The following is a 60,948-nucleotide window of genomic DNA, read 5'->3' as shown; positions in this document are numbered from 1 at the left end:
TTCTAGTTTATTCTTGCTGCCTCGACGTCATTTTATTTAACTGAGGAGGGATTTCGAACTGGGGGGAGGGTGGGAAAAGATACAGCCATCATTGACGTCTTTGATGCGAGAGGCCTTTCCTATGGTTATAAAAAAAAAAAAAAAATCTGAAAGTAGGAGTAATAAAAAAGAAAAGCCTAGTGAATTTAATGCTCTAAAAAAAAAAGGGTTGGATGTGAGGGTCTCTCTCTCTCTCTCTCTCTCTCTCTCTCTCTCTCTCTCTCTCTCTCTCTCTCTCTCTCTCTCTCTCTCTCTCTCTCGTGAGGGGGAGGAGAATGTGTGATGGGGATGTACAGTACGTGTTATTTAGTGTATGGAGGGAATTTTATGTGTAATTTTGTGTGTGTGTGTGTGTGTGTGTGTGTGTGTGTGTGAAGTGGTTTGCATGTGTGATGTGGTGTATGTGCGTGCGTGCATATGTGTGTGTGTGTGTGTGTGTGTGTGTGTGTGTGTGTGTGTGTGTGTGTGAAGTGGTTTGCATGTGTGATGTGGTGTATATGCGTGCGTGCGTATTTGTGTGTGTGTGTGTGTGTGTGTGTGTGTGTGTGTGTAATGTGGTGTGTGTAAGGGGTGATCGAGTGAGTGGGTGAGTGAATGAGCAATTGTTCTGTGTTCCGCCATTCATTTATTGATTCATTCATTGTTTTTTATATTGGGAAACGTAAAGATAAAGAAGGTAATGCACAGGGAAGGTTCGCTGGGCAGAATGGTTACAGCGTTACGGATAAATAAATTATCTCTCCATTATCTGCACAGAGAGAGAGAGAGAGAGAGAGAGAGAGAGAGAGAGAGAGAGAGAGAGAAGGTTGGATCTGAGGGAAAAGGAAGAGGGAGACTGAGCCCTGTTGTCGTTTCCTTTTTTTTTTTTTTTTTTTTTTTTATGTCAATTCTGGTCGTTCAGGCCTGGGTGAGGTGGGCAGAGACAAGTGAGTGGAATGGGCATGGATGATGGCACGGCAAACCACAGTGGGGGAAGTATACCCTGTGAAGAAGAACATTGTACGCTGGGTGGTAGTCGAGGCAGTGCTTAAATTCACCACATCACACAGGAGTGGGTTGAGTGGATGAAGAGGAATAGGTGGCGTGGTGGTGAGTGGTGAGGCATGCCAAGGGAAGTGCAGGAAGGTGGACCAATGAGGTGCAAAGTCATAAAGGACACGGTGGGACGAGTGAATTCTACAGTAGATGAACCTTTTTTGATGGATGGCATTAGTAGGGTTCTCTCAGGAATTCGATGTGCTTTGATTTAAAAAAAAAAAATGGGATGAAAGGGGAACAGTATGTGGAATGGGTTGGAGTGGTGGGTGGTGATGGGATGGTAAATACACCCTGTGAAGATGGGCGTTGTGAGCTGCCACTGCATAAAAAAATAATCATGTGTCACCCCCATACGTGGTGTTTCACGATGCAGGTCAAAACAATCTCTCTTGAAAAAAAATGAATAAATAAGTAAATACTCTCAGTTAATCCTATTCAGGCCAGAACGTCACATGGGCATTAGAGACGTATTCTGAGTGGGTTTGGAGATTTCGTAGCACCTCTTCTGTAGCGATTTATGCTGCACATTCCACTTTATTATCCCCTTGCTTGTCTCCGATGCAAATTATGTCGATATTAAAATGATGTAAGGAGCATAGAAGAGAATGGGAAGGTGTAATAGTTAAATATAAATCGCTGAGGAGAATGTGGAACGAAGTCTCTTATGCCTCGTAAAATAATGGGTCTCTGTGCTGGCTGCTGACGAGTTATAATTCAGCCGGATGTGATGCCAACGTGACAAGAGGTTACGTGTTGGGGTAGGTCGGGGGGGGGGAGAGAGAGAGAGAGAGAGAGAGTTTTAGTCCAATGTTTTTTTAAGGATTTTTTCTGTTTGACTCCATATCACTTTTTTTTTTTTTTTTTTTTTGGTCTGACGGAAGTAGACCATTCACTTGCATTACAAAGTCGTGGTTGCGTAAAATTCGACGAGCCATGGTTTTGAGGTAGGAATGAATCTCCTTGGTTACTAGCCAAATATATCCTCGTCTCACTACACGTGACCATCAGTTTAGCCGAATGAGGTTAAGAATATTTGTCAGGTTAGAATAAACGCACTATAGGGGATTGTGTTCAGTTATGGAGGTTGTGATGGGGTAGGTCAAGGTTGTCCTCTCGTCATGTTCAACGGAGGTCATTTGTTCAGTCCATTCTCTCTCTCTCTCTCTCTCTCTCTCTCTCTCTCTCTCTCTCTCCCGGACGGAAGGTAAGTTTATCAGTATTTTAATATTTTTTGCCAATAAGTCCACATCGATTATAACAAAATTACGTATTAAATTTTCATTACTACCAGTAAAACAGATTTGTGCAACTTTTTAATGTTATTTTTTACCAAGAAATCCACACTTAATATAGGAGAATTGCCCATCAAGTCCCAGTTGCTAACCGTGAAGCTAATTTGCCAGTTTCCCGCCATTTTACGGTAGAATAAGTTGCGATATTTTGGACCACATCTCTGACTTGTAGTGGATGTATATTCTGTTTTCTTCATGCCTTACTATTTCTTCTGGCGTAGGGGAGACTTCGAACGTGAGTGATTAAATATTGCCTTCATAAACCTCTTTAGTTCTTTCGTAAACTGTTTAGTGCAGCAAGCAGTCTTCATTTACGGTACCTTTCAGAGACTGTGGCTGCATCACAAGTAAAGCAAGAATAAAGAGAAATTTAAATATATATTCTTCATCATTCGTTACTAAAAAAGAAAGAGACGTAATCCCACAAATAAAACCCAGTGCCGATACAGATAATACTTTGTGAAAGGAAGTTGAAAAGCGACATGCTAAAACCTCATAAGTCTCCGTACCGGAGGAAATTAATCCACTGAATCCTGTTGTCCCCCCTCCTTTTTTCAGATTTTGTTATTAGACGATTTTATTAGACTTAGCAGTGATTTTTCGTACTGAGAGGGTTTATTAGGGCCGTATCTCACTCCAGTTCCAAAGGTGTATCACAAGTAAATCGTCAGATGGCAAAAATGAAATTTAAAAGAATTCCCCGGGTTCAGTCGATTGCTAGGATGTTGAAAGAATGCTTGGAAGATGTAAATCAGAGTTGGGAGTTGTGCTAGATGCGTGAAAGGCAACAAACATGGTAATAATATTTAATAAGAGGGATAATACCAGTGTTATCATTATATCATTATCATCTTAACCTCTTCCTTACCAAGTATATATAGAATGAAGGAGGGTTTATAGAGCACGAAAGAACCTGATAAATGGAGAACTACTTACAGAATATTCAACTAAATGAGCCACACACTCATTCATTCACCATTCAAGTCTCGGGAATCCTGACTCCACCTCATAGGCATAAACATCACACTTGAGCACCTCAGAAAGTCAATCCGAGGACCATCTTGCTACAGGGAATCAATGGAAGTGCCAGACCCTTGTCATACATCTCTCAGAACAAAATTATTCCAGCCAACACGATCTTCTGTCACTTCCCAAGCCTCATTAACCTTCAGATCTCATTTCTCACACACCGAATTTTCGCGTCTGTCCACCATAGATTTTAACTTTCAGTACGATGACGTCTTCATTATTATTATTATTTTTATTTTATTTATTTATTTATTTATTTTTTATTATTATTATTATTATTTTTTTTGCTGCTGCCAGGCGATTTTTTTCAGTTTTGAGTTGGCCTTTTGTGGTGAAGGGGTTAATGGATATTGCTTCTTGCCCATTCATCATGAGATCTAGCCATAGTTACATAAAACTGACTGTAGAACGAATAAAGAAAAAAAAAAAAAAAAAAGGAATCTCACTGAGGGGGTCAACCCTAAAAACGAAAGGTTATATCTATCTTAAAAATTCATCAACATTTTCCCCCTGACGCGTATGAGACGGTACAGTGCGATGAAGCATATCGTCACCCTCATAAAGAAACTGCCTAAGTAATTTTTTGGCTATTTCTTGATTTTTACCTAAACCAATTCTTCATCACGTGACGCATCTATTGGTATAGCTGCCTTTGCCAGGCCTAGGGTGTGAGTGGTCTAAAATGCACCTCAAGTTGCTGCCTGTCACTGAAAATTAAGCAAATGAGTTTTTTTTTTTTTTTTTTTCGATTTCCCGAAAAGTAGAAACAATGACTTAGGCAGTTTCTTTATGAGGGTGACGATATATTTCCCATCGATTTAACTTATCCTACCTTAAATTGATGGCCTTTGATGATGGGGAGAGGGAATATAATCTTTCTTGGATTCGAATCATGACACCTTAGCACACGGTTCCCCTCGAGTAGAGCTGAACCACACAACAGCAGATGATAATGAAAAACGTTTTAGATTTTTAGCGTCATCTTTTATTTGCCAAAGGAGCTACCCATATTATGCTGTAAGCCGTGCATCGTCTTGGAAGGAAAAATATACAGTAAATCCAGCTGAATATACATCTTAACTTGCGCCTAAGGCCAGAGTCAAGACAAGAAATGTGTGTCATGTCGTGAATGGGGAAAGGGATATGATCTGGAAGACTTGTGGGTGATAAGAGGGTAAAAATTTGAGTCTGACGAAGTGCAGTTGAGAAATGGATGGACAGTAGTAGGGATAACAGAAATAGTAGCTTGGGGTTGCTATTTTCTATGAGCGGCTTAACCCTTTCAGTCTCGTATTTGTGTGTGTGTGTGTGTGTGTGTGTGTGTGTGTGTGTGTGTGTGTGTGTTTTATCTTGTTATCTCCAGACGATTTTAGTCACATTTTCTGGACATAGGCCATATACAGCCTTCATTAACCTCTTCGCTACTACACGTCTGTCAAAATCGTCTGGAGGTAGCAAGGACGAAAGCCTAATTATGTTACTGGATTGAAGGGTTTTAAATGGATACTTAATTTATACATATACGCTTTGTACGATAATATCCTATAGTATAAATTAGGCCTACCTTAGTACCAATAACACGAATACAACTACTTCACAAATAACAAATAACGAACCTCTATCCCTAATTGTCTTAAATAATTACACATATACGAAGAGACCTTGATGCAGTTGAAGTGGTTGGGAGCATCATTTTCCTAATATATCTAAAGGCTATATAATTCTCCATCTCTCAAAAAAAAATATATAACTAAAGCAAATATCATTGGAATTTTTGTACAGTCCAATTTTTGTACCTTATGGTCAGCAGGACAAGGAGGGGTGTGCATCTTTTTTTTTTTCTTTTCTTTTCTTTTTTGTCTCAAGTCTGCTACGTATTCTAGTCTAAACTACAAGAGTAATGTTTAAATACCAACACTTATAATTTAGATCATTCAAGGCCTGTATCTTGTCATTTGCACAGGACGTGGTGTGTGTGTGTGTGTGTGTGTGTGTGTGTGTGTGTGTGTGTGTGTGTATTACTCATGGCCCTATTCTCTCGTTCTGGTCTGTCTTTTAATCGAAACATAATACCGTACTTAATTTAACTATATTTAAAGCATTGAGTGATTAAATCCTTCTATATCTTACTTTGGCACTGTTTTTTTTAAGTAATAATCTTTTAATCCCTCACAATCTTACGGTAATAAGAGTATTTTAAGTATTAAATATTTATATCCCCCCAAATCTCCAGTTAGCAATAGTGTTTTAAGTATTAAGCGTTTTCATCCCGTCAGATCTTATATTAGCAAGAGTATTTTGAGTATATATTGTTTCATCCCTTCAGTTCTTACATTAGCAAGAGTAATTTAAGTGTTAAGTAATTTATTCCCTCCACCCATGACGACGCAGTGGTCTAACAGAAATGCATCTCCACAAAATGTTGCTTGTTTTTGAAGATTGGACCCCATGAGTCAGCCTTGGCCGTGGTGCCCTGCTTCACCTGGCTGCCGGGGCTCTTGCTGTTGCCGACAGTCTGCCTCTTGTACCCACCCGTCTCCATCGCCTTGTATGTGCTCTTCCTGTGGACAATAGCAACAACGTCAGCTCTGGGAATGACAGTTTTATTTTTATTTTATTTATTTTTTTATCAGGGCTGGCCTGGAGTTCTTACTGTATCTTAGTTGGACTCGGTCCTTGATTTAACGTCATCCATGCTATGTACTGGTGGTATATATCTGTGTATTGTTATTGTCGAATGCATCTTGCTAAGTTTTTAAAGAATATTTGCTGTATTTCATAGACGTTTTAGGGAGACAATTGCAGTACGTTTTAGGGAGACAATTGCTGTACAAGGTCTCGCTAATGACAGACACCTTACTGACCTGTCCCTGGGATCAGCATCGTAGCTGTAGGACGAGTAGGTCTGCTCCTGAACCATCTTGCTGGGGATGCTTCTCCTTCGCCGGGATCAATACACGAAATTCAGTCAACGAGCTGGGTTTCTCCTCAATGGAAGTGCTGGCTTAAGACGCTGGGTGGCGCCGGTTGGACTCCTGGGCTGTGCTGGTGGTGGCGGCTGCGGTTAATTATGTGGTGTCAGTGCCGAGTGCGGGACTTCCGGGAGTGATGGCGTGAGGGAAAGATTATAGAGGAAAACTGCCCTGTTTACTCTTGTGTGCTGGCTGTGGAGAAAGAATGGCTTGGTGTAAGTTGTGCAAGAAGAAAGATTACATTTATTGCTACTGATTACAAGATGGTCATTGAGGTAGAAAATATTTGCAGTCCCTATCTTCCCTAAAGGATGCCCCACCGTAGTGATTTATATGTAGTTTTACAGTACAGTTTGGAGGACGATAACGATGAAACAAAGATTTTTATGTGGCAGTGTTTGGTATATTCTCTGCATTTATTAACCCTTCTTTTATAGCACTGAGAATCCACTCGTGCTGGGCCATAATGCAGGGATGGACATACTCTTCTAGTGTTTTCATTAACGACGAAACTTTCAAACTTAATCTGAGATGGAGATTATCAATTTATATTAGTTAACTCGAGATTGCCCCATAATTTTGTCACGGAGCTGCCACTCAACCAGTACGGAGCCCGTAGAATGATAAGATGTGACAGAACGCCGCTCTGTGTGCTGTCCCTCAGTGAGTTATTAGCTGGCCTTTGATCTATGGTTACTACTCAGGAACGACGAGACAAAGGTGGCATCTAATTTCGAAGTGAACCAAAAATTGAGAAAATTAAAACCACATTGCCATAACGTTTTCAAATGTGAGACAAAATGTTGTTGAAATAAAAATGAAATGCTATGTTAATTCCCTGTAAAGTAATGGTTGTGATGTGGGACTCACCTCAAGGTACGTTGTGCCGCTGAGCCAGAACCCTCAACTCAAGCTTGTTACCACAGTTGGCTAGACGACTGCCCTTGGCGCTGGCCAGGCTTGAGTCCAATCTGGGGAGAGAGGCAGCTTTTAAATCTCTAACACCAACCACGTATACCGTACCACTATCTTCATTTTCATCTTCACTCTATCCTCGTTTTACTTAATCACTGTTTTGCGTTACACCTGCATTCCACCTTTATCTTTTTTTTTTTAAATCTAATCTACGCCATATACCTTCAGTGTCTTTTAGTGTGTTGTATGGGTTCTAGGTGATGGTGTAGTTTAATAGATACATTTAAATTATCAAATGATAGGATTTTTATGGGGACAATGAATACCTATTGAGGTGTCGAAGTCGAAAGTTTATATTTATGTGCCATTTGTCTGTCTGTCTATCTGTCTACCTATCTATATCTATATCTATCTGTCTATCTATCTATCTATTATATATACAATCTCCCTCTCAGTGGTGACGCTCTGATCATTTGTGGTGATTTCGCGTCGTGAAAACTTGGGAGTGATTACCATAGAGTTTAATGATGTCACCTGAGCCTGGGAAACACAGGTCTATGGGAAGAGCAAATAAGAACAATTAATCACGTTACTAGCTTGTGTTCTCTTTCCGTAAAATGAAAATATCGTGTCTGTTACTGTCAGTTCATGATGCGTTTTGGCGAGTATGAAATCTCCCCTGGCAACAGTGAGTACCAGTCTCTCCCTCTCCCTCCCTCCCTGCTCCCTCTCTCTCTCTCTCTCTCTCTCTCTCTCTCTCTCTCTTATCCATCTTATTCATTAGCAATGTAATATCTGTTTTACCTCTGTAATTATGTATTTGATGCATTTATACGTAAGCTTGTATCACATGAACGCTAGATGCTAAATTCTCGTGTGTAGTATATGCTAAGTCAATTTGCATAATCAAATGCGCTGTGTGGACGCTGGCGAAGAGCGAGAGGGGAGGGGAAGGGTGAGGGTGAGGAGAGGGGGAGGGGGGAGAGAAGGAGAAGGAAGGGACGGCTGTGGAGGAGGCCAGGGTGAAAGGCGGGAGGTCATGTGGAAGGGGGAGGCCGGGAAGAAGGAAGGGAGAGAAGTTTGAGGGGAGGAGGAAAGAGAAGTGAAGAGGATGGAAGTCAACAAAAGCTGCGAACATTTTGTTTGTACTAGTACTACTCATTAATTGGCGTGATTCGACAGGTTATATTATTAATTAGTATTAATGACTGAAGCTTTGCTCAGACATCAACCCATAACGAAAACTGACGACTTACGCATCTCACTTGGGGTAACACGAGGCATCTTGACGCCATAGAAAAACCTCCCCCCTTTCAAGAGTTAATCGTTTACTATGACGATGGTCTTGTCAGTGTATTTTGAATGCTTCCATATAACTATTCAGCTTATGAGAAATCCTTCGTAATGAAGGGACTAAATACTGATGGATTTTATCTCCGCATCTAACCTGAGGACTTCTTTTAACAGCCTCGACTTGACCTTCGCTTTTACCTCCACCAACGAAGTTGGACGAAGGTGATGTATTCACTCGTGTTTGTTTGTCTGTTTGTGTACAGTACAAGAAATCTCAGAAATTTGTATTGGATTTCAGTGAAATCTGGTGGATAAGTGGGCAGTGGGTCAAGGTAGAGTACGGTGGTTAGATTTTGAGGTGGACCCGGATTCTGATGCAAGAGTAAATCACATTTTTATGCTGCCGGCGGAGGTATGCGTGCTCTGAGGTCTTTCAAGTTTTTGTGTGTTTCTGATCGACTCATATACAATAAGTTCGAAAGAGGCCAGGGAGTGGGGATGAGGACACAAGTGAAGAATGGGGAGAAATTATTCCAGGCTGTAATAAAGAACATATAGATAGATAGATAGAGAGAGAGAGAGGGGAGGGGGGGTCAGAGACTAGCTGGTGTACACGTGGCTGGTCCGTGATGGGAGGCCCCAAGACGCACGGAGTGAAACCTGCCCACCCTTAGGGGATCCAGGTCTGGGGGGTGGGGGGAGGGAGGCTGGAGAGACGGGGGGGGGGGTGAGAGACGGAGTATGGTAGGGGCATGGAATAACAGTGGAAGAAGAGGACAGACAGATAGATAATAGACAGATAGATAGATAGAACCAGAAATAGACTGGTGAGGGAAGGAGGGAAGGTCTAGAGATATTACAGGGTTAGGAAGTGGCTGGAAGGAAGAGAGGACGAAAGTTGAAGGGGAAGTGACAGGGAAAGAGCTAGGCAGGGGAGGAAGAAAGGATGAGAGTGACAGGGGGAGGGACGGTGGGGGAGGAAGAGAGGATGAGAGTAAAGGGAAGGGGAAGCCAGGGGAGGGGAGGTGAAGGACGGCAGGAGAGAAAGACAAGACAGAGGAGGGCCAGAAGATACAGCAGTACAGAAGAGTAGGAGTACAAATATACGCAAACGACACTTGTTGGTCCCTTCAAAGCTGTTTGTTATGGGGTAAATTATAAAAAACGTAATTATGAGTTAAAGATAAGAATGGGAAAGCAGGGAGGGTTAGATGAGGTAAGAAGAAAGCCGGAGGACAGTAGGGGAGGGAGAGAGAGAACTCCGAATAGCTAGGAAGACAGAACAGGAGGTAGGGTTAGGTGGGATTGGGTTAGGGACTTAAGTGGGGAGGGAGCAAGGTGTGGGTTGGGTGGAAGACTACTCGAAGAGCTGAGGAATGTAAGATATATATATATATATATATATATATATATATATAAAGAGAGAGGGAGACTGGAGGTAGAGGTCCTGTCGTTATGCAAGATAGATACATAGCTATCTTGGAGTGAAGGATTTAGTCTCCTTTAACTGGTTCACTTCAAGGTCATTCGGCAGGCAACTGAAATGTAGGGAACAGTATTATTCAGTTAACCATTCACTGTTATTGATCCCTCCTAACGTTGATAAAAAATCGCCTGTTGTTAATAAGAATAAATATGAGCGTCATCTTACTGAATGTATAAAAAATGCAAGGCTAAACAGACGCTCAGAATAGCCACAAAGCTTAACCTTAGGACGACGACAAGCCAATCCTACGCTGAAAGAACTGGTCTGGGGGAAGCAAACAGTTCATAGTTCACTCGTCGCAGAGGCTTACGCTTTCAACTTGGGGACGTCATATTTTATACTGCAATCTTCCTGTTTATGGATGACTTTATTACTGTTAGATTTCTTGGAGGGAAGGGGTTAATGAAGTCTATTTCTTACTTCTGCTCGAAAACTCTGTCCTAAGCTTAATACATTCGTCTGGAAGGAGCAAGAATAGAATATAGTATACTGTAGAGGCATCATCAACAGCAGGAGAAAGGGTGGGCACGAGGTGTAGGTCGAGAGGGTGAGAGAGACTGAGTGGGGAGACGAGGCGATGGAGTCAATCTGTTTCTTATTCGTCAACTTAATTATCAGTCGAATCCATATGGTTAGAATTTTAATGTCGTAGTTTGAATACAAGTTAGTAATTTTTCAACCTCGAATGGTGACAGGAGGAAGTCAATTTTCCCTTTTTTCGTTAGCTAAAAAAAAAATATTCTTTGAAATCACATAGCGAGGGCGTTAAAGTCAGATTAGAATGTACAATTTTAAAAACGTTGATGTGGAAGGAGGTGAACATTAGTCTTTTTTTTTTTTCCATGGGCCCAAATATTCCCCTGGTTCAAACAGCAAATACTTTAAGGTCACAGATAAGACGGTAAGTTACTCGTTTTCTTATTGAGGAAATGATAAGCGCAAGAAGTAGGTCGAGAGGGAGTGAGAGGAGGTGGGTACTAAGTTTTTTTTCTTCGTTGTCTAGAGTACCATTCATATCCACACTTGTACAATAATATCACAGCTAAGACGGTAAACCAATTCATTTTCTCTTACCTCAGCTGTTGTGACAGACAGGGAAATCTGCCTAGTTTCATCTACAATGTTGCTGGGCACGAATCAGGGGCAATATGGCTGCTTTGACGCGAGCTGAAGTGGAAGTGGCGGGCGCTGGCAGGGGGGCCACTTATATACCCTCCGTAGGGGGGAGGAGGAGGTGCCATCTTGAATACTGCCAAAGGTAAGGGTATTTATCCATTATTCAGTTTCTCTAACCAAACTTATATTATAGATTTGGCAGCTGGAAATTAACGCATATAAACGTAACGTGTTAAATGCAAATGTGCGTCGAGGTTGAAATAGGCGGGAAACAAATGGCTTCAGAATACTGTGTCTGTGTTTTCTTACGTTTTGCCTTCCCTCCATCGCCACCATTAATCCCCCATTGGCCGGAGGGTGCATAATTAAACATCATCTGGCATGCTTATTCTCGTCACATGCATCACACAGCCCCCATTATTGTCAACAACATGACCCCCTGCATACAGCTGTCTCGTGTGTGTGTGTGTGCGTGTGTGTGTGTGTGTGTGTGTGTGTGTGTGTGTGTGTGTGTGTGTGTGTGTGTGTGTGTGTGTGTGTGTGTGTGTGGCTTTCTTTCTACCTTGACGACGATCCCTAACCCTTCACAAGATCACCTGATGGCCAAGTGTAGTCATATCGAAGGATCATCTTAACTAATAATAACCATGGAGATTCATTCCTGTTTCATGTCTTGAGCGTATCGAATTTCATGCAACCACGACATCATATCCAGGTCGTGGGAGTGGTCCAGTTCCCTCAGGTAAAAACTAACCGACTGTAGCAACCAAGGAGATTCACTCCTACCTCATAAGGATCATTGGAAGCATCGATTCTGGTCAGTAAATATCGATTCAGATAACAAAAAAAAATGATTCATGTTAAAAAAAAAAATGATTCAGGTCAGTAAACACAGAATCAGATAAAGAATTTTGAGTCACGTAAGTCAATACAAATTCTGATCAATAATTATCGATTCAAGTAAAAAACGCCGCTTCTGGCCAATAATGTCGAATGGAGGATGGTGGACTGCCGAAGGAGGGCAACTTCAGCCTTCAGTCCACCGGGTTCATGCTTCAGATTAGCGTGGGATCACAACAACAACAACATTTAAGCGAGGTGTTTCTCAGCATCCCCAAATTAAGATAGGTTCAGATCCCTTTGTAAAATGGTTTCAGATCCCTTTGTAAGATAGGTTCAGATCCCTTTATAACCCTTTGGCAAGATGTCTTTTGAAACTGGCTTCTTGCTATCACCACACGATTTCATTTAGCTCAGGATTCTTTTTGTATTTCTTTATGTAGGGGTTAGATACAGCCTTCATTTAGAGGTCCATAGTGTATTTGGTGGTAGTATTAGTATTAGTAGTAGTAGTAGTGGTGATGGTAGGAGCAGTAGTAGTAGTGGTGGTGGTAGTAGGTTCATCTGAAATGTAAACCCAGTGAAATGCAGGTCAAAGTTTTCCTCGTCCTGCAGTCCACCGTCCTCCTTTCGGGGGATAGGGAGGGGATTCAAGGACGTTTGTGTAACAGGGAAGTAGAGCCGTCCATTTATATCAGTACCACCATGTGAAAGCGTTCCTCTCCATCACGAAAACCGTCTAGCAGCAACATGACTAAAACACAAATCAAAGTCCCAGTCCCAAGTCATGTCTGTCAGTTGTTGCGAGGCAGTAAAAGCGACGTACTAACACACACACACACACACACACACACACACACACACACACACACACACACACACACACACACACACACACACACACACACACACACACACACACACACACTAGTAAACAAGTTGGCCCCATCAGCGTGCATCTCGGCCACACAACAGAACTTATATATCACAGTGAGCAAGACAGTTTATTTTCCCCTTTATTTATCAGACTGTAGTTCTTTCCTAATGTTCCCCACGCCCCCCTTTTTTTTTTTTTTCCAACACCACTCTCTTCCAACGACAGTCGTTTTTAATGCTGCTGTTTTCTAGTGTCGCTCCTTTTCTAACGACACATTTTCTAGTGTTCGAACGCCACTCTTTTTTTTAAACATCAGTCTCCTCTAGCGTCACCCTTTACTGATGTCACTCCTTTTTCTTAACATCAGTCTTTTCAAACGTCGTTCTTTTTTTCTAACGCTAGCCTTGTTCAACGCCCCTCTTTTCTACGCAACGCAAACACACGCTACGAAAACAGGTATACCTTTTGACGGGGATAATTATTTCTTATGTATATTGGCAAAATTTGGAGACTCTTGCAGTGATTATGACTTTTCCCGCCATGTCACTCAGATACACTTGGAGTACATATATATCATGAAGAGCAGAACAGTTTTTATTTATAATGCTGTATTGACCTCGTTGTAGTATACAGGTAAGCTCGTGTTGTCCTGTCTTCCTCCCTATATTTACCCAACCTGTTTTTGTGTTTATTTCCGGTTGTAGGGGTCACTCTAGGAAAATATTTATGATGGGCCAGGGCAATTAATAGTTTTTTTTTTTTTTGTGGGGGGGGGCACGCTAGGAAACATAGCTGTGATAATGGGCAGATCCTAAAATTTTACTTATTCATTTGCTTATTTTCATTTATTGTACCACGTTTCACTTTTATCCTGATATGTTCTGGCTCCATTCCTATCAAAGTACCTCGGCCCTTCTAGGAAAACATAGCTGTGATAATGGGTAGATCCTAAAATTTCACTTATTCATTTACATATTTTCATTTACTGTACCACGTTTCAGTGTTATCCTGCTCTGTTTTGGCGCCATTGCTATCAAAGTACCTCGGCCCTTCTAGGAAAACATAGCTGTGGGCAGGATCAGGCCGGCTTTTACGTAACACCTTACATTTCTTTCCTACAGTTGTCTTACGTCACTCTTTTTTACCGGTAAGAAAGGGTTCCTGGGGTCCGATGCCACTGGTCTCACTTCAGAGGTTCGTGTTCTCTTTGGCTTAAGGGTCACGTCGCTCAAGGTCTAGGGGATATACTCGTAGTTGCCAGACTGAACCTACGTGATGTCAAGAGTGGCCGGCATGCAAGAGACAGTGAAAGAGAGAGGATAGGCGTGACCGAATAGAACTAGCGAATGTGTGTTTGTAGAGGAGTTTTCTCACATGGGTTACATGATTTGTGTTGGGGTGGAGGGCGATGTAGCTAACTCCGCTGGTAGGGTCGGGTACATGAAAGTAGCGTAGGGAACTGTTGTATTGAAGAAATCCAGGGAAATGTTAACATATGTATGAAATATAATGCTTTTTGGTAGTAAAAACTTGGGCAATGAAGGGGGAAGACGTGCGTAGGTGTGAGCATACAGATATATTTTGTAAGTGCTATAGGAAACTCGTAGCACCCTTTTCTTAGCGACTTATTTTGCGTATGACACCTTTCTATTCTTTTTAACATTGTTTATATATTTTCTGTAGCAACATAGTATTCTTAAGTAAAGTACAAGAGAGTAACAGCGTGTAATGTGCAAAATAATTTGCTAAAGAAAAGGTGCTACGAAGCCTCCTATGCCACCTGGAATAGAGTATGGGATTGCGAGGAGGCAGGTGAGGTGTGTAGGGTTGTCGGATGGTGCAGGGAGAGAAAGAGAAAAAGGTGTGGGGAAGGAGGAGGAAGGAAGGGGGAGAGGAGATGGGGAGGGACGGGAGGAAAGAGGGAGAGAAGACGGGGAGGGAGGGGAGGAAAGGGGGAGAGGATATAGAGAGGGGGGGAGAAAGAGGGAAGGAGAGTAAAAGGAAAGGGAGAGGAAGAAAAGGAAGATAGGTAGATGAAGAAAAGGGAATAGGTTATTTAAGGACAGGAAGAAGGAAGGGGGAGAAAGGAGGAGGAGGAAAATGAGAGCTGGAGAGGGAGGAAAGGGAGAGAGGTATGTAAAGATGACTAGGGGTGATGAGGGATGGTGAGGGCGGTGGGGTGCGGGTGCCAGTCTATCCCTGGGTGTCAAGTGCCCCCATGAAGGTCTACATATACCCCGTGTCAACAACTAAAATTTCACCCCCCATGGCGTTCTTGTAGTTATTATAAATGTCAAACTGAACCTCATCCCACCCGTTACTATCACAAGGTAGCTGTTTTAATAGTAGGGTGGTTAGCTATAGTGCGGGGCAAGAGTTAGCCCACCGGTCCACTGTGTCTGCTTCACATTTAGGGCTTGTTCGTTACTTTCCTTCCTGACACATCGTATCAGAGAAAACTAGTCATGTATGGGCTGAGAAAATAACAACCCCCCCTCGTAACCTGGGAATATTTGGCGACAGACGAAAGTGAGAAGCAGAAGAGTGAATTGCTAGGCGATATTTTTGTCTCTGGTTATACGCCCTTGCAACGTGTCACACTCTGCGTGCGTGTGTGTGTGTGTGTGTGTGTGTGTGTGTAAGGAGGTCAGCAACAGGAGAGTGGGAGTAGCGGTGATGTGGGTACGCCGTGCTGGTCACGTAGGTAGGTAAGGTCCCTCTATGCATGAGACCAGTGACTGAGGTTAGAACATGAGTTGAGAAAATCGGATAACTGCAGTAGGCCGTTCACCCTGGCTAGACCGCTTCTGTACGAGAGTGACCAAGACCACTACAGTTAGACAAGGATAACAAGGAAGGTCTGTGTGCGATAACGAAATTAACGACCGTATGTTTAATTCTTTCAGTCAAATGAAATACCGTTTACATCTTGCTTCTTGTAAACGATTTCATTAGCTGGATGGGTTGGATACAGTCTTCTACAAGCCCTTAAGGAGAGGAAGATGGCGGGTGGAGGGGTACGCGGTGCAGATGACGTAGAAAGGTAGATAGGGTTTCTCTTCTTGCTGACTGACTGCTGGAAGGTTGAATGGAGCTCATTGTGCAGTAGCGGAATTAACGGCGATATTTTTAAGCCATTATAGCTTTTTTTTTTTTTTTTAATTCTTTGCTTTCTCTAGACGGTTTTATTTTTAGAAGTTTTTCCAACTGGAGTCTACGGTACAGTAACGAAATTAACGGCCCTTCAGTCACATGACGTATGTTTTTATTTTATTCTTTGCCGCCCTTGGAGTATTTTAGTAATCTCGCGATGGACTTTTGAAACTTGAGGCCACGCTACAGTAATGCGACCAACGACCATCATATGTGACGTCTTTTATCAATTTAGTTTTGCTGTCTCCGGACGACTTTATTAGCTTTTTTTTTTTTTTTTTTTTTTTTTTTTATGTGGAAGCCTTTGTAGGAGCGACCCGGTCAGTCAGCCACACTCTTGGGAATTTCACGTACAAGGAGGCTTACTGTAGCGAAGTCCCATATATTGTTTTAATTTGCCTTCCTAAGGATTTTCATGCGCAGGATACAGTACGTCTCTCTAGCGGAGGTTCATCCATATGGCCCCATATCTGTCTAGCACTTCTGTTCTTGCTCAGACTGGAAGGATTACATGTAGCTTCCATTATCCCCTTCTGTCTTGGGTCATGGTGATTATGGGAATACGCGATGTAGGTCGTAGGGTCCGTTTTCACTGCAGCCGACTTCTTTCAAACGCAGTGTGTCCAGGCATCTCGAAATGAACGGATCTTGAACTTGGCTTTCTGTTATCGTGTTTTTGCTTTTTACTTGGAGGGAACAGTTTGCGGGCTTCTGACCTTTGGTTCCTCTTCCTTGGAATAGAGTGACCCAGGGAAGAAAAGTGGCTGGTGCTGTGAAGGCTCGGATATAAACAGAGGTTTGAGTATGATGGCTGCAAGAAGACCAAAGGAAATTGTATGAGTGCCCACATTGGTATACAGTTGTGAAATTTTTGTACGGCATGTGTGAATCTTCATGAGTAAGAACAAAGTATATGGGACCACCTAGGAATGTGTTTGGAGTATTTTGAAAGGGTAGGTTAAGAGACAATGTGATTTTTTGAAAGACAGGGCGGAAAGATGACTTGATAATTTGGTAGTGGAGAGTGTGGTTAGGTTAGTATAGATATAAGAAGAGATGATGAAAGGAATGTGAAACGGGAACGTGTGGATGAATTTGAAAGTGGGAGGAGGCGTGCCAGACCGAGAAAACGTGGATGGGTATGCTAGATTAATGTGAGAGGAGGAGAAATGGAAGTAGAGGAGGCCAAAGAACTGATAGGGGATCCATTGGGTGACTGAAACGCCCCCAGGCTAATGGTTTGACACACCCTTTTTTTAATCTGACAGCCAACGGATTGTCACTGTCTGATAGGTGAATATATAATGAAAAATACAAAAATAAAATGGTTATGGGCTATCAAATGGATCCATGGATTCCTGAGGCTAAAATGTGTGAATTCTTGTGTGGCCCATTTTTCTAGGCATTCTGTTGATTGTTCTCCCACTTTTGTAATTTCTCATTCCTTTGTTCTTGGAGCCTACATTACCCCATCTGTAGGCGGGAAAGTGAGTTGGGACGATGAGGACGACGACAATGATGATAGAGATGATGTTGATGATGATGATGATAATAATAATAATATCCTCCTTCCGAATGCAGGAGGGCTGTGTTTACTTTTACTGGACATTGTATCGGCATTCAGAGTACGTGTTGTGTTGTCTGAAGTGTCTGACTCCCAATGCAAGATGACCAAACCCGGGAGACATGATTTATTGCCTCGCTTAGTGCCTGTTTATGCCCAAGCCACTGGTTGGTCGGGTTGTCAGGTTACGTCCAGTTGATTTTCCCTTCTTTTTTCTCTTCTTTCTTTCTTTCTTCTTTCTTTTTTTTTCTTTCTCTTTGCTTTCATTTTTGTTGGGAGAAAATTTTTGATTGCCTGTTGATGCTAAACTCACTGGTAGGTCCACAGTGGCGGCGACTGTCAGAGGCCGATTTTGCCGAAGTGTTCGCGTGGGACATAGCACACTGTTTGCAGAAATTCACTCCAGAGTACTATATGGGTAAGTATTACAGTTAACGAAACGATGTATTTCCTTTCGTATTACAGATTTGATTCCGGGGACTTCAGTGATATGTGAATGATTGTGTGACTCATTTTACATGGAATGGTGATAGTTCTCTCGCATTCGTACCATGCCTTTTCTTGTTTCTGCATCCTATACCCCACCCCATCTTTTCGTGGGGAGAAGGAAAATTGATTGTGACGAAGGTTTAAATATGATATGTAACAGGGGAATGCAGAAGGATTGAGATGATGGTGGGGGAGGTGAAACATGACTTTGGAGGGGAGTATACCTTGTGAAGAACATCGTAGGATAGTCGAGAAAGTTAAAGATTTCTCCTAACAGGGTGAACAGAGAGGAGTGAGCTGGGTAGGATAAGGTGGTGATGGATGCTGGGTGAGGGTTGGGTGTTGCAGTCGGGTGGTAAAGATTTTTGGTGGCATGGCAGGAAGTAGGTGAAGTAGGGGGAATATGAATGATGGAAGGCAGAAGAGCAGGGTGAGTAGATCTGTTAAACGGGTGTTGTGTGTGTGTGTGTGTGTGTGTGTGTGTGTGTGTGAGAGAGAGAGAGAGAGAGAGAGAGAGAGAGAGATTTTGGGAGATAGGGTATGGTAATTTGTCAAGGAAGAGTGAGAGACTGAGCAAGGAAGGGAGACAGAGAGAGACTGGGTTCGACAGGGTAAGCTAGAAGAGGATAGAATAGTATTTGGTATGACAGGATAGGATAGGGCGAGGTAGGATAGGGTTGGATATACGACAAGGTAGGGTAGGGTGGTATGAAACGAGGCCGGACACATTTGGGTAGGGTTTGGTAAAGTAGGGTAGGTTTGGGGTAGGGTCGTGTGCAAGAAAGGGTAGGGTAGGGTAGTGTTGGATAGAGGGTTGGAGAGAGAGAGAGAGAGAGGGTAGGGTGAGGGAGGGGAGAACAGGATAGTACAGTATTCGGAAGGGTAGGATAGGATACTAGAATTTGGACTAAGGTAAGAGAGGATGGGGTAAGCTCGGGTAAGATAGGGTAGGACAGGTTTTTGTGGGATGGGGTAAAGAAATGGTTGAGTACTTTGGGATAGGGTACGGCAAGGTAGGGTAAATAAAGACAGAGTAAATTAAGGCAGAGTAGGCTAATACAGAGTGAAATGGGATACACTGGAGAAGGTTATGGTGGGGTACAGGAAGGTAGGGCAAGATGGAGGTATTACTGTTGGGAAGTGGAAGGTAGGGCAAGGTATCAGGCAGGGTACAAGGATAAAGGGAGGCATAGGGTACAAGGATAAAGGGAGGCACAGGATGCGAGTACAAAGGGAGGCACTAGGTACGTTTTAGTCCTGGGCAGCCTCCAGCAACAAGTAGGAGACTCAAATGTGCACGCACTCAAGGTTATGTAGAGACAGGCGAAGGCTTTCTTGGGAACACTGTTTACATAGCTACTTCCCTGTTATGATGTAGTTTTATTTATTTATTTACTTATTTATTTATTTATTTATTTATTTTTTTTTTGCTGTTAAGTGCCCATCAGATTAGAGAAATATTGCTCTGTGAATTTCTTGTGTTATTTAAAAAGCCGATTCTACTCATTTTACACCAGCTTGGTCTAAAATTACCATCTTGTCATCATGAATGCCGAGTTGCAAAAATACGTTAGCTCCAGAATACGATGCTCGTCAAGAAATACTGTGGAAATTATGTAGGTCCAGAGTATTGCCTTTCCCTGCAACTGAACTACGTGAAATAAGCTGCAATTAAAAGATGAAAATCTGGGAAAGTAAGCGTAAACAGCGTATTGTCAGTTTCCCCTAATGTACAGTACAATATTTTGAATCACATCCCACACTTACGAATATAATGACTGATTCTCGTTGTCATTGGAGACTTCACAGTAACTCTTTCTTGGCGATTTATTTGGCATATTACTCCTTTATTATTCTCTTGCATGCTAATTATATTTTTTGCTTCCATCAGAAATATACAAGAGGATTATGAAGGCGTAATATGAATGATACATCGCTAAGGAGGAGGTGTTAGGAAATGTCAAACAGGACCTTATTCACGTTGGCTTGGGATGGTTTGTAGCACTTCTTCGTTAGCGATTTATTTTGCCTGTACCTTTACCCCTTCAGCCTGAGAGCAACTTCATATTCTTTTGTTATCTCCTGATGATTTTATGCAGATTAGGATAAGCGACTCGAGCTGAAGGGGTTAGATATAGCCTTCATTGACTCCTTCGTTACGCAGTGGCTCTCCTAAGTTGAATAAAATCGTTTGTAAGCAGCAATAATAACATAACACAAAAAAACATCATCGCTGTGAAAAAGCTGATGCCCTCTTGTGTGTTATCGATGCATGCTTTGTACATATTAAAACGATATGAATAGCACGGAAGACAGTATCAGCAAGAAAAAGGGTGCTACTGGTTTCTTTTGTCACCTTAATACTTAATCTTCTTATTTTGCTGAATTCAGTTGTGTTGTGTGAATGACAAGGAAAGTACCAACGAGCAGTTCCCTAGACTACGACACACAATCGTTGATATACAGATCGAGGTCCTTTTTTTTTTTTTTTTCAATTCTAGTTGTCAACAGACGAGACACCTTCCAAGAGTCCCGTGGCCGGATTGGTGTCATATGCCAAGTTCGTGCACATAAGAAGTATCTAATGAGCAAAGTTCCCTGTACGGTCTACTACATCCTTGGTCTTTGGGCATATACGAAACAGGTGATAGATTGAGGGACAGTTTGACCCCTGCATAAATTGCCAAGGAAATCACCTATTTAGTATTAAATGTGCAATGACAAGGGATGTGGTATAGGGTGCTTCGTGCATCGTGTATACACGAACTTGTTGCATATGACTGCACGAACTATTTGTAACATATCCCTGGTCTTTAAAGGGTTGGACGTGCTTTGTGTATGACTAGCAGTGCTCAGTGTGCAAATTGGCTTCTGCACACAAGTGGGATGTGGTATAGGGTAATGTGTTCATGGGGTACTTTGTGCCTGCACGAACTTCATGCATATGACACCGGGAATCGAATCCCGGACATTTCGGCTGAACAGGGTATTGCTCTGATTACACCACCACCAGTGTTTCGATATTTAGAAGATATAAATGACATACAACGGAACATTAGGGTGTTATATGCAAAATAAATCACCAAAGAAAATATGCCACGAAGGCTTCCTTGCCACCGAGGAGTGCGAGTTACAGACACACAGGATTCTTTTACAAATTGAAGGTCACATGCCAAATAGAGAAACGAAAGTCATACAGAAGGACAGGACGGACGAAATAAGTAAGTCTTGGCCTCTGTGTGTTTAAAAAGACCCAAATTCATTATAGATTCAAGGTTATCATGAAAAAAAAAAAAAAAAGAATGCTGGATAATCCATTCACTTTGAGAACGCCTTTGTGTGTGTGTGTGTGTGTGTGTGTGTGTGTGTGTGTGTTAGTTCACCTTAAGAGAGAACCCTTAATGTATACGAGTTAACGAAGACAATATCTATTACCTCCTTCACTACAACGACGTCATTTTTATCTTATTTATTTATTTATTTATGCTACCTCGAGACTACTTTTGCGGCCTAGGGAGAGAGAGTTCTGGCTGGAGGGATAAGATTTGTACCGCATTCTCTTTGACTCTGGTGATTTCGTTGTACCTTTTCTCGGCTGTTTATTTATTTATTTATTTTGCACATTGTTTCTTAATCTTCTCTTATATCTTGGTCATGTAAGCTGTGGTGATATTAAAAACGTGTAAGTAACATTCAGGAGATTATCAATGCCTTAGGCCAAGGACATTAGTAACCCCCGTGCAATGGATAGGCATTAGTCTGAACCTTTTTCTTCTTGCCCTCACGCATGATGCTACCCTGTGTGTTTTGGCAGGTCGCTTGATAAAAAATTAGGAGTGAAATACCGAAAAAGAAAAAATAATTGATTTTTTTTTTTTACTGCTACGTGTTATCGTCATCCAGGCTACGGAGTTACTGTATATTGCCATTCTTGTAATTCACCTTCAAGGACGAAGCCCAGCCCATTGTCCACACATACGGAGATTGCAGTCCTTGTATGTTGTGTGTGTTGGACCTGCAGTGGTGGTGGTGGTGGTGGTGGTGGTGTGTGTGTGTGTGTGTGTGTGTGTATGTGTGTGTAATGCTGTGTAGCTTGGGTGTGTTTGCGTTGTTTTCTTCCTATAAGCCTGCCTGCCTAATATTTACCTAGCTACCTACCTATCTGCTTGCTTACCTTCCATCCTACCAACCAGCCAACCTACCTATCTACCTACCTACCTACCTACCTACCTACCTACCTACCTACCTACCTACCTACCTACCTACCCATCTGTCTTCATAGAGTCGGCCTAACCCATCCCTTACAGACCTTGAACTAATCACACAGTTTCCATGCACATCCACACACAACTCAAGGACAAAATACCACAGGCAGTACCCAGCATGCCCCAGGGTACCTTGTGGCATTCTGTATTACTGTTATCTCCGCCAGTGGAGTTAGAGGTTATGTATCCACCCGGGGTTAGTAGTTAGATAGGTTGGGTTTATAAGGAAGGGCCAGTGAAAGAGAAAATAGTGAAAGGGGAGTACACTTTCTCTCTCTCTCTCTCTCTCTCTCTCTCTCTCTCTCTCATATGATAATGTCTTGTGTCTATTGTTCTCGTCACCTACCCTGTTTTATCCTGCATGAGAGAGAGAGAGAGAGAGAGAGAGAGAGAGAGAGAGAGAGAGAGAGAGAGAGAGAGAGAGAGAGAGAGAGAATAAATAGTAAGGGCCAGCGAAGGACGGCATATTGAGGTGTATTAAATTGCAACACTGCGTCCTTGTGAGACAGACAAAATGACGAAGGGGTAAAGGGGTGATGGAGGGGTGTGAGGGGCGAGGAAGGAGGTGATGGAGGGGCGTGAGGGGCGAGGAAGGGGGTGATGGAGGGGTGAGAGGGATGTGTGGGGTGAGGAAGGGTTAAGACGGAGTGTGAGGGGTGAGGAAGGAAGTGATGGAGGGATGAGAGGGGTGAAGGGGGTAATGTAGGGGTGAGAGGGATGTGTGGGGTAAGGAAGGGGGTGAAAGAGGAGTGAGAGGGTGTGTGGGGTGAGAGGGAGGTGAGGAAGGAGGTGATGGAGGGGTGAGAGATGTGTGTGGGGTGAAGAAGGAGGTGATGTAGAGGTGAGAGGGGAGTGTGGGGTGAAGATGGAGCAAGGAGGTGATGGAAGGGTGGGTTTGAGGTGAGGAAGGAGGGGTGAGAGGAGATAATGAGGGGGTGAGAAGAGGTAAGCGGGATGAGGAAGAGGATGATGTAAGGATGAGAGGGAGTATGAGGTGTGAGGATTGTTGCTCGGGTGGAGAAAGATGAGTGTGATGGAGGGATGAGAGAGGATGAGAAAAATGGATAACTAAGCGGGTGACTTGGTGGTTTGGTTGGTTTCTTGCTGGCCTCGTTCTCCGGGTACGCTCTAGAATGGTGGGTACGAACACTACCGACTGCCACTGAGTTTGTAAGATGGACGCTCACAATCCAACGCCAGTCAGCACCATTCAGATTTCTAAACCCACACCATACCACTGTCTACATTAGCTGTCTTCTTTTTCACCGTTTGTGCCTGGTGTCTGTCCTGCCCTCCACCTAACCCACATACAACAACTGTTCATTCATTTTTCGAAGGCGATTAAACTTGGCCCACTGGCGTATAATCGGCCAGTCACACGCAATGTAGGCCAAACTTCAACAGCAAGGTCTTGGGCAATTTTTATTATTATTATTTTTTTTTTTCAGAGGCAGGTGATCTTCCCTTTTTTTCAGTGTTTTTACTGGATGTTATCATAATTCACGCCCACTCTGAAAATACGTCAGCTGAAAATGCTTAAAAGGGCGTGCTGTTTTTGAGTTCAAAGAATTACATGCAATTTATCTTCTATCACTAGGCAGGCGGCTGGCGACAGACGGCCTAAGTATTAGTAATGGGCTTAATATTTTCCACTACGGCAGTAAACGAAGACATCCGAACCGTCTTCAGCTTATGTAAGAGTATTATTAGGGTAAATGTAAATGATGATAGTACTGACAAAAACACAGGATAAGAGGAAGTTTATCAGCGTTTGCAACCACAAGCGGGCAAGATATAGCCAAGGATTTTTGTTGAAGTATACAGTGTCTGTAATACGCAAATGCTACGACAGTGGGCGGGGCTTATCTTGCCCCCGAAAAGTGAATGAACAGTACGTGGACTGGAGGGAGCGACGGGTGAGAGAGGGTGGTGAGGGGTATCAGACAGACTTACAATGATGTGATGCAGTATCTTGGTAAATGAACCGTCTTTGGTTAACCAGTTTTACAGACACAAAAGGCTTGTGGTGAAGGCCCAACCTATTGATTTCCAAGATTTAATGTGGCAGAGCATCTAAGGAAACGATTATGAAGGAATATACTGGCGCTAGACGGTGGATGAGTGTACTGAGATGGCTGCTATCTTTTATTCTCCTGAATGTACATATATATAGCCCCCACTTACAGATAGATAGATAGATGAATAGATAGATAGACAGACAGACACCTAGAAAGATAGATTGGTTGATTGACTAAAACATAACTAGCGGTGCAACGGCAAGGATCGACAGATAGATAGAGACTGTAGATGAACAGACAGGCAGACAGGCAGACGGATTGATAAGTCAGGCTGTCTGTTGTTCGATGTATGTATATGTGTGTGTGTGTGTGTGTGTGTGTGTGTGTGTGTGTGTGTGTGTTTGAGAGAGAGAGAGTGAGAGAGAGAGAGAGAGAGAGAGAGAGAGAGAGAGAGAGAGAGAGAGAGAGAGAGAGAGAGAGAGTGAGTGCACGTGGCGTTTGTGTGTGTGTGTGTGTGTGTGTGTGTGTGTGTGTGTGTGTGTGTGTGTGTGTGTGTTTGAGAGAGAGAGAGAGAGAGAGAGAGAGAGAGTGAGTGCACGTGGCGTTTGTGTGTGTGTGTGTGTGTGTGTGTGTGTGTGTGTGTGTGTGTGTGTGTGTGTGTGTGTGTGTGTGTGAGGGGGTGGGTGGGAGACCCAGAGGTCGGCCTCTCAAGGTTATGACGTCACTGCACACAAAACCCCGGGAAGTAAATAATACAGATCAGAAGTTTTAAGATATTTGTATCGGAAGGGCGGATGGAAGGGGGAGGGGGGGTGAGGAGAGGCTGGGAACTGACTAATAGCGAGTTTGGGGTTACAGGAAAGTTCAGAATATCGACAGTGATAATATTAGCATGATTAGCATTATTGGTGTTGTCAGTAAATTAGCATCGTCTGAAAATGGATGTAACATTGCATCAAGTCCACCTCCTGGAAAATGTTATGTTTCGACTTAGCAGTAAACTAGGAAATTATTATATAGAGACCGTCCATCCTTTCAGTGTCTGAGAAAGTGCTATTATTTTTCTTATTTTTCAAACGTATTTTCACACGATCTTCATCTGTTTTAAACGCAAGTTGTGCTGATACTACGAAAATTATTAATGTCGATATTTTAAGTTCCTTGTAGCCAAAAACTCGGATGTGGTCGATTACCCTTCAGCCGCCCTTTCAGTATAACCCTTAGTGATATCATTTAGGTCTCCACAGCACTATACTCATTTCACTCTAACTTGGCCTAAAATTGCCATCTCTCCGTCTCGAATGCTGAGATATAACGATAGATTAACACTTGCATATGGCGCTAGCCACGAAGAAGGGCTATAGAAAGGATGTAGAGCCATAGCATTGTCCATTTTTTTATTTTTTGTTACTGAGCACACGTGAAATAAGGGGCAAAAAGGTGCAAATCTGGGCCAAGTTAAAGTGAAGAGCATATAGCTGGGAGACGTATTGCATTCCCTCAGTTTTTTTTTATTTAATCTTTCTTCTTCATTTTCCTCCTCCTCCTCCTCCTCCTCCTCCTCCTCTTCCTCCTCCACCACTCTTTCTTCCAGACATTCTTTAGCCTGCTTCCATGCCTTTATTCCCTCACGTATACGCATCAGACTTGGCACAGTTGCTCCTTGCACAGATACGGCCAGACACCTTTTTTCTTTCCTTCTTTCATTTTCTTTCCCCCTGTGTTTTTTTTTTTTTTTTTTTTTTGGGGGGGAGGGGGTTGTGCCTTTTTAAAAGGATGTATGGGGGCAATCGTCAAACCATATGAACTAAAAAATTATGGCCTCCTATGTTGGTATATTTGCATTAATCATCATTGTAATTTGCACAGAATGTCAGTGTACTGTAGTTGTGCAGACACCATCTTGTATTCCCATGGCAATGGTGACTGTTTTTTTAACTGATTTTATTCTTGCTGACTCCATACTGTTGTATTTAGCTAATTTTTTTTTTTTTTTTTTTTTTTTAATTGGTGAAGTTGGATATAACCTTTATAGAGTCCATCAGTACTAGAGTGCCCCACGTAAGCTGAGTTAAATCATCTGGTTACTGCAAAAAACTGTAAAAACCCGTCACCGGAATCAGGAGTTAGTAATGCAGTGAATCATCCCTGTAAGTCATTGTACTGAACTTTTTCATTTCACTAAGTACACAGTATTGCCATTGACTATGGAGGCTTCCTGGCATCTCTTCTTTACAGTTTATTTGTAGGTAGATCACATTGACATTCTCATTTATATATATATATATATATATATATATATATATATATATATATATATATATATATATATATATATATATATATATATATATATATATATATATATATGTGTGTAGATATAGATAGATAGATAGATTCAGATGACAACAAATACTGAGGCAGTATATTTGTATTATTATATCAACCTACAGTTCTGCCGTGCATCAACTTGTCAGAGTGTCCATTTAGGCTATACAGCCGTGACCAAAGTGTAAGCCTCCTGACACCCAGAATTCTTACACAGTCACCCTGCATTGAGACCTGAGTAACCAACATGAGCCTAACACAGCGACCTGAGTCACGGCCGTGCCCGAGTGCGCCTAACAACAGCAGGTTCCCCCCCCAACCCCCCCCACACACACAGCCGACCCAGTAACAGGCACCACCACCACCATCACTGTAACGGGCACCACCACCACCACCACCACCACCACTGTAACAGGCACCACCACCACACCACCACCACTGTAACAGGCACCACCAACACTGTAACAGGCACCACCACCACCACCACCACCACCACAATGACGTTAACATCTTGGAGTTCCTTGAGGACCCACCCACCCCACCTTAGGTCACCCCCGGCGACCCTCACTCCTGTCTCACTCTTCTTCCTCCTGCCCACCTCCTGTCTCCCATCTTCCTTCTATCTTCCTTCCCCCTTCTCCCCTCCTTCTGTCTTCTTAACCCTCTTCTCTTCCTCCAGTCTTCCCCTCCCTCTTCCCCTCCTCCTTTCTTCTTCTCCTTCCTCCTCTACACTTGTCTTCCTCTCCCTCCCCCTCTACTCCTGTCTTCCCCTCCCTCCTCCCCTCCTCCTGTCGTCCCATCCATCCTCTCCTTCTACTTTCTCCCCTTCTCCTCCTCTCCTCCCCCAGTCTTCCCTTCCTGGCCGGATTATAAACTGACAGATGAGTGTCGTCATCTGGGCTGGCTCGGGGCTAAACCAAAACAGAACGTCTGCCTTAATGAGCGTCGTGTGGTCCAGAGGCATTAAGGGGTGAACTCATGGTGGGGTTAGGAAGAGGGAAGGACAGAGACAAGACGCGGACAGTGAAACAGAAGACAGTTGAAGTGGACAGTGGTATGGTTTTGTTATGCGATTTTTACTGACAGGCGATGCTTGTGAGCGTCCACCCCACAAACTCAGTGACGATTGGTGGGACTCAGAGCGTCTTTCAAATGTGGGGTCAGCGCTAAACCGGCCGATCCACCGAGTCGCCTCATCGGCATTCATGTAAGTCTTCTTCCTCTCACGCTACACCTCCCCCCTCCCCTCCTCGTGCCTGTTGCTACCTGGGGGCCACACCTACCTGTATAGGGTTGCGGATCATCTCTCTCAGGACGGTCAGACTGGCGGACCAAGTTTTTTTTTTTTCTCTCTTTTCCCTGTTCATCAAGCAGTATTGGAAATGTAAACAGACAACTCTAGGGGGAAATAGCAACTACACCTGACAACTGAGGGTCGTATTTGTATTCTAGGGGATGACTGGGCCTTTCAAGTTGATCATCTACGTTTAAGATCCACGTGCAGTCGATCCCCCTTCCCCCACCTGCGTCACTGCCTCGTCATGCTGTGATTATTGTGACATTTTCCCTTCACTTTTCTGTATTATTTTGCTTCGACTGTTTGGGCTGATGCCGTTGGATATATTAGTTTTTTTTTTTTTCATTACGTATTGTCTGTGTCTGTCATTACAAATCTCAGAGTCATGGAAAGACATATGGAGGGAAGAAAAGAAATGCATCATCATTGTGTTATTGGTGTTTTTACTTCCGCCGCAAGTTGCCTGGTATGTGAGTGACACCTGCGTATTTCCACGTTGTTGTTGTTGTTGATATTCTTGTTTTTGTTGGTCTCCAAGACTTATTTTGGATCATCAGCACGATTATGGTACTGGAGAGGGTCGCAGTCATGTAGTGGCATATATAAAACCTGGCTACTCCACTGCCTGGTTAAACAAACGTCCCCCAGCTCCCTCCCTGTTCCCAGAAAGGTGGATGGATGATTTCAAGAAGACGACAGATTATGCATCAGTTCATCAGCTTCACGTTTCAGATGAACCTGGGGCCGCGGCGGCAACATACAGCAGCTACGATCATACGGTGTGGTGGGATATTTGTCACTTCACAATCTTCAGCGTGACTCACCTTTATCCTTCAGCAACACATAGTTCAATTTTTTGTCTGTATTCTCCCGAAGTACTTCTCTTTTGATTTTCTGGGAAGCACCACATTACCTGTCTTGTGAAATAATCTAAAAGGGAAAATACGTGTAGATGGTAAGGACTGTGTGGTAAAGACGGGATTCCAGGGGCTTGAATGATGGTGTGGCCCATTTCTCAGGCCAGAATGTTGTTAGTTCCGCCTTCCTACCTTCTTATTGCCTGTGTCAGCATCCTACCTCACCCCATGCTTAGGTGAGACGATGGTGATGATGATGATGATGGTGATGATGATGGTGATGATGGTGTTCTATATGTCATACGGGAGCCTGGGTGTGCTAGGTCGCTTTGTGGGTGCTCCAATTCCTGCTTTTATTTACTCGATGCCTGGCGTAGATATTTCATGTATGGAGTGGGGGAGGGGGAGAAGGTAGGTGGAGAAGGAGGGAGGAGAAGGAGGAGGAGGAGGAGGAGGAGGAGGAGGAGGAGGGAAGGGGAGCTGTAGGGATAGGAAGAGGGGGAGGGGAAAAGAAAGCGGGCAGGCCTCTCCAAGCAACACCTCTTAACCTTTTCAACATGGTGATTGTACTGCCGGATTAATAGGGTCATGGCGGGAAACACATTTTGTCTAAGAGTCTGATGGGCACAAAATTTCGATGCAGCTTATACCCAACGTAAAATTAACCGATTTAGTGGAAGTCCTGTGTGTCTTGATCATCGTTAGCATATTAGCAAATGTCAGAGTGGGTCGGTTTAAAGGTTGTGGGGACGTAAGGATTCGTATTTACCACGAAATTTAAATGAATTCAGTTCCATGACGTATTTATTTATTTATTTATTTATTTCATTTATTTTGGTCTCCACACAGTGAGGGAGACCATATTGTATTTGCTCAGTTTCTTTCATTTTCTTCCTTTTTATTTTCTTTCAAACATTTTTCAGTTAATGCCATCCTTCATTTCTTCACCAGTTCACTTCAAATTTGGCGCAATTTTTCCTTGTGCAAATATCCCTAGACAGTCTTTTTTTTCACTCCTTCTTCTTCTTTCGATTTAGGATCCTCCGGGGTCAAGGGTTAAGCCACATTGACGCACATATTTGGTGATACTGTGTTCTTTTATGTTCGTGGTGATTTGCACAGATATCTTAGCTTTTCTATATAGCAGTGTATTGTAGGTATGTGGAGACCATCTTGCATTCTCCTAGAAGTGTTGGCCGTCTTTAGTGTATTTATTTTTACACTTAGGAGACACTGTGAATTGGACGCACAAGACATAGACTTTACCAGCACCTTTACTAATAATGGACAGGGTACTTATTTATCAAGGATCTTAGCCAAACCCTACCGATGACATTTTTATGCTACTGAAAGGTTTTGATCAGTTTAGGAGACACTGCGATCTGTACGGGTTGAACATCGACTTCATCAACACTTCCACTATTAGATGTCCTTCCTAAGTTCGCCAGGGTTCGTATTTGTGAAGAAACTTAACTAATTCAGCCCCATGGAATAGCTTTTGTTTTGTTTTGTTTTTCTTATTCTTCCCTCTACTAAACTGCTTTATTCAGCCTGGAAAACATTGCGAATTTGGCGGGGTAGATGTGACCTTCATCGACGCTTTCACCAACAGAGGTCATTCTTAAGTCCATTTACGCCAGATCAAGTCCGCTGAGCAACCAGATTGTCATTTTATATCTTACAGTCTTTTTTATTTTATTTTTTTTATACCTCCTGACGATTCATACAGCACAGGGAAGATCTCTCATAATGAAAAACTGATTGGTGATGGTATATAGGCCGTACATTTCGAAAAATCTCCAAAGCTGAGTAAAATTGGCTGGAAATAGCAAAAACAATGCGAAAAAAATGCCACCGTGTCGAAGGAGTTTAGCACTTTTGTACACGAGTAACTAGAGTAACTTTTAAGGGAGGTAATTAGGGTAACACTCGAGGGGTAACTAGGGTAACGTGGATGATGCAGTGGCCTTGTATCATAGCAAATGGTGTGTTACGGAAATGAGAACCGCAGCAAAGCGTCTCATTGCGCCTGTCTCCATACATCTCTCTCTCTCTCTCTTCCATCACACACACACACACACACACACACACACACACACACACACACACACACACACACACACACACACCTTATTACGTGATCATCTCCATGTGCCCACTCTGGCCAAACCAGTTCTTATAGGAGGTTTGTTGTGTAGGGATAGGTATTGTCCCCCCTTCCTTTGCCCCCCTCCTCTTCTCTCCTCCCCCTTCCTCCTTCCTATCTTTCCTATTCCCTCTGGCCCCCTCCTCTTCTCTCCTTCCCCCTCCTCCTTCCTATCTTTCCTCTCCCTCTGTACCTCCATTCATTCTTCTCAGCTATCCCCACCCCCTGTCTTATTTCTCCTCATTCTATCCCTTTTATCCCTCATATTCCTTCTTTTCCCTTCCCCCTATACCGTCCTTCTCCTCACTCCTCCCTTTTCCCCTGTTTCTTTTTTTGCCCTTTTTCGTTCTCCTCTGTCTCTCCATCGCTTTCGTTGCTTCTTTTCATCTCCTTTTTTGTCAGTGTATCTTTTCTTCTCTGTCTCTCCCTCGCTCATTGTTGCAGCATCCTTGTGTATCTGTCTCTTACGTCCCCTCTCACCTCCCCTCCTCCCCTTTCTTCTCCTCTCCCCCCTCCAATCCATCCGGAAGTCATTGGCACAGTTCCTGCTCCCATCTTTTTCGGGCTGATCAGACACACGAATAAAGCTTGTTTCCGCCTTGTCCCTATTCACCTCGCAGTACTCTTTTGGACCTGGATGTAAACGAACTTATGTACGAGTAGATCGTGTTTGGGAGTAAGATCAAGACTTAGCTGATGTATACTGCCTGCCATGATGACCTTTGTGCAGACGAGAGGTATTAAATTTATGCACTCTTCTTCTCTTAGCTCTTTCCTCGCCCCATTCTCTCCCCCAACCAGCCCTACCCCCTCACCTCTATCCCACTTTTTCCAGGTGATTATATACACCTAAGGAGAACGCCTGGGTAATGAAGGGGTTAATGGACTCAAAACCCTTCATTTATAAGTCTCCCCTAAGCTGCGTAAATCTGTCTGGAGCAGCAACAACGGGATTCGTCATTGCAGAGAAGAAGTTAACATTTTCATTGCCATGGACGGGCTTTGTTATTTATTTACACCGACGCTAGACGATTCTGTTTACCTCAGAGGTATATCTAAGCGTTCAGAGGCTTAAAGAATTGAATTATCGGGAGGGCTGTGAAATCTCCTATACCAGTGAAGTACAGCTCTTTGATTTAATGCATCATAAAAGGATGAAATTACTTGGGGTTTTCATTGTTCCGTCCGAAGTATTTTTACTGCTTATTATACTGCCTTAAAATACCGGAAGTGCAGCGAGATCGGTTTTGCCAATAAGAATACAACAATACAGACTAAATAGATGTAATAACCTCGCTTTCTATTTACTCTGTTCATTCGTACATTTCACGTCCTCTGCGACCGTCCCCATGAGGAGGAAGTACCCGCGCCACTCAGCCTCCCCGGAAGCCAGTCCCCCCTTGTGACCGTGTATCATATATCTTTACCGCCAACAGGAAGGTCAACCAAACAGTTTCATAATTACTCTTTGATACAGTGTGTTACCGTGGTTCACGTGGTCAGATATTTTGTTCCTTTCTTTATGTCCTGCGCTATTTACGCATTTGATTATCTTCTTAATGGCTATCTCCTGTCGGATTAAGGCATGTGGTTGTAGGTGAATAGATTATCCCCTTTTAAACCCAATAATAATAATAACCTGGTGGTTTAGTGGGTAATTAAGGTGCTTCAATCGGATTTAGCCTGTGCAGGTTTATATCCAAAGGGTGGTTGGGGTTTATTGCTCACGTAATGCCTCTCGGGGATGAGTGAGGCTGGTCACTCTCATCTTAACCCCTTGTTTGCTGCAAGCATCTGAGAAGTACCGATCGACAGAAAATGTCAGGACCAACTTGCCTAGCCCCGGGCTCCTACGCTCCTCATGGGGCAAGAGGCTTAGATAATAATAATGATAATAATAATAATAATAATAATAATAATAATAATAATAATAATAAAAATACTCACCATAAATATACAAAATTATTAAACTAAGATGAGAGTTATGAGTCTTTTAACTGATTACTTGTCCAAGAGAGCATTATTTAAAAAGACAAGACCAGCAAGATGTCTACTATTCCCAGCCTGATGAATTTTGAAATCTTGAGCTGCAATTGAGGAAGGAACTATTTTTTTCCCCGCCAACCCGGATGCTTGCAGGATGGTATAATGCCCCTGGTGTTGCAGCATTGGAATTTATTAGGCAGTCTGTTATGTGTAGTCAAATGCTGGACCTTGACTTACGACTGAGAACCGCTTTATTATTTGCTTCGTTCTAACAAGTATAAATATCTCAGTCCATCTATCTGTTTATCTATCTATATGTCTGGGTGTCTGTCTGTCTGCCTGTCCATCCATCCATCCATCCATCCATCTGTCTATCTATTTATCCATCTCTGTTTATCTATCAAACTATCTATCTATCTGTCTATCTATCTGTCTATCTGTATCTGTCTGTCTGTCTGTCTGTCTGTCTATCTATCTATCGATCTGTATAATGTGGATGATTAATAAAAATAAATGAGATAATCGTATAAACATTTGAACCCCTTTTTTTAGAGGTGGGGGGTAGTGGAGTGAAGTGGTGTTTTGGCGTACTGGGGAGGAGTGTTGTAATAGAGGGGTTTGGTGGGGAGAATGGGGTGATGGTGGGGTTTGTATGGGTGGAGTGGGGTAATGGCACAGATTGTTGCTGTGGGATGGGGTTGTGGGGGGGTTAGTTGGGGTAGGTTGGGGTAAAGGCTGGATTTGGAGGGGTCCAGGTGGGTATGGAGGGGGCTGTGTGGGGTAGAGTGGGGTGCTGGTGGGGTGGTTTGGGGTAATAGTGGAGCTTTGTGGGCTGGATTGGGTTGGTGAGGTGACATGGGGTAATGGTGGGGTTTGATGGGGAGGAGAAATGTAATGGTGGGGTTTAATAGGTATAAAGGAAAGCAAACTGCAACAGAGCGGTTTGTCATTTTGCTGCTGTTTGATATAGGGAAGGTTAAAGACAAGGATAGTAAAGCAGGAGGGGAAATGTAGGGGTTTGTTGGGATGGAATAGACAGTGGCGGGATTGGTAGGGTTGATTTTAAGTTATGGCTGTGGATGGTGGGGTGGATTTGGGTAATGGTGGGATTGGTAGGGGTGAATGGGGTATTATCGGGGCTTGGTGGGATGGATTGTCATAAAAGTGATGTTTGGTGGGGTGGATTTGGGTAATGGTGGGATTGGTAGGGGTGAATGGGGTATTATCGGGGCTTGGTGGGATGGATTGTCATAAAAGTGATGTTTGGTGGGGTGGATTGTGGTAATGGTGAGGTTGGCTGGGATTCATTGAGGTAATTGTGGGGTTGGATGAGGTGCGTTAGGTTAAGGCTGGGTTTGGTTGGGTTCAGCTGGGTTATGGTGGGGTTTATTGAGGAGGGATAGGGGTAATGGTGGGGTCTTAGGGGCTGGGCTGAGGGAACGCCAGAGGATGTGGGATAATGTCGGGTTATGGTGGGGTGCTAATGATCACTGTGCACACATATATGTCCATCTTCTGAATAGACACAAATCTTTCCTTCCACACAAATCTAAACATCCCGAGTGTTTTTTTTTACTTAATGGTTTACCTCAGGTCCCCACATACCTAAGTCACTCTACTTTCTTCCAACTTCCCGTGTACACCTGCTCTCAACTTTTCCATGCACGAAAACATACCTAGACTGTGGTGTTCCCAAGCTCATGAAATTTTATCCTTCCCATCCACCCGGTGTATTGTACGCTGAACCAATTTACTGGGCATGGGTGTTATAATTCCAATAGAGAGACAGCTTGATTAAATGGGCAGAGATAAAGACATCTTTCATGCGGTTATGTTGGTCCAGTGATGCCATACAGACAGGGAAATAAGTGCCATGCTTTGGTTTGGTAAACATAAAGGAAAAGGAAAACTTTCTGAAACACGCATTAAACCAGCAAAGATACTGGGCATATCTTGATAGTTTTCAATAATCTTCAAACAAGACTGGAAAGCTTGTTGATTCCCAGAGTGTACGTGTAAGGCTTCAGGTAGAGAGGTGCAGCGTCAGGGCTTTGCTTGTTTGCCGGCTGGATAGTGTGAAAAACCTTTCCCAAGGCTAATCACTCGTTTGTATTGTCTAGCCATGGCAGAGGCCGCGTGTGTCGCGTTACACAGTCTTGCGTTTAGTAAGACCGATTAATTATACCCACGTGGTGGTAGTGGTTCTTGGCACGTCAGAAACGGGAACCAGGCAAACTGCATTCTCAAGCTGCCCTTCTCCAACAGTCCACCGTCCCCCTTTCGGAGAATAGAGAGGGAGATGAGGTGCGTTTGTACGAGTGTAACCGGGTCGTGGAGCCTCCTGGTTATATCGAAGCTATCACATGAAGGCGTTCCCTCTTGCAGGCAAATAACATTCAGTAATACATCCGTCTCGAGTGTGTATAACCATAAGCTTTAGAGGATATTTTTAGCTGACTTACTAACCAAGAGGAGTTGTGGGGTGGAGAGGATATACCGGGTTACCAGTGGTGAGGAGACGGGGGTGAGGGGGTATGGCAGCTGGTGAGACGGCAATGTGCATGGCGGGGAGCGCGGTCATGCACCCCTCACATGCACACCACCACCACCACCACCACCACCACCCTGCACACCATCATCGCCTTTCCTACCACCACCATCCTACCTACCCACCAGGACTACCACCCTGCCTGTCCGCCTGCCTGCCTGCCTGCCTGCCTGCCTGCCTGCCTTCCCTGGCGTTGATTCACAAACATCAACAATCATTTTTCTATCGTAACTAAGATTTGCTTTGAAGGAAGAACCACAGTAAAACTGATGAATCGTATTGATATTGGTAAGATTGCACACACACACACACACACACACACACACACACACACACACACACACACACACACACACACACACACACACACACACACACACACACACACACACACACACACACACTAGGGCTAATTCTGCAGGAAAGACAAAGCAACAGGGCGCATTATCTTCTCGCATTTTTTTCTCTCTCCTCCCGTAAAAGCAGTGTTATTTAAAATAAGAATATTGCTGCAAATTGATTTATGACTCTGGGTCCTTGGGCGGTATTTACCAACCTTCTTCAGCTTTAACTGCGAGCAAAATTTGGCTCGCAACTAACACTCCTTTCAACACCCAAGTAGAGAGAACATGAGGGTGAAAAATGTGACAGAAATGAATAATTCCTAAGAACAATTAGCTGGTTTTGAGAGCTACTGATCGTGAGAAATGGTTGGGATCCTTTGTGAATGCGTTACCTGGTCACTGGTCTGGGTCTTCTGCCTGGCGCCGTCTCCCCTTCTTCACAATAATGGCGTGTCTGACGTCCTCTGTTTTATTGTGTTACCTCTGTTTACAATATGCAGTTCTCCATCCTGACTGTATGGCAGCATTGTTTCGCTGTAGCTAAATATTGATTCGAATGACATTCCTTTATCTCACATTCTGGTTTCATTATAGAATGTAAAAATGATCTATCTGTCTATCTTCATTGTTAACTAAGTGATGAGTTGTCTACTGGCGTTAGACAGGGTGGGCTTCCAAGAGAGGCGGGTCAGGTGCGCAGCGTCCTTTGTCTTGAGGCCTGATAGAAGTTGTTGTTGTTGTTGCTGCTGCCGATGTTATTATTGTTACTGTTGTCGTCGTCGTCGTCTCCCTAGGTTCACTTGAACGTGAACCCGGTGGACTGTAGGCTGGAATTCCCCGTAAGTCTAACATCCTCCTCTCAGGGAATAAGGAGAGAGCTGAGGGGCGTTTGTACAACTGGGCATCAGACCCATCCAGAAATATCGGGGCCACCACGTGAAGGCGTCCCTCTCCAGCAGCGTGTTCACGTGGACACAACATGACGCAGGCTGTTTCGTTAACCCCACAGACAGAGGACGTCCTTTGAGTTGTATTCACGATATTCCTGGGCGATTTTATTCAACTTAGGGCAGCACCTTATTAATGAAGGGGTTACTGAAGGCAGTATCTAACTTATGTTGGTCGTAGTCCCGGAAACTGAGTGAAATCGTCTGATGAGAGAGAGAGAGAGAAAGAGAGAGAGAGAGAGAGGGGGGGGGTTGAAAGGGTTAGTTATTTATTGTTTCCAACCTCTTCAATAGTGGGGCATTATTTTAAGCATAAAATATCCTAACGGTAGGTTAAGAAATTCATCTTTGTATAGTAAGGGTTGATCCTGGAGTATATGGTTTTACACGAAATTTTCATCCGGGTCGAAGGTCGCTCCTAGGTAAGCATAATCGTCTGAAAACAGCGAGAATGCGAACCCCTCCAATTCGAAAAGTCTCCCTCACGCAGAAGAAACCGTCTGGTAATGTGCAGTATAATATGAAAAATACTGTACGTCATTGGAGTGAAGGGATTGGGAATAGGTCCGAAAACATGTCAGGTTAAGGGGGGGAGGTTGTCAGGGTTAGGTCTACTTGCGATCGTATTTTGCTTGGCTTGGGAGATTTCGCAACACTTTTTTCTGAGCGATTCTTTTTGGTTAGTTCACTTTTATATCCTCTTGCAAAATTTTACCGATGCAAATTTAGTGGATATTAAAAAGCTATAAAAATTGTACCAGCCAATATTGTGGTGTAATATGCATAAATTCATCGTAGTTCTTCTATGTTGTCTCCAGTGTCAGCCAGTGGCGTAACCACATCCCCACAGATGGAGGGGTCAGGGTGTGGCCAAGTCCTATTATGGAGGCCCACACTGCTAAGTAAAGTCCACATATTAAATAATCCGTAATTTTAAATGAGGGAACAATGGCGGTACAAGAGTTTAACGAGGGGGGCAAGGGTCTGATTGGGTGCCCAAGCCCCCCCATAGATACACCATTGATGCCAGCAGGGATTTGGCCCCAAGGTATATACCATGCAAAGTTGGGAACAAAAATACCAAGTTTATGACTGGAGGATGACAAGGTTAGCAATAAAGAATGTGTCTAAACAGTCTGGTTAGAGCCTGTCAGATAAGGAGTGATTGTTGTTTTATTGCTTTTTTGTTGTGTCATTTACTTCACGTGGACATGAACCTGATTTACTGCAAAATTCCGATCTCTTCAACCATCGCTCCCAAATATCTTCCACTGAGATTAAATTGAACCTTGATGTAGGCCCTATTGTAAGAGTGAAGAGCATGTGGTACGCGAAACCGCGGTAGAATGAGGACAGTGTAGATTGTCCGAGTTGTAATTGTTGGAACTGACACAAAGATGAGTGATGGTGTTCCGACGCCAACAGAATTCTGATTACTTCATCCGGCCGCTGCCATAGATCTTGTGCTGAGGTTGTGTTGAACTGCTGTCTGTTGCGAGAATAAAGTGCAAGTGACTCATAAGTTTACTATGATTTGGGAGCCACCATTACAATGAGAGCAGAGTGGCATGCCTTTGAGATGTGGCAAGTGCACCCACCATCCACTCACTGTATGTAGTGCTACTCTCAGATGACTGTACATTAAGCGACAAGCCAAACAGTATCCATGTGCTGCAGGAAACTATCTAGTAAAATGAATAATATAGACAACAAAAGAACGGCTTTCGTCTAGGAGATTTCGATGGCTTAAGAGCTTATTTTCGAACGGTATTCCACAGGGAGATTAGCTATTTGAGGGAATGTCAGGTTAGTGGGGATCCCCAGGTCATAGGTCAGGCGCAGGAAGCACGTGGGGACGTCCGTCAGGTGTCTGTGAGGGGGGAGGTGGTAGATAGGAATGTAGTCCAGGTGACGGAAATTAACTCAGCTCCAGTACCAAACAGACGTTCGACCAGTGAGAAGTATAACGAGTTAATAAATATAATATACGGAGGCCAAGATAGATATATTCCTTCAAAACCGTTTAGAACTAACAATTCAGAACCAAGATGGTTAAACAACAGATTAAAATCTCTCATAGGCCAAAGGAAAGGAATATATAGAAAAATAAAACGTGGAGAGGAACACTTACGTAACCGGTACACAATTTTAAATAGAGAAGTAAAGAGGGAGATAAGAAAAGCAAAGAGAAGTTATGAAATTAAGGTTGCAAGTGAATCAAAAGTAAACCCCAAGGGTTTTTATCAAATGTACCGAACGAAAAATAAAGATAGGATAGGACCACTCAGAACAGAATCAGGTGACATTACCAGTGAAGATAAAGAAATGTGCTCCATCCTAAATAATTATTTCATATCAGTATTCACCAAGGAAAATCTAAGCCTGGTCCCTCAAGCAGCAAATATTTACCATGAGAATATGGAAAATATTCTTAGTAAAATAACCATTAGTAAGGAGGACGTATTGAAAGAAATTAACAAGTTAAAACCTCAAAAATCGCCAGGTCCGGACGATATATATGCAAAAATTATAAAAGAAACCAAAGAAGAATTATGTCAGCCACTTTTAACGTTATTTAATGACTCTTTAAGTTCAGGAGAAGTTCCAGAGGCGTGGAAAACCGCAAACGTAGTGCCCATCTTTAAAAAGGGTGATAAATCAGCTGCGTCGAATTATCGTCCGATAAGTCTAACGTCAATAGTAGGAAAAATGTTAGAGTCAATTTTGGCAAATAAGATTAGAGAACACTTAGAAAGATTTAATCTTATAAACGAAAGTCAGCACGGATTCAGGCAAGGACGATCCTGCCTCACAAATTTGTTGTCATTCTACTCGGAGGTCTATGAGGCAGTAGATAGCGATAAAGCTTACGATGTTATTTATCTGGACTTTAGTAAAGCTTTTGATAGAGTACCACACGAAAGGTTAGTTAGAAAGGTTCGAGCACACGGTATAGACGGCGATATCTTAAAATGGATAGAATCCTGGCTGAAAGGACGAAAGCAGAGAGTATTAATAAATGGAACTAAGTCGGACTGGGGATTAGTAACTAGCGGTGTACCACAGGGTTCAGTACTCGGTCCCTTATTATTTATCATATATATAAATGATCTAGACTTAGGAGTCAATAGCAGAATCAAGCAAATTTGCCGACGATACAAAAATAGGGCGTATCATTAACTCGACTGACGATTGCCATTACTTACAAAAAGACCTCGATACATTGTCCAAATGGTCTAAAACTTGGCAAATGGAATTTAACGTTGAAAAATGTAAAGTACTTAACGTAGGCAAGACCATTGGAGATACTAAATACAGCTTAGATAACAAAGAAATTAGCAAATCGGAATGCGAGAGAGATCTAGGAGTTATGATTAGTAACGACCTTAAACCTAGGCAACAGTGCATTAATGCGAGAAATAAAGCAAATAGGGTCCTAGGATTTATTTCGAGAAGCGTGAGCAATAGATCATCTAAAGTAATACTGAAACTTTATCTAGCATTAGTAAGGCCACATTTAGACTACGCAGTACAATTTTGGTGTCCTTACTATAGAATGGATATTAATTCGTTAGAAAATGTACAGAGAAGAATGACTAAAATGATACATGACGTCCGGAACCTGTCATATGAAGACAGACTGAAAAGACTAAATCTGCATTCGCTAGAGAGGCGTAGAGTAAGGGGAGACTTAATTGAGGTTTTTAAGTGGATGAATGGTATAAATAATGGAGATATTAGCAAGGTACTTAAAGTGAGCATACAGGATAGAACTAGAAATAATGGTTTCAAACTAGAAAAATTCCGTTTCAGAAAGGAAATCGGTAGAAATTGGTTTGGTAATAGAGTAGTAGACGAATGGAATAAGCTACCTAGTAAAGTAGTTGCTGCCTCTTCCATTGAGAGTTTCAAGCATAGGCTAGATAAGCATATGACAAATAAGGGGTGGATATAGAATAAAGAAAATATTATAACCAATACTAATTCAAAAATAAATTTTCTTTTCAGGTTACACTATGATAGTCTCTATTCTCCTTTCACACTTTCCTGTAAAATGTCCACGCCAGTTTTTCTATACGGCGTGGTGTTCTTTCTGACTTTTTCCTGCCGGCTTCGGCTGGAGGGTTTGGAGGGCGGGGGAGAGCCTTCTTCTTTGCTATCCTTATCTCATTCTAGTAGTTCAGTTACTCTTCTAGGAGCTGCCTAGCATGGGCCAACCGGCCTACTGCAGTTATCCTCTCTTCTTATGTTCTTATGTTCTATGTTCCAGTGGGTTAAGGCCGTCACCCGGATGTGACCCTGATGGACGTAAGCTTCGCAGAGGGGGTTTGCTTTAGTCTTCATTAACTTGTTCAGTAAAAGTTAGGGGTGACCCCGCTGCACTGCGAAAGTTAAATATTGCCTTCAGTGGACCTTTCCCAAGTTCAATAAAATCGCCTGAGAGTACCAAGAATAACTTTTAAAATACGTCATCGGATTGAAGAGGTGATATTGTTTTCTTTTTCTGACGATGGGCCACTTTTACTTACTGTCCGTCTTTACTTTTGTGGTTTTGACACATACCCCTTTTGCCTCAGGTCATTGTTTATTTTTGCCCTTTTAGACGAATTTATTCAGCTTAGGATAGACTTTTCGAACTTCACGGGTTGGATATAGCCCTCTTAAGGTATTGTAATAACATGAGATCTTGCCTGAGTGAATCAAATCGTCTGGTTGCAACAAATATAAGAATGGCATGCTTGGACAGAAAAGGTTGAAAACATAGCCGACGGCATTCGGTTTCGTCTGTTCTCCGAGTTCATTTTTTTACATTTTCCCTACATCCGAGTGGTTTTATCTAGCTTAGTGTGAACTTGTGTACTGAAACTGCTAATGGAGTCTGTATATAATCCCTCTAGTCCCATAAAAGTCTTTCCTGTGACATACTGTGTTAGTCTGGAGATAGGCAGGTTAAAATTCGAAATGTACTATCGTAGTTATGAGATTACGACGTGAACGCAAGGTAACGGCGGGTGCTCTGTGGGGATTGCTTTGAAGCGAGGATAGAGGAATGTGGTTACGGTGTCAGGCTATCAAAATATAATAGTTCCCGGAGACACGCAAGTACAGAGGCAAGGATACGGCACTCCTATGCATTTTAGTGTCCTCAAGGTTGATGTTACCGTTCTTGGAATTTTCCTGACGTATAGGCCTATGTGGAGCTTAATGATGGTAGGATATGGGAAAATAACACACACACACACACACACACATGTAATTTTCCTGACGTATAGGCCTATGTGGAGCTTAATGATGGTAGGATATGGGAAAATAACACACACACACACACACACACACACACACACATGTAATTTTCCTGACGTATAGGCCTATATGGAGCTTAATGATGGTAGGATATGGGAAAATAACACACACACACACACACACACACACACACACACACATGTAATTTTCCTGACGTATAGGCCTATGTGGAGCTTAATGATGGTAGGATATGGGAAAATAACACACACACACACACACACACATGTAATTTTCCTGACGTATAGGCCTATGTGGAGCTTAATGATGGTAGGATATGGGAAAATAACACACACACACACACACACACACACACACACACACACACACACACATGTAACATACCCATCGACCTACCACGTCTCCTCCCACCTGTAAGTTCACTCACATATGCCCTTTCCAGCATTCTGTCCCACCCATTCTCTATATATGACAGTACCATCGAAGGGCACTCTCTTCTCCCTTGTGCAGATCCTCCGCAAATCACACTAGTCCTTATCCTCTCACCACAACGCACACCTCACACTTTCAACAGCCTCCTTTCCACCGTTTTTAATACTGGCTTTTCACACTCAAATGTTAACGCAATATTCGTGCAACCTACATACTGCAGATCTATTGTACAGATGGCAGAGATAAGAGTGGAGTTTGTAGTGTTTATTACCGTATCTGGCAGCAATAAGTTATACTCACTTGCCGTCCTCTCAAGACTGCGTTTTAGTTGTGTAATCTATCACTTAGACACCTAGCCTCACTCACTTCCCTTTCTCTGTTTGTGGGAATGTGTGCTGCTGCTTGTGATGGCAAATTCCATTCTCTTGGAAAACAAGTCATGCTGTACATTCCTGTACACATCACTCTCCAAGAGATATCTTCTATTGTGACACTGTGTAACCATACGTCTATCGCTAAAGTCTTTCTGTCATCCAATGCATACTTTATTATATATATATATATATATATATATATATATATATATATATATATATATATATATATATATATATATATATATATATATATATATATATATATATATATATATATATATATATATATATATATATATATATATATATATATATATATATAATAAACTTAATTGGGTAATAAAGTCATTTTCGGTGGTTGCCATGCAGTGTGCAGTGTGTGCACTGGGTAGAAGTAAGGTAAAGACACAGTGAGGCGCATCGGAATAACTGGTTAGGTTTTCGACTTACCACATGATGGTCTCACTCATCATTATTACATCCTGTATAAGCATCAGAATTATTATAGGACAACAGCTAAAAAAAAAGATTTGTATCACAGCTGGTGAAGTACATCTTTTGTGATCTCGTGAAGGGATAGTGATTTCACTGTTTGATTGTATTATCATTATTAGCCTATATTATAATTTTAATTGGACACGACGACAATGTGTTAAGTGGTGGTGGCTGTGATATTGGTGATGGTGATGATGATGGTGGTGGAGGTGGTGGCAGGGGTTGTAGCGGCTCAAGTGCTGTTGGTTGTGCTTGTAGGTAATGGTGACGATAGAAATAGTAGTAGTAGTAGTAACAGCAGCAGTAATAGTAGTAGTAGTAGTAGTAGTAGTAGTAACAGAAGCAGTAGTAGCGTTGGTAGTAATGATGGTGTATGATGTGTGACGTAGTGGCGCTGTAGGCTAAATGCCTCCTGGGAAGTCCTACAGAGGTGGAAATTTCCTTCACGTGAAATGCAGTGAGGACCTTGACTCCTGCTGCCTTCCCACCCCGTCACCCCACACCCTTCACCCTAACCAACCCGTCCACCCACACACGTACCCACATACCTCTTTATACACCCACCCACCTTGGAATATACACCCACACCCTCCCTCACCTCGTCCCTATCTCACCCCACACCCACAATCACACCCACTCCTACATCCTCACTCTGACATCCGCCCACATATTTATTAGTACACCGACCCACGAGCCCTCCTTGGCATGTTCACCCTCACCTTCACCCTCCCACCCTCTCTCCTCGCCCACACCGTCACCCTAACCCACCCTCCAGCTCGCCTGTCCACCCAGATGCCCTCCCTGATTATCAGCCTTGGCATATTCACCCTCACCCTCACCCACACCCTCACACCCACCCACACAACCGACCACTTGTCTGTTTGCACACCCACCCACGTACAAGCACGCTCACCCTCACTCTGCCACCCATCCTCCCCATCCACACCACCACCTTACCCACCCACCCACCCACCCACCCGTCCATCCCACCCCCACCCACTTTCCACTTTACACACACACTCCCAATCTTTTGAGTACATTCACCTTTGCTACCTACATTCAGCGAGTCTTACTGAGATGCATGGAACCTGGCAGGCCTTGTGTATTTACTCTCTCTCTCTCTCTCTCTCTCTCTCTCTCTCTCTCTCTCTCTCTCTCTCAAACACAACTATTGACACCATAACCCTTTTTTTATGGTACATCACCAGCTTACTTTGAACTATCCATACAACTCTCAAACTTACGTCCCCTTCATGACGGAAAGCGCTTAAAAGAATCTTCATCTTTACATATACATCTCGTCTGTCCGTATTAAGAAGTAAAATGAAATAAAATAAAATAAAAATAATGTTGCACAGGAGGTGTCCGTTGATGTCCTAAAATCCTAAATGATCAATACAGCTTTTGATGTCCCAAGAGGAGTAATCTGTTTTGATGTGAATGTGCGTGTAATAATAACATTCTCTATGGCTGAGATAGATCATGTCTGAGGCAAACGATATTATTGAGTCCTTAACCTCTTATTTACTCATTTATTTTACTTATTTATTTATTTTTACTGCCACCAGACGATTTTATTCAGCTTTTAGGAGATTTATGAACGCTGTACCCTACCTCCCCAGCTCCAGAAGTCCCTCTAGAGTTGAATAAAGGTGCCTGAAGATGCAAGAATAAATTCAAATATACAGCATCGGATTAGTAAATAAAAATAAGATGAGAAAATACGTCATTCAAGTAAATGGGTTTTAAAAATTAGTGTTACATGACGTGGGACTGCAGGCTGAAGTTACCTACCTCCTTCAGTCCACCTACTTTGGCGTCATCTTAGTAGATTAAATACAGTTTACGTTTCAGAGGTTACCCATCCGCGTTTTCCATCCACTACACCACAATGCGGGGGAGGGAGGGGAGGGGAGGAAAAGGGAGGGGAAAGGGAGGGGGAAGGAAAGAGGAGAAGTGGGGATGGAGGGGAAGGAGAAGGGAGGTAAGGGAAGGGAAAGGGGAGAGGGGAAAGAAAAACGAGAGGAGAAGGAAAGGAAAGGAGAAGGCTGGGGTAGGGGAAGGGAGAAGAAGAGGGGGGGAGAGAAGAGGAAGGAGAATGGAGGGGAGGAAGAGGGAAAAGAATAGGGATGGGTTTAGCTTATCTTAAAGTCTTTCCTAAGCACACACAAGAAAATGCTGACACACACACACACACACACACACACACACACACACACACACACACACACACACACACACACACACACACACACACACACACACACACACACACACACACACATGCAGGCGGTACGGTATAGAAATAATACGAGAAAAAAACACTCAAGCCAAACACCATCAAGTAACCCACATTATACAACTCAAACACACTTTTTCTCATTCACCCTCTACTTCTTCTTGACCAAACCTTCACTTCTTCCCATTTACACCCCCACAAAAAAGGGGTGGGGGAGGGGAAGACGGACCAGGGGAAGGAGAAGGGAGGGGAGGTGGGATGGGGTAAGAGAGGGGGAAGGTAGGAGGTTGGGGGGAATGAGAGGGAGGGGAAGCAGAGGAATTGTGACCTTCAGAGTTCCAGCGGCTCTTTCCGATTCTCACTTTTTTTTTTTTTTTTACGTCCGTTTTTTGGCTACACAGTGACGTCAATTCCCCAGACCATGTGAAATGCCACGTGAGACCTGCAGAGGAGCCAGCACCTACATACACGTGGCATCAGTACACACACACACACACACACACACACACACACACACACACACACACACACACACACACACACACACACACACACACACACACACACACACACACACACACACACACACACACACACACACACACACATCAATAATACTGCAAGAGGAACTTCACTGCACGTTTGCGTAATTACCGTATTTGGCCATAACTATTAATAATGACACAAATGAACTACCAGATATGCAGTATTTAACACCTTCACTTCACTGACGTCTTTCTTATCGCGTTCTTCTTACACCCAGACGGTTTAGTGGATCTGGAGAGAGTGTTGGAACTGGAGGGGTTAGGATACAGATTTCATTAACCCCTTTAGCAAGAGAGTAAGTTAAGATCGTCAGGAGGAAGCAAGAAGAAGCCAGTAAAATAGGTAATGTGAGTTAAAGTGTTACTACAGAATACCGCACTTCACTACAGTACCGTCTTCTAAGTTTTATTCTAATTCTAGCTACCAACAAATGGCTTTATCCAGCTTAAGGGAGACCTCTAAAGGTGAAAAAGTTATTGAAGGCCGCATCTAACCTCACTAGTTCCAAAGGCCTCTGCAGAACCGAATAACGTCGTCAGAAGGTAGGAAGTAAACATAAAAATGATATCCTGGGGCCAGAACAAAATCATCTTCATACTCCACCACCACCACCGATCTCCAGCCACTACCCCCATACCAAGACGTACTGGTTATTCTGTCATTTATCGCTGCTTTTCCATTTTTAGTCTTCCTTTCGTTCATGGGCTCTTTCTTCTCTTATAAACTATTTTTTTTATACCGTTTTATCTTACTCTTTCGTGTTCTGTTTATCTCAGTCACCATAGCACTTTCAGCTTACACACATTCAACTGAAATGCATATATAACATCCATCTGTAACATCGAAAACAACTATAACACCTGTATAACCCACACATCCGTAATACGTATAAACATCCACCTTCAAGCATCCGCCTCCACATTATTTTCTTCGGACATTCTCCCACTTGTCCACGTATCTCTCCAGGCAGCTTCATAATGCATTTCTCGTATGTACTTCTCATACAAGTTAGCTTTACCCCTTTGGCTGCGGCTGGTTATTCTTAGGCATTCTCTTCACACTAACACCTTTTCACACTAACTTCTCTTCACACTAACACCTCTTCACACCAATACTTCACGCTAACACCCACAGCCGTAGCAAGCATTTATGGTGCCAGGGGTGGAAGTCTCGGGCATAATTTAATCCATTCCCAGTCGTAACTTGGATCCGTTTCTGCAGGGAGAGCAAGACATTAGAATTTTCTGTTTCCCTTTCTTTGTCGTTCCTCAAAAAAAAAAAAGAAGAAGAAAAAGAAGAGGAAGAAGAAGAAAAGGAAAAAAAGACAAGGGAAAGAAGGCTCATGATCATTTTCCAGTCATGACTCAGGCTAAATAAATTTTTTTGAAGTGGGAGTATGCTGTGAAGCCAATGCTCAATGCCGGACATTAAACAAGAAAAAATTATCTGTATGGCCGGAGAACGTAATTTTCTGTAACTGGAAAAGTGACCCACCCTCACCTAGTGCTTCACGCACCGGTGTAGGTGTGGAAGGCTTTCGGAGTGTAAGATAAGAAGTACCTGTGGGAAATGTAGCTGCTCTAACTTCCAGGCGGATTAGACAGGGATAGTAATGTGGTTGAAAGTTGTATGAACGCAGAAAACAAGATAAAGGGTTGTATTCAAGAGGATCCTAACCCTCTCCATAATAGTTAACATTTTGCATCAGCTCTCACTCCACTTTGGTTTCAATATGAGCAGTAGCTGTATGAGTGCGGGCAAATGTACATGCAATCTTTACTCAGCCTATGCTTAGGAGAATTTATATGATGATATGACTTACTGTGGTTTCTGACTGAACTCAAGAGTTTACTACAAAACTGTTTGATTGTGGAGAAGATGACATTGAGATAAGAGTGAATTCGCCGAGCTAGGACCAATGGACCATATACAGTAGCTCTGCAGGGCAAGGAGAAATACAGTATGTAGAGAGACCGCAACATCTCTTACCAGAAATCCGCTACCCTGGTGCAGGCTCGAACTAACTGCCAACCTACGGTCTGAGCGCGAGCGCTACCGCTGAGCTGGTCCTCTATGAATTGAGATAGAAGTATGCACAAACTATCTTTTAAGCAACTTACGTCTTATAAATAAGGCAGCATTTTCGCCTTATAAATGAGGCAGCATTTTCGTACCAACAGTTTGACTGATCAAAAACTTTCTTTACCACTCACGTCTCAGGAAACCGCAGGTTGTGACCTGCTGTTATCGATCATATGGAAGTGCGAAAATGCAGCTAAGTTTATCCTTCATTAACTGCCGTTTTCTGTTACAGTGTATAAGCTCATGCATTGTATGCATGGGATTAGCAGTGCATTATTTGATTACCTTTTTATTTTATTCGGTAAATATTGTATTTTTTTTTCAGCATAGGTGAATAAAAATAGTACATAAAAAAATCATATTGATTTCCATATGTTACTGTAATCTCAACCCAACTTCCCAGACGGTGTTTAGTAGGACAACACGTGTGGCATGTTTACGTCTGCTGTAAGGAAGGCAAGCCATAACACATCAGTGCTTCATATTTACTGTTCTGTTAGATAGTGAGGATTCCCTTCCCCCCCCCCTGGATACCGCAAGATTCTTTATAGATGTAGTGCAACGATCTTTTGTCTTTCCAGGGAAATGTAATAGCTATATCCTACCAGCATATTTGCCACCAGTTTTCCAAGACCGCTGTAGGCTAGGCAGTTTGATAGACATTCAACTAAATATTCACTTACTTTTCCCTGCCTTATATGTGTTTTGTGAATGTTTACAAAGCCATGACGCAGATTCTGAAGATTAAATTATACTTTTTCTAGTATAAATGTTTTGAAAGTATTCAACCTAGAAATCTACTGCAGATCACAAGGCAAGTGTTCAAATTTTAAACCAGCTAACCCCACCCCAGAAATTAGTTTTTTCCAACCTAGTGTTCGTCTCATAATGGCGAAAATAACGAATTATTTACAGGACTTATTAGGCATTAACCTATTCTTTCCCCACTTAACAACCTAGACCCATGTAATTTGACCCTGTAACCTATTTCCAGTTGTTGACAGTAGGTGTAACACACCTACCACACAGGGAGTCCATCATGACTGATTTAAGATTTGACAGCATGAGACAGACTCCCTTCTGATTAACAGAAAATTGGGACCATAATACATCAACAATAACAAAACCATACTGCCCATGACCATAATATTTATCTGTAGCCAGATGCTGTAATCGCATAATGGGTGGCTGTTTGTCTTTGAGTTAGTGGTTTTACGGGGAGGGGCACTAACCCTCAGCCAACCCACTTGTTGACAGGTAGGGAACATGTATGGGTTGGTTGTGTGGTTGCCACCCAGAATTGTAAATGGTTTCCTGGCTTACAGGAAACCATTAGGTTTGTTACTCATTGTAAACCCATCTGGTAAGGATGGAGGAGTAATAATAAATGACAGGAAATATGAAGAGAGGAGGGCAGACACAGAAAAAGAATAACAAAGGTGAAGGAAGAAATAGGTAGACCTAGTACTACATCAAGTGAGTGGATGATGGTTGCCACCACCTACCACCACATTGTACCTCCAGAAATAAAAAACCCATCACCTGTAATGGACAAAATGTGAATAAACCTCCATTACAGACACAAAGACACCACAAACCCGGTATTTCACGTATTCTTTATTTGTGGAAGAAATGCCAGAGAAGAAAGTTAACTTAGAACTGTGAAACAAATTTATTCCAGGTATTATTTCCTAGAAATCTGGTGTTATGGCTTTCTAAACCTTATCCTTTCTTGTTTTGTTGAAAATCTAGGAAAGCTTTTTTGAAAATGCACATTGTAAAATGTAGAGAGTTTGACTTTTTACTTTGTTGCAAGGTGTGTTATGTACTGGAGAGTGCAGTCTCATAATTCCTGATTTCCCTGTACATCATCACATGTTTTAAACTTCACAGTTGTGAAATAGGAGCTCATCATCTCCTTTACACTCCAGCTTTAAGCATCGCAAATTAAGATATCATTTTTACCAGGTTTCTTGCAAGAGATGGGGAAAAACAAGAAGGCTTTGAAAGCTGGTGACAAAAAACCTGAAGGTGGTGGTCTGCTGTCAACACCTGTTTTCACCGCACAGGAATTTGAAGGATTATTGGGTTTTGAAGAATTACCACCATGCACTGTCAAGAAGCTCAACAGACATGGAAAAATTATTAAGGTAATTTTTTTTTTATAACTATATTTTGTTTATTAATCATTGTTTTGTGAGATTGAGCATACTGTAGCATATTTAGTGAAGGTTTAACAACTGTACTACAGTCAGAGAATGTCTTGTATTTAGTCTTGTTGTTATTAGGTGATTTTTGTTAACTTTTGAAAGGCATCTTGAATTGAATGGGTTAATGATGGATATATCTAACCCTTTTTGTTTGGAAAGTCATCTCTGAACTTAAAATTGTCTGAAGATAGCAAGAACACAGTGAAAAACATGTCCTTGTATTGAAAGGATTAACAGAAGCATCTTTAGTACTATAGACACTTGCAAATAGCATCTCTCAATGATGGCAGCATCCTCCCCTGCCCTCTTGCTGCTCTATTTAATTTAATGATGACACAAGTCAAGAGTGAGAGCAGTGGAAATGAGTTAATTAAGAGTAGCCTGTGGAGTCACATGGAGAGACAGGCTGACGAATGAGGATATAAAGGAGCGTTGTGGTGTGGATGTGGATGTGATAGGAAGCGTTATGAGGAACACACTGAGGTGGGTTGGCCATGTGGAGAGGATGGAGGGTGAAAGACTGACAAAGAGAGTGTGTATGAGTGAGGTGGAGGAGGGAAGAGGGAGGGGGAGGCCAAGGATGAGATGGAGGGATGGGGTGGAGAGGTATATGAGAGAGGGGGGTGTGAGTTGGGAGCAGGGGAGTGAAATGGCGAGAGACAGGGCGACTTGGAGGCGATTTGTTTGTGGCCACCCCAAACGGAATTGAGGCGTCTGGCAATAGATAGATAGATAGATAGTATTCATGATTGTACAATATGATGAAAGGAAATTGAATTACTTTTATAAATGAAAGGAGATATCACTTCCCAGTCTTTGTGGTTACCTACAAGGCTGGTGTAAATTTTCTGTTTTCTATCACATTTTCTTTCTCCCAGGACCCACAAAAGAAATATCACATTATAGTATCTCCCTTTCAAAATATGTTCCCAAGAGATTGGGTTTTGTTGAACTGACTCCTCGCTATGTTTAGCGATGTGCAGCTGTTGACTTTATAGAGGGGCCTTATTCAACTCTGGCATTGAGCACGGCTCTCATGTTGGAGGGAGCTAGCAAAGTACCTAGAGATTGGTAATATTACTGACCAACAGGTGTTAATCTCTCAGCCAAGAATGGCTATCTATCTATCTATTGCCAGACGCCATAATCCCATACCGTAAGGGGTGGCCATTTGACTCTGAGCTATTTGTTTTACAGGGAGGGGCACTAACCCTCCACCAACCCATTTGTTGACATGAAGGGAGCTCGTATGGTTTGGTTATATGGTTACCACCCGGTGTTGTAAATGGTTTCTTGGCTTACAGGAAACCATTTGGCTTGTCACTCAATGTAAAGCCACCTGTAATGGAAAGAAAAGCAATAAGAAGTGACAGGATAGATGGGAGAAATAGGAAGAGAGGAGGGCAGGCACAGAAAGAGAATGTCTTTTTTCATTTTATTCTTGCTACTCTTAGATGATTTTATGCTCCATTCACTGGGCCATGTATTCTGAAGGATTGTGATGAATGCTAGATCTCACCGCTCCAGGGAAAAAAAAAAAAAAAAGTGATTTACACTGGAATGGCAAGAATAATATTAATTCTTTCTTTTTACTGAAGGAGTTAACAGTTTTAAATTATAATAATCTTTTAACCATGAATAACAAGTCTCCCATACACTTAATAATTTCATTACAAATGATGAGGAAAGTGTATGTGAGTGAGGTAGAGGGGGGGGGAGGGAGGGGGAGGCCGAGGATGAGATGGAGGGATAGGGTGGAGAGGTACCGGTATATGAGAGATGGGTGTGTGAGTTGGGAGCAGGACAGTGAAATGGCGGGGGACAGGGCGATGTGGAGGCGATTTGTTTGTGGCCACCCTGTACGGGATTGAGGCGTCTGGCAATAGATAGATAGATAAATTAGCCAGATTGAGCTAGAAGTCTTATTGAAAAGGTAAATTAGTATCCATTAGTTACGTTCACCTTTGATTATTTGAAGTTATTTTATCCCAAAGATTTCCCAGAAAATTTTTTTCCAGCCAAAGAAGTTCAAGAATAAATCATCTCACAACGATGGTGATAAGAAACGCAAAAGTAAGAGAAAGAAGAAAGTGAAAAAACTGAAGGCAGAAACAGGCAGCAGTCAGGAAGTGAAGAATGAGCTTGAAGAGGAGACAGAAGGCACTGAAAATACAAAACCAGTAGAAAAAGTCCAAGATCAGAAGGGTAAAAAAGGTCAAAAAAGGAAGAAGCAACAGCAGTTACCAAGTGAGGAATGTGTCCCAAGCAAGAAGAAGAAATATGACAGTGCCAGTTACCAAGGTGTGGGCAAGCCAAGCGAAAAAGTGGATGTGTCTGAGTGGGAAGCAATATTCGTCCCGTCCCCTGTCCGGGACTCACTGGCTGAACTGGGCTTCTCACATCCTACAGAGATTCAGGTAATTTTGGGAGTTCATAGATTTTTAGTTATGTTACTTAACTTTTTAGTTACTGGTATGTTTTGTGCTCTTGCCTGCTTTACAGTTATGATCATATGGTACATGGATTGGATAATGTTGTATTGCAACCAAATTCACATGTGATTTGAACCCTACTGTCCCCCCCCCTCCCCCCCTTTTTTTTTTTTTTTTTTTTCTGATTTTTGGATACAAACAAGCCATTTCCCAGAGTTTCTTAGGCATCCCACATTAAGAAAAGGTACCATAACAGCACTTGACAGACGTTTTAACTCTGAATAGGCTCTTCATGTATACTCTTGTTATGTTTATACAGTATCTCATTCAGAATTGATGTGATGGTATTAGTAGAAGTGTGTTTCATTTCAAGTGGATGGACCTTACAGAAGGATACTGTAATGAAAAGTGTTTTAGACCTTTCACTTTGTTGATGTGTTTTACTGTTTTTTTTTTTTTTTTTTTTTTTTTTTCAATGTCTCCAGAAAGTTTTATTCACCTTTGGAGAGACTATAGTTAAGAAGTAAACAAAGCTATATCTAATATTTTCAGCTTTAAAAGCCTTTCAGAAACTGAATATAATTGTCAGGATAGAGCATGAATAAAATGAAAGTAATAGGAGGTGGTGGCAACCATCATCCACTCACTTGTTGTAGTGCTGCCTACTTCTTCCTTAGCCTTTATCATTCTTTTTCTGTGCCTGCCCTCCTCTCTTCCTATTTCTCCCATCTTTCCTGTCACTTTATTACTTTTCTTTCCCTTACAGGAGGCTTTATATTGAGTGACAAGCCAAATGGTTTCCTGTAAGCCAAGAAACCATTTACATCGCTGGGTGGTAACCATATAACCAAACCATACGTGCTCCCTACGTGTCAACAATGGGTTGGTGGAGAGTTAGTGCCCCTCCCCGTAAAACAAATAACTCAAAGTCAAATGGCCACCCCTTACGGAATTATGGCGTCTGGCAATAGATAGTTAGATAGACATCATTGGACTTCAAGGAGTTAATGAATTAAGGTCCTCAGACTGTTCCTAGCACCAGTCAAGATAATTTTCCACACCTTTCTGAAGTGAATTCCACTGGTTTATGCCCTTGATCAGTGCAGTACTTTCTGACTTCCTGTGTTGATTTTACATCTAGTCAGTGTAGTGAAAGCATTCTTGGTAAAACTTTGAAAGCTGACTACTGTAGATGTTTTGCTTGATGAAAGTAATGGTTGATCATCTTTTATTACCGGCATCTTGTGTTTCTATAATTCATCAGTCCTTCAAAAGCAATTTACAAGTAGTCTGTACCATAGCTACATTGTATAATTATGAAATCATCTGGTTCGGCAGAAAAACATCTTTTGTTTTTTATTTTTCTTATTCAGTCAGCTTTAAAAGTTTTTTAGACCAAAAGGGTTAAATATAACCTTCATTAACCCTTTCAGTAGCTGCATGTTTTTAGGTGTTGAATAATATGGAGGAGGCAAGAATACTGGCAGGCAAAATGACAATTTATTGTTGATGCAAGAGCAGAACCAGTGTCTCCATTCTGTTGTATGTTTCAGCCACGTAGTAAGATCTTCGTGAATATTTGCTAAATTTGTTTTAACTGCTCAGTCCAAAAATGATGATGTTAGTCATTCTGGGGTTGATAGACTGCTGTGAGAAAATGTGATGAAGATTTAAAAGTGATAAATATTTTTCTCATAAATGAAGATACATACAGGTACTGTACTTGGAATTTTCAAAATTCTTTTACAGTATTGTAATTCTGATATATACTCAACCAACTTTAACTTGTCACCCCATATTTTTTTTAGATTGTTCATCCATCTGTCCATCCAACATCCAATCCCATGTTGCCCCATAAGGAGCAAAGGAGCCTGGGACTAGGCAAGTTGGTCCTGATATTTAAGATGAGAGTGGCCAGCCTCACTTATCCCTGAGTGTCATTACATGAGCAATAAACTCGAAGCTTTCGTTGCATATTAACCTACACAGGCTCAATCTGATTGAAGTGCCTTAATTTCCCACTAAACCACCAGGCGCCATAAGATTTAGATTGTCAGTTTTTTATTTTTACCAGGAGGAGTCAACTTTTGTTTTTGGAAATTATCACCATTTAATAGATAGTTATTGAAGTATGGATCTGTGTATCATGTAGCATTGTTTTCAACTATTCTTGTAGTTGTGATACTGAAATGTGTCACTGAAATTTTTGCAGAGGCTTGTCCTTCCTGCTGCCATAAAAGGGCGTAAGGACATTATTGGTGCTGCAGAGACAGGAAGTGGAAAGACCCTTGCATTTGCAATTCCAATCATACATGGCATCCTGGAGGACAAACGACGTGAAGATCTGGAGCGCACCTCAGACAGTGAAGTTGAGCACAGCGAGGATGAGGACGACACGAAGGAAATGGACAGTGAAGAGAAGTTAGAGGAAAATGTAGAGACTGAAGAGGATATAAATGGAGGTTTGGACAGTGAAGAGGAAAATCTGGATGATATGGATGAAAGTATTGAAGCAAATGACATGAGTGATCAGAATCTGATGACAGCAGTTGAAAGTAATGACAGCGATTCTGATCATCAGAGTGATAATGAAGACATAATAAATGAAAATGGGTTTGAAGATGATGCACAGAATTTGAATGGCTTGGGTTGTGTCAAAGTTATAGATAATATAAACTTTGACACTTTAGAAGAAAAAAATGCATCATCATCCAAAGGTTCTAAGAAGAAGCTGAGAGCACTGATAGTTACACCAACGAGAGAGCTGGCAATTCAGGTACTGTATTGTGAAACATCATGTTTTGTTTGAAAGTCTATAGTTCTGGGCCCTCTGTTTGTGTATGGGGGTTAAAACATCCTAGTTTATATTTAGAGCCAAGGTGGCTTGATGGAAGCATGTTCATTCTGTGATCAGCTTGAAACCCAAGCACTGGCAAACATTACTGTATAGTGGGTGGTGATAGTACTACCATTCATATGTTTACATATTATCAAACAGCTAATTTATACAGACTCGAATATAGCCAGTAAAACAATTTGACTTTCACTTGGATCACATGCCCCAGACACTCCTTCCCCATGTGTACTTTGTGAGCATGGGGAAGGTTATTTCTGGCCACCACCATTCGTATGAGGAGAAGGTGTCATCCTGCACTTGTCTTCATGGGCCAGTGAATCATTGCAGGTACAGTTGCAGTTATTACTTCAGTAAGAGAAACATCATCCTCTCACTTCATATAGTCTGTCTATCTATCTATTGCCAGACGCCTCAATCCCGTTTGGGGTGGCCACAAACAAATCGCCTCCAAGTCACCCTGTCCCCCGCCATTTCACTGCCCTGCTCCCAACTCACACACCCCTCTCTCATATACCTCTCCACCCCATCCCTCCATCTCATCCTCAGCCTCCCCCTCCCTCTTTCCCCCTCCACCTCACTCACATACACTCTCTTTATCAGTCTTTCACCCTCCATCCTCTCCACATGGCCAAACCACCTCAGTGTGTTCCTCATAACGCTTCCTATCACATCCACATCCACACCACAACGCTCCTTTATATCCTCATTCGTCAGCCTGTCTCTCCATGTGACTCCACAGGCTCCTCTTAAATAACTCATTTCCACTGCTCTCACTCTTGACGTGTCCTTTCAACAACGTCCAAGCTTCACTTCCATACGTTAGAGTTGGTATCACAATACTGTCATGTAATAACTTTTTCACTTCCATGCTCACTTCCCTGTTTCTTATCACTGCTTTCAAAGAACCAGCAACCTTTCTTCCCTGCTGTACCCTTTCAAGCACTTCACCCTCCAAACCTCCATCCTTACTCATCACACTACCCAAGTATTTAAACATACTCACATTTTCCAATTCCTCACCATCCAACCTCGCTGTACATTCACTGACTTCACCTCTCTCAAAGACCATCACTTTACTCTTCCCTACATTCACCTTTAGATTCCGTTTCTTACACACTCTCTCAAACTCATCCACCAAGCCTTGCAGCTCCCCTTCGTCTTCACTCAACAACACAGTATCATCTGCAAACAACAGCACAAGGAGTTTCCTAACACTATCCTCTCTCACCAGGGCCACTCCAACATCCACTACCCTACCTTGTACCTCTTTTATTACCCCATCCATGTACAGATTGAACAACCACGGAGACATGACTTCATATAGTGCTGGTTATTTATTATTTATTTTTTCCCTTTTCCCATTCTTTCTCTCAGTGTCTGCTCTCCTCTCTTCCTGCTTCTACCTTTCTATCCTGTCAGTGTTATTACTCCCCCCCTCCATTTCAGGTGGACTTACACTGAGTGACAAGCCTAATGGTTTCCTGTAACCCCCAGAACCATATACGACACTGGGTGGTAACCAAATAACAGGGTGAAGTGGAGCTTGCTGTAGTGTTTGTGTTAACTGGATGGAGAGATGCAAATGTGGCTTTCATCCAGGAACCAAGTCTCCCCACTAATCCCAGGTCCTTACCCTGGCGAGGTGATGTCAGCTGCAAGGGAACATTGGTTCACTGCACAGGACAGCCCTGCTGAGGCAGTTATGTGCCAGCAGTTGATGGATCTGATTGATCAGACAGACTTGGTTTGAACAACAGCAACTTCAGTAAAGGCACCATTATCACTTGTTTAGTTGCTGTTGTAAAAAATAAATAAATAAATTAAAAGTTCTTTACATAATGTAAACTAGATATTCTTTGTTAAGGATATATTAGAAGATCTTTTCGTAATCATCATCATCATCATTGAATCCTGTGTTGCCCCATGAGGTGCATAGGAGCCCGGGGCAAGGCAGGTTGGTCCTGACATTTAAGATGAGAGTGACCACCCTCACTCATCCCTGAGAGGCATTACGTGATCCATAAACCCCGACTGCCCTTTGGATAAGTATATCCATCCACTTCCACCATCCCCTCACACACTCTTGTACACCTGGTTTCCCCACTCTCCCATATTCATTCTTTCATGTGTTGTTGTGGCGCCTTAGGCTTGTCTGGATTTGAACTTGGTGGACTGCTGGCTGAAATTACCCTTCTACAGTCCACTACCCCAATTTTGAGGGTAGGGAGATAGTTAAAAGATTCTTGCATAACTGGGATGCAGAATTGTCAGGTTTTGTTGATGCCACCAGTACTATCCATATGACGGTACTATCTGAGTATACACTTTTCTCATCTTTGATAATGTAACTCCCCTATTCCACTTTTTCTGTGAATCTCTGATGCATATCCCATTGAACCTATGCAAACATGATAGTAATTTTGTAGTAGCCTCATTTTTACTGTTTGCACTCTTAATGTTTCCTGCTCAGGCCTCTCCAAAGTCTCACACTCATAAAATAATGTGAGTATTAATACAGCCTCTTGAAATCTCATTGCAGTCTTTATATTAAAGACCTTCGTAGCATCAGTCACCTTTCATCCATCGGTTGCTTTACTGTCCACTTGCAGTACACATTTACGTTCAGTTTTACATAACAAAGGCTACTAAGGATGATGACCATCTGTTTTCTTTTAATCTAATGGTGCACATAACTGATTGCAGGTGAACAGCCATATATGTGCAGTTCTTAAATACACCGGACTGAGATCGGCAGTGGTAGTGGGAGGCGTTGCGGCTCAGAAGCAAGAGCGGCTCTTGCGTCATGGCCCTGACATCGTAGTTGGCACACCCGGAAGGCTTTGGGAACTCATCCAGGATAATAATGACCACCTTCATCAGGTCCCACAAGTCAAGTCAGTTTCAGATCATGTTATTATGCACCTTATTGTGTTGATTGGAAATGAGTATTTGAAATTAAACGGTGAACTGACAGAAATGACAGGAGATTGAGTTAGTTAATGAATTATATAGCTACCTTGGAGCACAAGAATTTGGCACCTCTTTTTAAAATTTATAGTTGACATTGATTTCCTGGCATATGTAAGATAAGTGCATCTGTCAAAAAAAATAATAATAATAATAAATAAAAAAATGCTGAGTTTGGCCATTTGAGTTTGAGCCAGGATTTTGGGGGACTTGAATGATGTGTGAATGAGTTTCTGGCTCATTTCACTGGGTATGGTCTGAGTGCCTAGCTTATTGCATTGGGCATGCATGGTATTGATAGTTCTCCCACTTTTGTATATATACTGTATCTCCCATTTCTTGTTTTCTGTATCCCATCTCACCCCATCCTGAGGTAGAAAAGTAAGGTTAGGTTGACAATGATAATGATGTAAGGTTAGGATGAAGATAAATGATGATGATGACCCACCGTCCCATCCAGGTATCTGGCTATTGATGAGACTGATCGCATGGTTGAACGGGGCCATTTTCAAGAGCTCATGCAACTCTTGGAACTGATCAACAGCAACCAGGCTGCAAAAGAGAAGCGGCAAACATTTGTCTTTTCTGCAACACTGTCAACTGTTCATGATGTTCCAAAAAGACTCAAAATAAAGCAAAAGGTATTTCTTATCTATATTTGTTCATTATAGGTAATTATTATAAGTTTTGCATCCATGTGGTCAGGAGTCCATTATGATCTCCCATAGTGGGTTAACATTAGCAATGATGTACCGTTGCTATATTTTGTCTTCACAATCTAATGGATGGGCATAGACTTGAATTGGGTTGGTGGCATCAGGTACTGCGCCACTCATGGATTGGGTCAGAAGAGAAATATAATCATGAAGGGCCTAAGTCACCATATTCAAGTAAGTTATTTACAGTGGTTTTGAATGTGGAGAAGAGTATAAAGGAAAAGTAAGATAACAATGTGTAGTTATTGGGCACCCCTTTGTGGTAGGCACTAGGCAGTGCCTCACCAGTTGTGGTCCAAGGTCCTTCCCATGGCAAGGTGCAGGGAAATATGAGGAGGTTTGGCTCCCAGGTGGACACTGTAGCTGCTTCACCCAGGGAGCACAGTACCCCCACATGTAGGCTCCATATAAGTGTCAGTGAGAGAGGTATGGGAGGACAAAGTAGCCTGGAGGCAGTTCTGTCATTGCCAGCCTGTCAGGTGGTTACCAGGGGGGAACAAGACATTGGAAATGACGGTGGTGATGAAAGTACATGAAGAGCACATGTGTCTGGGTGTGGCTGTGGCTACGCTTATCAGATTTTAGTTAAAAAACTAGACCAAAATGGTGGTACCATAAATATTGAAACCGTGTCAGGTGAGGGACGTGCTCAGCACAGATTACATGTTTGTAGATGTTACTAAGTAAGGGAGAATAAAGAAAAAAGTGAATTATGCCTAGGAGGCAAGTGTGGGCTTTAAAGCTCTAGACAGTTAGGAATGTTTTCTATATGCGGAGAAGTGTAGTGAAATAACAAGACAAAGATCCATTAATAAGCAAATCTGGTATTTTGGGTCGTGCTATTTTGCTTTGATAATTTTAATTCTGTGACATCCCCTTTTTGGATCAACCTTCCCTCAGTTAATGTTTTACTAACTTGGAGAGGCATAAATTTGCTAGTTGCACATCTCAAGGCTCCTTCATGTTGTTTTCTCCTAAGGAATGGAAGTGTGGCCCATTGGATTGAGTAGATTTGGACTGCTGGACATTTCTACACCTCACCCTGCCATAGGGTGAGAAAGGAGGTCCGGATGATGATGATGAATAATTTTTTGTAAATGTAAACTATGAGACCATTATTGTTTGTTAAACTGAAGCTGCTGTTCTTTTTCAGATCGTACAGATGACATCTGAAGTAAAGATTGAGCAATTAGCACATGTAATTGGTATAAAGAAAAACCGCAAGGTAGTTGATGTAACACGCCGGTTTGGAACTGCTGCTAGTCTGACGGAGGCCAGGATTAATTGCCTGAAGGTAATTATGTGCATATTATTGCCAGCACTTGTGATTTAATTATTTGAGTATATATAATGCCACCTAAATAGGTTCTAGAATCCTCTAAATTGGATCCCATGCTTACCTTTGGCCCAAGAAAACTAGACAGGCTTATTATGGCTCTGTTGTGTATGAGAGGTGTGAATGAAAAACAAAAAAGAAAAGAGGTGTAAATTTTT

The 60,948-nt window shown here is 42.4% G+C and overlaps 2 protein-coding genes across 2 annotated transcripts in view; one reads left to right on the top strand and one right to left on the bottom strand.

The window, feature by feature from the left end:
• Nucleotides 1-4,223: 4,223 nt before the first annotated feature.
• On the bottom strand, nucleotides 4,224-11,234 carry LOC145398304 (uncharacterized). The gene is made up of 4 exons (XM_080271193.1): nucleotides 11,139-11,234; nucleotides 7,241-7,341; nucleotides 6,263-6,562; nucleotides 4,224-5,959 (listed from the first exon to the last, which is right to left on the bottom strand). The coding sequence occupies exons 3-4, from the start codon at nucleotides 6,316-6,318 to the stop codon at nucleotides 5,794-5,796; spliced, it is 222 nt and encodes a 73-aa protein (XP_080127319.1). The 5' UTR covers nucleotides 6,319-6,562; nucleotides 7,241-7,341; nucleotides 11,139-11,234; the 3' UTR covers nucleotides 4,224-5,793.
• A 37,477-nt stretch (nucleotides 11,235-48,711) lies between these two features.
• The window catches only part of LOC145398303 (ATP-dependent RNA helicase DDX24), a 20,966-nt gene continuing 8,729 nt past the window's right edge, over nucleotides 48,712-60,948 (top strand). Inside the window, exons 1-7 of the mRNA XM_080271192.1 lie at nucleotides 48,712-48,719; nucleotides 50,241-50,422; nucleotides 52,501-52,899; nucleotides 55,127-55,690; nucleotides 58,475-58,665; nucleotides 59,199-59,379; nucleotides 60,608-60,748. Coding sequence (XP_080127318.1) covers nucleotides 50,255-50,422; nucleotides 52,501-52,899; nucleotides 55,127-55,690; nucleotides 58,475-58,665; nucleotides 59,199-59,379; nucleotides 60,608-60,748 — 1,644 coding nt within the window. The 5' untranslated portion in view covers nucleotides 48,712-48,719; nucleotides 50,241-50,254. The remainder of the gene's footprint in view (nucleotides 48,720-50,240; nucleotides 50,423-52,500; nucleotides 52,900-55,126; nucleotides 55,691-58,474; nucleotides 58,666-59,198; nucleotides 59,380-60,607; nucleotides 60,749-60,948) is intronic.

Source organism: Coenobita brevimanus, chromosome 45, assembly GCF_032717465.1.
Source record: "Coenobita brevimanus isolate Jiangsu-jjx chromosome 45, ASM3271746v2, whole genome shotgun sequence".
NCBI classification, from domain to species: domain Eukaryota; kingdom Metazoa; phylum Arthropoda; class Malacostraca; order Decapoda; family Coenobitidae; genus Coenobita; species Coenobita brevimanus.
This window is presented reverse-complemented; position numbering and strand designations above follow the sequence as displayed.

Bases quoted from the DNA above. Each gene is read 5' to 3' on its own strand.
- LOC145398304 (XM_080271193.1), bottom strand. From the start codon at position 6,318: ATGGTTCAGGAGCAGACCTACTCGTCCTACAGCTACGATGCTGATCCC. The intron at 5,960-6,262 runs GTCAGTAAGGTG...TATTGTCCACAG, and splicing joins GATGCTGATCCCAGGGACAG to GAAGAGCACATACAAGGCGA.